At 43.1% G+C, this 72089-nt stretch overlaps 1 protein-coding gene across 1 annotated transcript; it reads left to right on the top strand.

The window, feature by feature from the left end:
• The first annotated feature begins 42815 nt into the window (after window positions 1-42815).
• LOC309401181 (uncharacterized protein) lies at window positions 42816-64218 on the top strand. The gene is made up of 9 exons (XM_081970237.1): window positions 42816-43110; window positions 48148-48227; window positions 49433-49492; window positions 50527-50640; window positions 51100-51156; window positions 52067-52131; window positions 57346-57471; window positions 58373-58510; window positions 64178-64218. The coding sequence occupies exons 2-9, from the start codon at window positions 48171-48173 to the stop codon at window positions 64182-64184; spliced, it is 624 nt and encodes a 207-aa protein (XP_081826363.1). The 5' UTR covers window positions 42816-43110; window positions 48148-48170; the 3' UTR covers window positions 64185-64218.
• Window positions 64219-72089: the final 7871 nt, after the last annotated feature.

Below are 72089 nucleotides of genomic sequence, written 5' to 3'. Positions count from 1 at the left end.
GCAGCCAGGATGCTATTGCTATTGGAGCGGGGTGGGAGGTGTTCTTGTTGCGTGGGAGGGAATGGGGTGTGAGACACATTGCTGGCCTGCCGCTCTTTTGGCGGGCCCCTTTTGCATGGGAGGGAACAGGATGCGAGGCATGTTGCTTTGCCTGGGAGGAAACAGGGCGTGAGGTGCGTTGTTGGCCTGCTACTCTTTTTGGCTGGCTATCAGCTGTACTGGTAGGTACGGTAAGGACATGTGGGGTGCGTGGGGCAAGTCCCCCCCTTTTTGCCTCGCTTCCTCGCCTCAGTTGTTTGCATATAAAGCAACCAGTGGAAGTGGTGGAGACCAGCTGCACATGCATTTAGTAGTTGGGGGGTATTTTGGGGGGTGGAGCTTATTTTAGCACATGCCCTGAAAAGCCAATTAGATTTATTATTGGGACATGTCTTATTTTCGGGGAAATATGGTATATTCTACGGCTACCAAAGTACAGACAATCTAAAAGACACCAACACCTACTGGTAACACTGAGCTACAAGACTTTTGGGGGCTGCTAAACTTACAACATTTTTCTGCCCCACAAGGCATTGTTAGCCAAACCTCTTAGATAAATCTGTGCAATGGTCCTGGGGAAAGCCGGAAGCAGTTGGCTTCAAAGCTGTCAAGAGCTTACTAAGGCCTAACAGCGTGCTAATACAATATAGTGAAACTTTGCATGTAGTCCATACTTAGCCACGATTTGCCCAAGGGGCTTGAACCACCCATTACTTTTTTTTCCCACTGACACTCTCTTCTGTGGAACACAACTATAGCCAGCTAGATAAGGAAGCCCTGGCAATCGTGGCTGACATTAAGTGTTTCCACAAGTATCTTTGTGGACACCATTTCAACCTCATAACAGACCACAAACTCTGTTGGGACTTCTAGCTGGCAACTGTCAAACCCCTCAAATCCTATCTCCCCACTTAATGAGATGGACTGCTTTTTACGGCCTATAGCTACACGGTCTGCCATTGGCCTGGAAAGAACCTCTGCCATACAGATGCCCTAAGCCGTTGCCCACCTTCCATCGCTGTTGAAGACCCGGTCCCACTGTTCCCTCTAAGCTGCGCGCCTGCGCAGCCGCGCACATAACAAGAAAACACCATGCAGAAATTTCAAAATGTGCGCAGTGTTTTTTAACGTTTTAAAATATTACTGAAAATATCCCCCCTCCCCTCTCTGCACCGAACTCTCCCCTCCATCTGGTGATTGGTCAAATCAAGGAAGACTCTACCCGGAGACCGATGACGCTGCAGAAGGGAGAATTCTCATTGGTCCTCTGGGGCTTCGTTGGTTCCTGGGAAAACGCGATTTACTGGTTGTAGCCTGCGTTTCCCTGCACATCCGGGGTTTCTCAGGCATTGCGTCTGAAGCCCCGTTCTGAGCTAGGCAGCCTTTCTGAGATCCTTCGCTTTGCAGAGAGAGGGAAGCAGCGGGCAATTGGACTGCCTGAGCCAAAGGGGTCCACAGGATCTTGAGACTTGGTTTTGGAGCAGTACCATTCCACTCTTTGCTTTTCCCTTTCTGTCCTTCTTCTAACTTCCTTTGCTTTTCCTTTTCCTTTCTCTTTTCCTTTCCTTTCTTGTTTCCCATTTCCTTTCCTTTCCTTTCCCTCCCCCTCCCTTTCCTTCCTTCCTGGGGGTCTGAGGGAGAGGGAGGAGACCCTTTGCCTCCTTGCCCCCCCCAACATCTGCTCTGATGGCAATTATGGCTAAAAAAATCAGGTGCTCAGGCATGAAAATATGCCGCTCAAACACTATACTTTTCCGCACACACTGAAAAAAAATTAGAGGGAACATTGCCCGGTCCCGGCAATAACCGTGTTTTTGATTGAGGCCCTCCAACTCCCAGTGACAGTGACTGATGTTGCTCAACACTCTACATGTGATAAGGTAATCGCCAAGATGCTGGACTGTGTAAAAAGGGGATGGCCACAAGGAACAGTGGACCCTGAGTTCCACCCTTTTAAAACAAGACAACACGAGCTATTCACACAGCGGGGCTGTCTCCTGTGGGGGAGCAGAGAGTAGTTGTCCCGGCCCCACTCCAGAAACCACTCCTAGCCACATTACATGAAGGCACCTGGGGATAGTTCGGATGAAAATGGTGGCGCGTGCATGTGAAGCGGCTTGATGCTCCAGGGAGCGGTGTTTTTTACTTTATTGTTCATGTATTTTCTAGTGAGTGCTCTGCACATTGAGGCACAAGTAGTTTACAGCTGACGAGAGTTATTAATCATTGGCAGAGAAGACTGCATTTTTGAACCCAGGGGTTTCAAGTTGCAACATTCCAGCTGAGCTGTTTAGATTGACGCCGTGGATTACTCTTCCTGCTAGAGAGCAAAGGAAACAAGAGGAAACGAAGAAAACACAGGCCGTAACGGGGTATAGAGCCAGAATAGCTAAAGTTAGGTAAAAGCATAAACCTGCACTGCCAAGTCTTTTTGTTTCAAACATTAGACCTCTCTCTGATAAGATTGAGGAGCCGGAATTTACTATCTCTCGGCAGAAAAACATTCAGGACTGTTGTGTTATGGTCTTTACAGAGACGTGGCTTCACCCTACTATTCCAGGGGAGGCTATTGCAAGGATATCGAGCGGATAGAACTATTGCAGTATATCGAGCGGATAGAACCACAACGGGAGCACAAATGATAAAACAATGGAGACTCACTGTTCTGATCTGGAGTATTTGGCAGTGAATATGTTCCCCTTTTATCTGGCTTGTGAATTTAATATTAATAGTAACTGCAGTATATATACCCCCTAATGCTAATACGACTACAGCCACGAGTCACCTGTTAGCTGCTATTAACAAACAGCAACAGGCCTACCCAGATGGAGTGCTGGTGGTTGCAGGAGATTTCAATCAAGCCAATTTAAACACTGTCCTCCCTAAATTCTGCCAGTACATAGACTGTCCCACTAAAGGGGAAGAAAGCTTGGATCAGGTATATAGTAACATCATGCATGGATACAGGACTATGCCTTTCCCCCACCTGGGACAGTCAGATCATGTATCTTTGTTCTTGATCCCATCATACAGACCTCGTCAACAGAATTAGAACATCGATTAGAGGAATTCAAGTGTGGCCAGAGGGTGTATCGGAGCAACTTCAAGATTGCTTTAGGAGCAATGATTGGGCACTGTTTGAGGAGGATATTATTGATGCTTACACTTCAACAGTACCATTTTATATCAAAAGCTGCACTGATGTTGTCACTACCACCAGACAAGTATGGGTATTCTCGAACAACAAGCCGTGGAAAAATAGAGAATAGCGTCTTTTATTAAGAACTAGAAAGGCTGCTTTTCACTCTGGTGATGCGCTATAGTATAGCGAGGCGAGAGCTAAATAGAAAAAGGGCATCAGGGACGTACAGACGGAGGATTGAACATCTTTTTGAGAACTCCGACTCTCGTCGGGTATGGCAAGGTCTGCGACAAATCACGGGGCAGAGCAATAGTAATGACTCTTTGGCGGAACAGATAAATCAATTCTTCAGCCGTATTGAGGTGAAAACAGGAGTGACCATCATTCCAGCATCTACCACTTAGTACACTACCAGCACCTACCATCGATAACCACGTATACTGCAGATCTCTAATGTGAGACACGCTTTCCAGAATGTTAACATCCGGAAGGCAGCTGGGCCTGATGGAATCATGGGAAGAGTTGTTAGGGACCGTGCTGCAAAATTAGCTGGGGAGTTCACGGATATTTTCAATCTATCCCTGTTGCAGTGCTCTCTCCCTACCTGCCTGAAGACATCTATTATAGCGCCTGTCCCTAAGCAGACAGTAGTGGTATCTCTTAATGATTATAGACCAATATAGCTTTTGAGACTGATGTTGAACTATATTAAGGCTAGTCTTCCATCTACTTTGGATCCATACCAATTTGCATATAGGAGTAATAGATCAACTGATAATGTTATGTCTATTGTTGTCCATACTGTAATAAACCATTTGCAACAACAGGGAAGGTTGCTATTTGTGGATTATAGCTCTGCCTTTAACACCATTCTACTCAATAGGTTGTTTCTTAAAATGTCCAATTTGGGTACAAATCAGAGGATTTGTTTGTAGATAAAGGATTTTCTGACAGATAGGCCAGTCAGTAAGGATGGGATCTTACCGTTCTTCTACTCTGATATTAAGCACAGGAGCCCCCCAGGGATGTGTGCTAAGCCCCTTCATTCTTTGTACACACAGGACTGTACCCCATTGCATAACCCCAACACAATTATTAAATTTGAGGATGACATGACAGTGGTGGAGCTCATTAATAAGAACAATTAGTCTGCTTATAGAAAGGAAGTACAAGGGTTGACATTGTGGTGTAAAGCAAATAATCTTACACTTAACACCAAAAAAACTAAAGAACTTATAATTCACTTCAGGAGGAAGAGATATGTACATTTACCATTGTACATAAATGAGAAGCTAAGGAAGATAAATTTATCTCAGTATCTACCGTATTTTTCGCCCTATAAGACACACTTTTTTACTCCAAAAGAGGGTGAAAATCTGGGTGCGTCTTATACGCCGAATGTTTAATGTTTCCATTAACAAACCGTTCAAAGTTCTGATGAGAGAGGAGTGGAACACCTGGATGGCAGCTGGGAACCATGATCTGACGTCTACTGGGCGGATGAAGAGGCCCACTATCACACAAGTGTGTGAATGGGTTAAAAGGTCATGGGACTCCGTGAAGGAGGTAAAATCCTTCAAGAAGTGTGGCATTAGTAATGCCTTGGATGGAACAGAAGACGACGTCTTATTTGACACCAGTGAGGAAGAAAGTGATGACAATGACTGCGTGGATCTGTCCTTCCTCATTTCTGATAGCAGCGAAGAAGAGGAATTCTTGGGGTTCGAATAAAAACATTACAGCCTTATTTTTGTTACTTTCACTGTTTACTGACTTTACTGACTGTTAATGAGAGTAAAGATAGTTCTTAATATGTTACATGGTTGACATAAAATTGTTCTTAAACTGCTGTTAACTTTATACAGTTGATATAAAATATTTTACTACAGTATTTTTTTTCTAGATTTTCCTCCTTTAAAATTGGGTGCGTCTTATATTCCAGAGCGCCTTATAGGGCAAAAAATACGGTACTTCTGTCCTACTATCGCAGCACTATTGAACGTGTCCTGACATACAACATTATTGCATGGTATTATACAAGAAAGAAAAACCTCAATTCCACTTGAATAGAGATTAATGTATTTTTACGGGATATGAATTGAAAAGGAAAGAAAAATCTGAGCCAAAAAGGCACGAACATGTACTTGTCAAAACGTTTACCCAGCACCCTCCCAATTCCCCAAACCAATGTCCAATCTGCATCTCCCATGTCAGATGGAGTGCATCTTCAAAAAGCCTCATCAGGTTGGTTTGCGAGATGGTGAGAATAAAACTCCCTCTTCATAACTCCTGTAGCATCAGTAATTCCCCCTCCCAAATATCTCCAGCCCCCTCCCTCCCGTTTCTATGGCAGCCGATAGAGCAGCTCTGCAGTGGACCAAAAAGCTCTACAGAGAATCATTAAAACTGCACAGAATATCACCAGGCTGCATAACAATCTCCATTGTCTGTGGAGACAGCAGTCAGGAATGGGTTAATTCTGTTATCATCCAATGGGAGTCTGAAAATTTGCATATCCCGCCTTCTTCACTGGCCTCACCAGATTTTAAGACTCAGTATTCAGAGGGATAATGGTGTACAGCACACGACATCACGCCATTGTCAGCTTCCATTGCTAATGTCTTAGACTTTCTTTAACAAGGCCTCAATAAAGGTCCCTCACCCAATAAATTGCAATGACAACTGGCAGGACTCTCATCGGTCCTCACATTACTGGTGAGTGAGCCCATCTCTCACTAGCCGCATGGTTCAGCAGCGAGCTTCCAATATTCACCCTGTCGTTCACAGGTTTTCAACTTGGGACCTGACCAAGGTCTTGGACTTCATCACAGCACCTCCCTAGGAGCCCCTACGGACTGTCTCTCTTCAAGTACCTCATTCTGAAGGTCACTTTGATAGCAATCATGTCAGTGAGGCACATTTCATTAATAGCCGCCTAGCCTATCAGAAGTGATCTCTGTACTTTCCACGCTGACAGAGTCATTCTTCGCCTCGATCCAACGTTCACTCCCAAAGTAAATTCCTCATTTCACAAAATTCAGGAACTGGTAAATTACCAAATTTTTGTCCTACTCTGAACCATAGATTAGAACGTAAAAGGCACATCCTGGATGTTCGCAGAGCCTTACGCATTTACATCAAGTGGAAGGCTCCAATCTGACATGCTGAAGCATTGCTAATTTGCTTTCAACCTTCCTCCCTTGGTTCCAAGGTTTCTTCTTCGACGATGGGACGCTGGCTCAGAGCCGGCATTTCTAAAGTCCCCTTGTGACTCCTTGAAATGCATCCCCCACCAAACTCTCCAACGTCTGAGGAGGCAGGGTAGGGCTGTGGGTGTCCTGGTTGATCCCAAAGGAGTCTGGGAATGAGTGTGAATTTCCCCAGACAAACCATCCCACAAGCCCTCTCCATCCCCCCTTCTGTGAAATTGCTTCCTCCCACTCACTGGTGGTCAGAAAATTCAAAAGGAACCCCCTTAGACTCCAAGTCTTAAATATTTGAAAATGAGTGCAGCGAAAACCAAAATCAGATAGAGGAAGAGGATTCCAAGAGGCCTGGACAGAGTCCTTTGGAGTGATTGAACACAGTGGGAAAGCATTATGTACTTTGTGCAATGAAAGTGCTGTGTGTCACACATCAAGGGTCAGACGGCACTTTGACACCAACCACAAAAGTGTTGCTGAACTTGGTGCAACCGAAATAAGTGTTTTTTGAAGGAAAAATGAGAAACTTGGTGCAACTTCCAGAAAAGTCACCTAGTACCAAGACTCGTCTGGTTCACCTGGGGGCTGTGATAGACTCGGAGCAAGGGAGAGTTTTCCTCTCCCCGGAACGACAGGTGAGCATCCGCAGACCCGTTTCTTCCACCAAACAAGGTTCCACTCCTCCAGCTTTCGCAGTTGTTAGGGAAGATGGTATCGAGCTTCAACGTAGTACGGGTTCCACAGCCATCAAATGCAGTGGTTCCTGCTTCCCTATCAAAAGTCCAACTGTAGTTGTTCACCGTTTTGGGTGTGTCTCACACCGGAAATAAGCCAATCCTGCAGTGGCGACTGTCCCCAACCCCCAGCTCAAGGCACCTTCTTCCGGGAGCCTCAACGCATCACTCTCACAACAGATGCAAGCCTTATGGGCTGGGGCGCTTACATATGGTCCCATGTAGTTCTCAGGTCCTTTGGTCTCGCTCTGACCTGAAAAACAGCATAAATTAGTTGGAGTTGAAGGCCGTCTATCTCGCATTACTCCACTTTGAAGACCTAGTAACCAATGCGCACGTACTTGTCCTCACGGACAACGCCACCACAAAAGCATGTATCAATCGACAGGGGGGAATACGGTCGGAACAACTAATGAGTTTGTCATTTCAGCTGGGGTCCTGGGTGGAGGGCCATCTCTTGTCTCTCCGTGCAGAGCACATTTCAGGAGTTCACAACAGAGTCTTCATTGAACGTTGAAGAGTGGAGTCTTCACCGGAGTCTTCAGAATAGTACCTTCACATCACACCACACTCCACCCGCAGTGTGGCCACCTCAGCCGCCTGGTCTTTTCCAGGCTCCATTGGAAGAGATATATGTAGGGCGGACACGTGGACTACCCCATCCCCCTTCATTCCGCACTAGATTTGAAAGATACGCTTCCGCGGGGCTGCATTGGGACGTGGAGTATTACAACGGGTCATGTCCACACAGGCCGCCTGAGTCCTCTCACTGAGCTCGCCCGGTGGGAAGAATTGGCTTTGGATGTCTGGATGTCTCCACCTACTGGAGAATGGTGTTGGTCCCTACCTGATACGCCCTTTCTAAGGACAGGTGGAGACATCATCTAGCCCCACCCTATTGCAGTGTTCGGACTAACATTATTATTATTTTTGTTGACAAGGAGAAAAACTACCTGTCCCCTAGATTATTATCAAGACACAGCAATCTATAGTTGTGCCTTCGTCTAAGCTGAAAGGAGCTACACAGGGGTGTGCCTTCACAATTGTTCACAGACCTGGACCCGGCAGGAGAAACTTCACATGGCTCCTGAGGGGCCTGAGCCCTCCCCGCTTGTAATGTCTTCACCCTGTGGGCATTTACTGGCTGCCTTTTCCCGCAACTCAGGACCTCTCCACTCCCCTTGCTGCAGCTGCTCGGCCTCCTTGAGGCACGTAGGCAGGAGGCAGCGGCCACCAAACAGGTTTCCTTTGCTGCCTGCACACTCCGGATGGCCAGCAGTTGAGCCGGCAAGCTGGCAATCAGCCAGCTGCCTCTAATCTACCTACCCTGTGTCCGCACCCGGCTCCTGCACCCTCTTCCAACCATGCTGCCCTCCCTGCCTCCCACGGCCGATGGTGCTGGCCAGGAGAAAGAGAAGGCGAGTCTGCAGAGGAGAAGGAGGAGGAAGGTACGCGGCTCTGCATTGTACAGCGGGGAACTGGGAAGGAAAGCATTTTGAGGTAGCAGCGCATGCTGGAACCGCCTGCCATTTGAAGCATGATGAACTTTTTTGGCCTCTGCTTGCGCCCTTTTTGGAATCGGGGAGGGGATCGTGGTGAGGCAACCCAGAAACCTTTGAGAAGGCTTTAAACGCAATAACCCGAAATGCTTCAGGAATCAGACTCCATATGAAAGTGAGTATCCCCACCACATGGAATCCCCAAAAATGCAACACGCGGAGTAGTTGGGTGGAGCTACCTTCAGAGTATAAGACGCACCCAGATTTTCACCCTCTTTTTTGAGGAAAATCTTATACTCCCAAAAGTACAGTAATTGATATTGACTTCTTTCCTTATTCTTTGAGTGGGACTGGAATGGTATTCCGAGCTGCCAACTTTGGGCTGGATCCAGTGTGAGGGCTTAGGCCCAGCCCTGTGAGCCATCTGCCTCCCAGGCCCCTGATTAGGCGGGAGAGTGTAGCGCTCTTGAAAGGTCACTTACTGGACCTTGAATCCCCGCTTATCTCAGACGGCAGGGAAAGATCGCAGTGCTATTGGGGATCCCTTTAAAACGTGTTTTGATAGTTCTGGAGGCCTTGAGGCATTTGAAATTGCCACGCAAGGAGCGGCTCCCCTCGCAGCGGTCTCGCTGGAACTCCCCGATTAGCCTCCAAGTCAAAGCAGGAGGTGAGACCCTGAATCGGCCCAGGCCATTCTCCCTGCAGCGTTCTGCACAGAGCTATCGCTTGTAGAAGGGCAGCTAGAGAACGTTAAAAAGGGCGCGTACCGCCATTTTGGTTGCTAATTCCCTTTCAAAATGGCGGATGCTGCAATTGCTGTTCCAAATGCTGAGGGAACCGGAGCCCAAGGACTTCTAATCACGGTGGAGGCTTCTACTTCCAGGCTGCAGCAGATCCTAAGGGACACAAAAAGTCTGAGAAAGACACTGCCCATGCCAAACGTCTGTCCCACCTAACAAGGGAGCTGGTCTAACTCCAGAGGACAAAAGTTCCAAGGTCTCATCTCGAAGGCATTCCTCATCTTCCTCAGAGGGAAATATTGTGCCCCAATCTAGCAGCACAGGCCCCTGGTCCTTTCAGTCCCGTTCCCAATAAACACCTCCAGGCTGTGGGGCTATGGATCTGATCTTCAGGGACACCTTTTGCAGGATGCCCAGTTTGGAACAGGGGGCAGCAAGCTTGCAGAGGCTACGTTCACTCTGACAGCTGCGGGCCTCTGATTTATAGGATTAATTCAGCTTATGCAAGAACACATAATGTTCCAAGGGAAGTTCATGTTAAATTTCTTAGAAAAACCACAAGAGATGAGGTTCTAGGAGCTCAAAGGGGAGGACCATTAACATATAAGGATAAAGAAATAACCATTATTAAGCAGATCCCAAAGAAAGTAAGAGATAAGAGAAGGAAATATACTTTCTTAGCAAAAAAATTATATAATAATGGGATTTGGTTCATGTGGCTGTTGCCAGAAGGCATGTTGATTTTTTGGGAGGGCAGTAGAATTAGAATTAACACGGTTGCGGAACCAGAGGCTTTCATGAAAAAACATACTGCTCTATTAGGTGATGTGGGGGATCCTACACAAGTTACAAAGCAGGGAGGGGCTGAGGCTTCCCAGTGGACAGGGGGGGGAAGAGGAGACAACAAGACTCAGATCACAAAAGTGAATTGAAACACTATTCCAAATGTTGTTACAATGTATTTTCAAGGAAGTGACAAAAGTAAAATGATTGAAACATACTGATGATTTGGTGTTAAACTTAAAACTGCTAACATCTATGTAAATGTTCATAGTTTTTTTTTCCTTTTTGTAAAAATTGCGAGACCCAGGGGAGCTTTCCCCCCCCCAGCACGATGTAGCTGTCAAAATGTTCCATAACCTCTTAACCTTTTTCCCTTGTAAAAAATTTTAAAACCAATAAAAATTTTAAGAACAAAAAAAGAGGGCCGACCTCACGATGCAACATGTGCATCAAGCAGCGGCTTGGGCGGTCCGAGTTTCCACATCCCCATCTTTCTTCTCTCGTTCCTGCCTGTTTTGGCTTCGGCAGCTTAAACGTCTACATTGGTCATTGGTCCCTACTGATATGCCCTTTCTCAGGAGGGTGGAGACATCATTCAGCCCCACCCTATTGCAGTGTTCGGACTAACATATATTTTTTTGTTGACAAGAAGGAAAACTACCTGTCCCCTATATTATTAAGACACAGCAGTCTATAGTTGAGCCTTCATCTAAGCTGGGAGGAGACAGGGAGGGGTGTACTGGATGGAGTTAACACACTCTGACTGGGTTAAGTCCACCTCAGTGGGCTGTCCGAGCTTCCAGGTCCACATTGTTCTCTCGTTCCTGCCTGTTTTGGCTTCAGCAGCTTCAACAACGTCTACCTTGAAGGGCCCCGCAAGTCCTCAATAAAATAGTGGCTGCCGACACTTCCGGTTCCGGCTGCTGATCGCGACAGGCAGGCTCTGCTTGGCCCGCGCTCTTCTGGTGGGCTCCCCATTATCTGGGGGACACAGGATGCCCTGGAGGGGCTCCTGCCGAAGGGGCGGCGTAGCGGGGGATCCCCTGAGTTGGCGGCGGCCGGGGGGGCTCCCCGCATCGCCCTAGGCACCGGGAGGCATGATGGGGAGGCACTCCGGCGTCTTCGTGAGGAGGCAGCTGGAAGAACGCAAGATCTGAAGGACGCAGTTGCTGTGTGGTGAGGTGGAAACTTCCCCCGTTCCCTTACTTGCTCGAAAAGGAAAAAAAATTGCCAAAAAACCGAGGTGCAATCAGCTGATCCATAACAGTCACCAGCACCAGCACCACCAGCAAGACCACTTCCATCACTTGAGGTCGGAGAAAGCAGCAAATCCATTTCCTCCACTGAAGTTCCAAAACTTCCTGACTGCTGGAGTTTGCAGCAATAGAGGAACTTCCAGGAGAAGTATGATGGACTGGCAGTATCTGACAAAAAGTTAGGTTGCGAGTACTGTGTGAAACCCATGTTTTCATTAGAGGAAAGTATTCATGTTTCTAAAGAGTGGAAACATTCCCAGGACAACTCAGGAGAATTATCAATCCTCTCTCAGAAAAAAATTGAAAGAACATTTTCAATCAAAAGCACATTTATTTGTAGAGAGAACAGAGTAAGCAACAGGAGCAGGATACTTTAACCATAGTTAAGTCAACTGACAAACATCCAGCGCTTGCAAAATATCTTTTACTGTATACGATCTGGCACAAAGATGCAAACCATTCTCAGACATCAAAGCGCAGGTAAATTTGCTAACTACGGTTGGAGTAGATGTAGGAGTTGGCTTGCATTGCCCTTCCTCGTGAAAAGCTTCTGTCAAGCATCATCCCCAATTTGAAGAAAAGGCTGATGGATAGCGACCACCTAAAAACAGATAGCCAACAAGTTATACTTTATCACATATTTGGAGGCAGGTTACTGAAACATTGAAGATGTAGTCATTCCATGGGCAGAAGCAGAGGCAGCATTGGTTGAATTTGGAGAAATGTTTAATTACGAAAATAATTTGGACTACAGACATTTTTTGGAAAATGTGCTCAAAAATCCAAACAAGTACAAGCTTCCTGATGATATCAGAAAAGCTAGAGATATTGGCAGCACAATTGCTGTTAGTTGAGCAGAGGCGGAAAGGGGGTTCTCAAAAATGAACCTCATATGCTCAGAGTAAAGAACCTGCTGTTTGAAGCGTGTTGTTGGCATACCTGTTGAGAGATTGGATTGCCAAGCCACAGGAAATTTAAATTGCTGTCATTGGCCAGCGGGCCTCCCGGAGTAAATAAATGGGAGAGCTCCTGCAACCTGCCGGGTCGTATTGCAGTGAATAGGGAATAAAAGTGCTGAACAGCTTGGAGCCTGCATCTCCTCTTTTTCCCCACACCCATTTAACACTAGCTAAACATAGTAGGCCCCCCTCTGATGGGTATATTATCAAAATGGCCATGTTGTCTGGGAGTAATTCCTTTCCATGATTTCCCAAACAAGGATTAAATTATTCAACCCATCTCTGAGATGCCACTTAGCAGAAATACTGTTAAAGATAAGAATCCAGTGCACGGCAAGTGATGTTAGTCAGCAGCTCACCACTGATTTACAAAAGGCAGCCTGTTACTCCATGTGCTTGGATAAAACTGATATAAATCCATGTGTTTGGATTTACACTGATTTGAATAATCATGCAAGGCTAGCAGTAATTTTGCGTTATGCTGTTGGTGACATCATGAGAAAAGCTGGTGAAACTCCAAGCATCAGCAACACCAGCAAGACCACTTCCACCACTTGAGGTCGGAGAAAGCAGCAAGTCCATCTCCTCCACTGAAGTTCCAAAACTTCCAGAAGTATGATGGACTCGCAGTATCCGACAAAAAGTTAGGTTGAGAGTACTGTGCGAAACCCGTGTTTTCATTAGAGAAAAGTATTCATGTTTCTAGAGAGTGGAAACATTCCCAGGACAACTCAGGAGAATCGGTAATCCTCTCTCACAAAAACATTGAAAGAACATTTTCAATCAAAAGCACACCTTATTTGTAGAGAGAACAGTAAAAAACAGGGGCAGGATACTTTAACCAAATCCATAGATATGTCAAGTGACAAACATTTATCCAATACTTGCAAAATATTTTTTACAGTATCCGATCTGGCACAAAGATGCAAACCATTCTCGGACATCGAAGCGCAGGTAAAGTTGCTAACTATGGTTGGAGTAGATGTGGGAGTTGGCTTGCATTCACAGAGATCAGCAGTGAAAATAGTTGAATTCACTGTGAACGAAATCAAAACCACCCTGTTTTCCAGGATTATTGCAAAGAATCTAAAGGTGTGCCTCTATGAAGCTTCAACACATTCAACGAAAGCAGTTCTGATAGTTTTTGTTACAGTTGAGGATCCAGAATGCCCAGCAACCATTTTCGTTGAGCTGTTGGAATTAAGAGAAACAAGATGCGGAGACCATATGTTCCGCAGCGATGGGAAGCTTACGTAAAGTTGGGCTTACCATTGAATATCTGTAGAAGAATTTAATAGTTTTCCACTCCAATGGTGCCAATGTTATGCTTTGGAGAAAATCTGGAGTCAACACCAGAATAGCTTAAGCCTTCCCAAACATTGTAATCTGGCACTGCTTGAACCACCCGCCTTGCCTTCAGCTTGTGCTGGATGATGCAATAAAAAGATATAAAGCAACTCAACCATTTCAAGATCTTCCTTGATAAAATACACACCACCTTCCAGAAATCCTGCAAGAGCCAAAATGACCTTTTCCAAATATCTGAACAATTGGGCATTGAAATTGTGAAGATTGGCAGAGTTTTGGGACCAAGATGGGCTGCCTGTAGTTTAAGGGCGACCATAGCTGTGTGGCGTGCTTATCCAACGCTACATCAGCTTTTTCTGGGCAATGAAAGATTCCTAGGCCTGGCTTCCCTTTTTGAAAATCTAAAATCTAATCTGTTAGTTCAGCAGAGGCAGAAAGGGGGTTCTCAAAAATGAAACTCGTATGTTCAGAGCAAAGAACCCGCCTAATTGTTCGAAACGTAAGTGTTGTTGGTATGCCTGTTGAAAGATGTGACCCAATTCCTGCAGTGAAAGAGTGGCTAGAGCACACCATCATGGCTGATGATCCACGAGTAAAGACCAAGAAAGCTGCAACTGCGGAGTCTGGAAGCCTAAGAACAATCTGGAAATATCTTGAGCTACCACTGTGTGCAATCAGATGTCCTGTAAGAACCTGTTTGGCTTCTAAGTCTGGGGAAAGATGGTGTGACATGTGTCATGACAGTTCCTTTCCACATAACATTGGCATGGCATTTTGCAGACAAATATGGCTTCCCCTGAACTTCTAGATTAGGATTAAGATTCATTTGCCATTCAAAGGGTGTGAGAGAATCTTGCTTCTCAGGCAAAGAACATCTATTTTCTTCTTCGGGTGTCTCCTGGGACCCTTGAAGATCTTTGGTTAGATGACAACTTCCTCCTTCAGGGCTCTCCAATCCAGTTTTCACTGTCTCTAACAAAGAGCTGTGGCCAATCAAATCGACTCTGGCTCTCTCCTCTTTCCTTGCCTTAGATTTCTCTTCTTCATCCTGCAGAGGCAATTTGATGATACCTTTTACTGACTTCTTCTCAACATTGATGCCCTCAACATCGGTCACTTTGGGTGAAGGACACACAGCGGAATCCTCTCTACATTCCAAATGTCCCCAAATCTCAGCTCCACATGCTTGGTTCATTGTAGGTGAAGTCTTTGGCTTGTTCTGTTCAATCAAGGTGAGTGACTTGGAAGGAAGCAGGGGTGCATTTCCTGGTTGCCCTCTGTTGACACCGGCAGGATGGGGGAGTCCCTCCTTCAAAAGGAAGTCTGGTTTTGAGGGGATAACAGGCTTTTTCCTTGGTGGGGTGATCACATCAGGCTTGGGTGGCAGTTGGGGCTTTTCTGAAGATCTCTGGTGACCCGCTTTGGTTGGGGAAGACAAGGGAGTTTTGAGGTCACATGGCTGCGTGGATGGGGAACAGCACCGAACGTCAGCCTGTCTTGGTTGAGGTGAAGCTGCGTGGACATCAGGTCTCATCAATGAAGCTGGAGGAGGAGGAGGAGGAAGAGGAGGAGGAAAGTCATTAACATCTAGTGAGTCCGCAGATGGCACAGCTACAGTAACTGTCTGGTCACTAAGACACTCAACCTCCTGTTTCTTTTTACCCATGGAATGTGACTGCCCTGCGTTTCTGTATATCATGGCTGCTTTAAAGTCCCCTTGGGATACATTAACGTTAGACTTCTCCAGAGACTCGAGCGCGGCTTTTAAGTTGCCGCGGACCACGTCCTCTTTCTCGACTTGTGTCTGCTCAGCTGCAGCGTTCTGCAGAGCTCTGATAGCTGTCTTTACATCCCCTCTGATTATAACATCTTGCTCGCGTTCTTCAGGAATGGAGTGCTCTTGGTAGTCCAATTCAAGGAATGGATTTACATAGGACTTCACGGGCTTGGCTGTGTATAGGCCATCCTTAATACTAAGATCTGTCCTAGGTAACTCTTGGCCAGCTTGGTGGGCCACAAAAGGCTGTGTCCCTCCCTGTCCTTCCTCAGGGTCACTGACCTTTAGGGGCAAGGATGCCGGGCTCTTCTGAGACAGATTGACGCCAGGTTCAAACGCCTCCTGCGGTCTAGAAGAGGACACTTGGCTGTAGCCTGCTGACCTCACAGCCTTCTTTGGGCGCTGTGTTTTGCACCATTGCAATGCAGGGCTGGGTGCTGCATAGTTGCACGCTGTCAGTCATCTTTTGCAGCTTATTCTGCACTTGCTGCTGCAGAGTTTGGGCTTCTGCTGTGGCTTTTCTTAAGCTATGCATTGCAGCTTGAAGATCGTTCCCAGGAACCCGTGTTGGGGATTGAACTGTTGTAGAGTTGATTTCTCCTCCTGCCTTAAAGCTGTGGTGAACTTCAACCATCTTCTGATCTTCCACTTGCATGGATGTTCTTTCCTTTCCATTTTCCAGAATTATTTGTTGTCCTGGTGTTCTTTGGCTACTGGAAATATCTGGAAATATCTTCAACCAGAAAACCAATAACACAAGTAAGTACTTGGTAAGTACTTGTGTTATTCTTATGTAAGGTGTAAGTGCATGCAATTAAAGTCTTCCTTTCTATGTCTCTTCTTTGTGCAGGTTATTGGAGCAAGGTAGGTGGTGGTGGTGCATAAAATCGGTAAGGGAGTCATCTTCCCTCTGTAAGTAGCTGTCTTTACTGCTTTGTGTGCTTGTTTCATCCTTAATGTAGTAGTGCAAGTAATCCTTTCTGTATCTCTTTGTGCAGGCCATTCATTGGAGCAATGTGGTCAGTGGGTGACTTCAACACACAAAAGACAGTAATCTTCCTTTTCTATTGTGCTTGTTTCATCCTAATGTTCATTTCTGTGTCTCTTCTTTGTGCAGGCCATTCATTGGAGTCAGTGATACTTAAGACTGGCAAGGACAGTCATCTTCCTTCTGTACTGTATTGTCTTGGCCACTGCCACCCAGTCACATGACTGCAAAGCCACTCTTGCAAAGCATGCCACATCTACAGAAGAGGTTCCAAAAAATTTTGAAACACACCACTGGGCCTTCCATTCGGCCTCTCTTCTGGGCATTTACCAAAGTGCTGGCAGAATTGGCCGTGCATCTCGGACTCTGGTAGGTGCGTATCTCCAATGCTACCTTGATGACCTTCTATCCAGGTCCCTATCTGAGCAAGGCATGACCTTGACCTCATGATAACTTCCTTGGAGGCTCACAGTTTCTCTATCAATACGGCCAAGAGCCATCTAGACCCCACTATCCAGATTTCTTATCTAGGGGTGTGGATCGATTCGGTGTACAAATTTTAATGCCAGGGTTTGAAGAATCCCAAATGAAAGATACCAGCATTATCCAGTATTCTCCTCCACAAGTAATATGTACCCTGAAATAATGTCCAAGACATCTATCTTCCCTCAACGTATTTTTATTAGGAACATATCAAATTGGCAAGGACTTGGTGTAATTCCAACTCTGACCAGGATCCGGAATTGCACCCAATGAAAACCAAAAGATTGAAACTTCCCCCGAGTCACAATCTTTAATCAATTATCAGGCCATCAGTCAGGTGACTCAAAACTCCACCTTCCTCCAACTGCAGGCATCTTCTCTGTTCCCACAGGACATAACATTCCACCTATATCTCTACAACCCCCTTTTTTTAACAGTTAGAGAGTGGCGAGCCTGAAGTACCATTAAATTCCTTTACTTGCAAACCTAAAAGCATAGACAAAGGCTACAATAAAAAATGGCTATACATGTCATCTTCAGAGTCGACAACCACATTGTCAGATCCAGTCGGCTCAAAAGTGGGAAGAAACTTCAGGGGACTCTTCATACCCTCTCAAATAGTCTGCCCCGAGTCCCAGAGTTCCAAGGTGAGGGAGAGGAAGACCATCTTAATCTTTGGTGAGAAGCATTGGATGCTAGAGATCTTTCCCAGCTGCTCTTGCACCATGAAATGTATGCCTAGTCGTGTCCTCCAACTGCCAGAAGGATTTTTTAGGCAATGTATGCTGTTATTGGGTTTGCGGGTGATGTCTGACACGAAAGCAAAGTGACAACACTCCTGCAGCTAAGGGGTATCAGCTCAGTATTTGCAAATAGACAAGCTGAGAAGTGAGAACAAGCATCTGAGTTGCAGGGTTCAAAAACCACATGGAGAGAAATAATCCAGGCCATATGTAAGAGTAGCTTGTTATGCATAAATCACAAATACTAGGACACTCCTTTAGCCTTTCTAATCGTCATACAAGCCCTGTAAAATTTATAAAGGTCCAAGCCTCAAGAGGAACCAGCTGAAACTCCAGCATCTACGGTTCAGCGATTACCAGGGAAATCGTATCCCTGTCCTTGGCTGTGGTACCTTCTGGGTACTGTTCAAGATCTTTAATGGACCGCTCACATTGATGGTGGTCAGAGGTACCCTTCCGATTCGGCCGTTCCACAGAAGATTCCTGAGGTTCTATTTCACAGGGTACCACTAACAGGGCCCTGCCGTTCGGCCTGTCATCAGCTCCCAGGACCTTCAAAAATTACAGTTGGCAGTGGCTGCCTACCTCAAGTTGCATGACCTATTCTGCCAAAACCCCAACCAATTCGACCAGTCAACTCCTGTCATTTAGTATAGGGGATCAAGTATATGCCCACAACTATGCTGGGAGTGCTCTCTGGGTTCCTGCCACAATCACTGAGATTACTGAACCTCGCTCTTACAGACCAGATCCTAAGGATGGTAGAAGCTGGAGAAGGCACATCGACCAACTCCTAGGCAGACTCAGCCACTCCACTCTTAGGCAATCAGAAATAACTCCAACGCATTAGCCAAAGAACTACCAAAATGGAACAAAGACATACTCCTCCTACTGGAAACTCAAGCCCTCAAGAGCCAGGGAACTTCGCTTTGGAAGCAGGCATCCAGAGGCCATCTCCAAGCGAACCGGTTCCAAAAGCTGCAGCCACACCCCAGGGAAGCTTTCAGGCTCCATAGGTCGAGCCAGGAGAAGCAGCAGTCTAAGTGAGCAGACTTCTGCTGCCACTCCAACTGAGCTGAGCAGGTCTGAAAGGGTACACAAACGCCCTGTCTACTTACAGGACTACGTAAGTAATTGGGTGAACCCATCTAGGGGGGGGGGGGTGTTTACATATTGAGTCTTCACCAAGGTCCCATTCCAGGGGAAAATACTTTGCTGAGCTGTCTCACAGCTCCCTATAAAATGCTAGCTGTCAGACAGGCCAGTGCTGGATGTGTACATAGTTGTTGAATGCTGTTGTTGTCATTGAAGCCCGAGTCCTGTCTTCTCTGTTCATCCTATTTAAGATTTTTTCTTCCCCTTTGCTAGGGGCTTCTTACATCTGAGAGCTTTTTAAAGGAGTGAATGCTGCAGGGAGAACAATCTAGACTTCCTCCTATAACATCTACAACACAACAACGGAGATATACCGTATTTTTCGCCCAATAAGACGCACTTTTTTACTCCAAAAAAAGAGGGTGAAAATCTGGGTGCGTCTTATACGCCGAATGTTTAATGTTTCCATTAACAAAGCGTTCAAAGTTCTGATGCGAGAGGAGTGGAACACCTGGATGGCAGCTGGGAACCATGATCTGATGTCTACTGGGCGGATGAAGAGGCCCACTATCACACGTGTGTGAATGGGTTAAAAGGTCATGGGACTCCGTGAAGGAGGACATTGTTGTAAAATCCTTCAAAAAGTGTGGCATTAGTAATGCCTTGGATGGAACAGAAGACGACGTCTTATTTGACACCAGTAAGGAAGAAAGTGATGACAATGACTGCGTGGATCTGTCCTTCCTCATTTCTGATAGCAGCGAAGAAGAATTCTTGGGGTTCGAATAAAAACATTACAGCCTTATTTTTGTTACTTTCACTGTTTACTGACTTTACTGACTGTTAATGAGAGTAAAGATACTTCTTAATAAGTTACATGGTTGGCATAAAATTGTTCTGCTGTTAACTTTATACAGTTGATATAAAATATTTTTATAGCTTTAGGTTGCCTGATGAGTTTGAAAGTGCATTTCCTCCAGTCCCACCTTGACTACTTTCCTGAAAATTTGGGAGCTGTGAGGAACACGGTGAACGATTCCATAAGACATTAAAGAGATGGAAAGGAGATATCAGGGAAAATGGAGCATTACAATGATGGCAGACTACTGTTGGATGCTTCAGAGATATGCCAGATGCTACTCACAAGCGTAAATGCACCAAGAGGAGCCTCACAAATAAGAAGAATCAATTTTAGTGTGAGCTCATTTCAGTTCAAAAAAGGATTTTCATGAAAATATTGTAATAAAACTTTAATTTTATAAGTCTATTTCCATTTACCTAAATTGCCAGGAAACGTGATGTCCTATGACAAAATGGGAGGTCATTTTCGGATTCAGAGCACCAAAAACATAAAGATTACCTGAAATAACCAAAACAGCTCTCGAAAAAAAATTTTTTGCAGACCTGTGATATGCCAGGACTTGCATAATTATTATTTGACTCTTTCATTTAGGTAGAAAGCCGATTTCTTCCCTGCTAAGGCCTCCTACTAAGGAGACTTTTTAAAAACTGTTCTTTCCGCCTTTTCTTTCCACCTCAACTTCCAAGGACTCCTGGCAACCTCCAACACTCCTTCTGAATATGAACTATTTGTTGCCAGTCTGATGGCCATGGCTCCATGAACTGCCCGACATGCCACAACATATACAGTATCCAAGATGAAATGGTGCAATGCAATGTGCAGTTGAGTGTAGGGACTGTTTGGCACAGACCAGATTCCAGGAGGTGGGTCTTAAAAGTAAAAAAAGAAGTGCAAGATTCACAAGTAGAGTTCTTGGGCTACCTTATCACCTCAGGATTATACCCTACAAAGGCAAAGGTCTAAGCTCCAACATCCAAGAACAAAACCAAACTCCAGGCTTTCGTTGGGCTCCTAAACAGTGTACAGTGTATTCTTGCCACACAAAGTAACCGTAGTTGAGCCCTTCACCAACTGCTAAACAAGACATCTTGGTCCTGGGGCAGAAAAGCTTTTGCATTCTCCGCTGTCGAGGACTCATTATCATCTAACAGCATCCTGGTACAGTATAAGGAGAACCTCCCACTAGTTCTCACCTGTAACGCATCCCCATTTGGTGTAGGAGCGGTCCTAAGCCAAGAGTCCCAAAATAGAGAAGAGGCTCCAATCGCATTCTATTCACGAACTTTATAGCTGAATGGAATTACAGCCAGCTGGACAAAACATTGGCTGCGGTCACAGGAATCAAACGCTTCCATGAATACCTATATGGCAGAACCCTTGACCTTGTGACAGACCACAAGCCACTCCTGGAAACCGCCTAACAACACCCATTTTGTCACCACATATGATGGACTGGACTGTCTTTTTGGCAGCATACAGGTATTGTCTAATACATTGACTGGTAGGTCCCTTAGCCTCATCGGCACCCTCAGCCAATGCCCGCTCCAGACTATTGTAGAAGACCTGGCCCAAGTCGCCCCCATCCTTCTTATTGAAGAACTGCTGTCCGGCCCCATTAGTGACAGAGATCGCCAAATGCTCCATCAAAGACCAGGGCATTGTCTAAGTGATCAACTGTGTGGTCAAAGGAACCAGTCAGCACAGAGTTCCTGCCCTTCCATGCCAGGCAATACGAGCTGGCAGCTCAACGGGGTTATTTACTTTGGGGGAATAGAGTGATAGTCCCACAGAAGCTGCGGTAACCAGTATTAGAAGCCTTGCATGTAAAGCCACGCAACCACTGTCGGAATGAAGGTGCTCGCCCGCAGTTATGTTTGGTGGCCCTGTTGTGTCCGGAGCGTCATGGCAACCGCAAGACATCTATCAACAACAGCAGTTGCCTGGATTGGCTAAGACACGCAGGAGTCGTCAACAAGAGTTGGTTCCGTTCTGATTGGTTGCCAGTTTGACAGCCACCCTATAAATAGCTGTCAAATCGGAGTTGCTTGTAATAATAAACGTGTTCTGTCCCTGCTTAAATCGCCTCAATAATCTCTTCAGCTGAGTACTTAATAGGCCCAACCTGGATAAAGCCATCAATAGGTCACCTCTTTTGTCAGCTGTGCCAAGCAAGAGTCGAGACCAATACCCCCCTCCACTTCCCTTTGCCCTGTGGGCCAAGGCAGAAATTGAATTGACAAACTAATTGCCGAAGGCAAACTGGAACGTGTAGAGTGTATAGACCATTCTAAATGGGAAACGGAAATTGTCATCCCTATCAAGGCTGATGGGTCCATTAGAATATGCACGGACTACAAGTCCACCATAAACAGAGCCCTTCATACCTAATATCAGTCGTCCAGCACCTCCTGGGACAGGGTAAGATTTTCACGAAGCACATCAGCAGCTTGCAGTCGATGAGGCCACGGCCGAGGCGCAGACCATAGTCACACACAAAGGGGCTTTCCAGTACTGCCATCTCCAAGTCGGAGTCAGCGAGGCACCAGGAATTTTTGAAAGCCTCATGGAACAGCTGCTCCATATGCTGAATGGGGTCATCCCCTATTTCGATGACATTCTGATCACCGCTGAAAGCAGATTGGAACTTGTCGACAAACTGTGGGCCATTTTATTATGTTTTGGGAAGTCCGGCTTGCGGTTAAAATGAAGCAAATGCAGGAGTTGCTTCAATGGACTTGTTGGGGTACCTCATCGATAGCCAGAGGCTGCACTCCATCTCACGCCTACTAATAAAACAGGACTGCAGCATTCCTGGGATTTTATGTTGTCTTTTTGCCACATAAGGCTTCCATTGCCGAGCCCCTTCATAGGCTGCTTGACAGTTCCATCCCTGGCAGTGGGGAAACCATGAGGCGCATGCGTTCACAGCTGTCAAGGTGTTGCTGGTGGCAGGAATCAAAAGATTCCATGATAGTATGGCCGCCACTTCCAATTAATTACTGATCCTAAGTTGCTGCTGGGCATTTTGGAAGTTGTCCGCCAAACCCAACGATTCTCTCCCCGTGTATGCTGTGGCGGTCGGACTTCTTTGCGGCTTATTCCTATCACCTAGTTGACCGTCGCACCAAGCAAATGGGACATGCTGTTGCATTGAGCTGCTATCCCATTCCTCTTGTGGCGGCTGCCCAGGAACTGAGGTGTTCAGGGCAGAGCTGACGTCTCCTATCTGCTGGACTGTGCGATCCAGGAGTCCTTGCGGTTACGAGCAGGGGACGTCCGTCTGAGCGAGAAAGACACCCATTGGCTAAAGCGTGCCAGGTGGGAGAAATGTTGATTGCGGATTGGTCGCCCGCCTGACAGCTAGAGTATAAATAGCTGTTAGATGGCGGGACCTTTACCTTTTGCTGTTCAGAGTTGCTGTTAGCATTAAATAAGAGTTAATTGCAAGCTATGTCACGCCTCAGTTATTGCCATCTCACTTCAGAATATAAAAATAATCATATTCCACTGCTGGAATGGCCTGAGAATAGACCAAAACTTAACCCAATTGAAAAATCTATGGAGCAGACTAAAGAAATTTGTTAATCAAACTGTTGTTGCTCTCTAGCTCCATCTAGTGGCAGGAGAGACAAACATGCCCCAACTCTTATTGTTTGAAGCTGACTCCATCCATTTACCCATCAGCCCGCATTCTCAAAACCAAGTGCGCACTGGGAAGCCAGACTCCATTTCCTTTAGCATTTGGAGAAGGCAGAAGCACAAAGAATCAGCCATCTCAATCTGTGGCACATGATCATCCAAGAAAAAACTCACATCCAACACACAAGAGCATCGCTGTGAGATTCAAACTACTTGTATTTATTTATTATGTTCAGCAGTAACAATACAGTCTTATCTAATAAATAATTTATTTATACCCTCAAAACCCCATAACTTTAACCTTAAATTGTCTGTTGACCTCACCTCATTCCTAAGAGATCAGTAGGGGCATGCCTAAGTGCACCAACATGCCTACCGTCCTGGTTCTATTGTCCCCATTTACTTCTACCCATTTCCTGTGTTATTTACAAAAATAAATCAATCTTATATTTGATTCTTACTGTATGTATCCCTATTTTCCTCAGTTTCACCCAGTGACGTGCAGTCAGGGGAGGCAGAGCCTCACCACTCTCGTCATGAAAATAAAAAAGAATTACTCCAGGAAGCCGTGAAAGTGGCTGGGAGAGGCGCGCGGCTTGGTTTAGCCTCCCTGGACATCTCAGCAGCAGCCCCAAGTGTGCCGATCTCGCCATTTTTTACATCGGGCGAGCCCAGGATCCTTACAAGGGGAATGGGACCACGTGTGCAGGAGGCTCCTCAGCTCCAGCCTCAATCAGCGCAGCCGTGGTCCCCTTCATCTTGCCTCAGGAAGGAGGGGAATGGGACCACGTGTGCAGGGGAAGGGGATCGCGGCTCTGCTAATCTGAGGCTGTGTGCTGAGGAGCCTCCTGCACACGTGGTCCCATTTCCCTTGCAAGGATCACAGGCTAGCCCAATGCAAAAAATGCCTAGGTACCATGTTTCCCCGAAAATACAACCTGTCCTGCGCTCACTGACCTAACGTTATCCCGAAAGCACCAAGTTACAGGAGCCGGGGGTGGGGGGAGCGCTCACGTTGCTTGCCGCCTTCAATATACCGCTAGGTTGGGGAGTGGCGTTCTGTCCGGCCAGAGGGGAGAGTTGCCGGGCGGCTGCTCTCTTGTGAACTGGCTCCCGAAGAGCCGGGCACAGCCTCAGGGGCGAAGTAGCCATGAGGTAACTATGCTCACGAGCAGCCTCCCGGAAAATCCCTTCTCTAGCCGGGAAAAGCGCCATTCACTGACCTGAGCAGCCGCCCGGCAAATCCCCTCTCCAGCCGGGAAAAGCGCCATTCACCAAGCCCTTGCGCAGCTCCCAGGCGACCGCCGCTCCACTCCGTGCATAACTTCCAAACTCCAAAACTTCCAGCATCGCCCGCTCTAGGAGTGCTCTCTATGGTGGGCCGGCTGCTGGAAGACTGTCCGGAAAACTCTCTGTCCAGCAGCCGGCCCACCATAGAGAGCACTCCTAGAGCGGCCGATGCTGGAAGTTTTGGAGTTTGGAAGTTATGCACGGAGCGGAGCGGGGCGGCGGCGGGCGGCGGCGGGCAGCAGCAGCCAGCAGCAGTCGCCTGGGACAGCTGCGCAAGGGCTTGGTGAATGGCGCTTTTCCCGGCTGGAGAGGGGATTTGCGGGGTGGCTGCTGAGGTCAGTGAATGGCGCTTTTCCCGGCTGGAGAGGGGATTTGCGGGGCGGCTGCTGAGGTCAGTGAATGGCGCTTTTCCCGGCTGGAGAGGGGATTTGCGGGGCGGCTGCTGAGGTCAGTGAATGGCGCTTTTCCCGGCTGGAGAGGGGATTTGCGGGGCGGCTGCTGAGGTCAGTGAATGGCGCTTTTCCCGGCTGGAGAGGGGATTTGCGGGGCGGCTGCTGAGGTCAGTGAATGGCGCTTTTCCCGGCTGGGGAGTTTCCCGGCAACTCTCCCCTCTGGCCGGACAGAACGCCACTCCCCAACCTAGCGGTATACCGAAGGCGACAAGCAACGTGAGCGCTCCCCCCACCCCTGGGTCCTGTAACTTGGCGCTTTCGGGATAACGCTAGGTCAGTGAGCGCAGGACAGGTTGTATTTTCAGGGAAACACGGTACCCAGGCATTTTTTGCATTGGGCGAGCCCGGGATCCTTGCAAGGGGAATGGGACCACGTGTGCAGGCGGCTCCTCAGTGCACAGCCTCAGATTAGCAGAGCCGCAATCCCCTTCCCCTGCACACGTGGTCCCATTCCCCTCCTTCCTGAGGCAAGATGAAGGGGACCGCGGCTGCGCTGATTGAGGCTGGAGCTGAAGAAATTTCTCCGTTTGGGCTGCGCCCCTGCGATCGGAGCAACCACGTGGTTTGATGACGTCACCAGCCTCACCAGTCATAAACGTCACCGCACGTCACTGGTTTCACCATATCCTGTTTTCCCCAATGAAGTGTTCAGATCTACATTAGAGTGACCAGACGTCCCGCTTTTGGCAGGACAGTCCCGATTTTTAACAATTTGTCCCGCGGCTTTTTTAAAAAGTCACAATTTTTGGAAAGAATGCACGACAAGCTAGGGAACGGCGGGAGAACGGGAAGGGTTCTCCTTTTAAATCCTTTTAGGGTTTTCGGCGGCCATGTGGCTATTTAGCTAGGATGAGTTTTATATTATTTTTGTTAATTTTATAATGTTAAATTTTAATAACAAATAATTGAGAACTGATTATCGAGAACTGCTTATCAAAGTTTGCATTGTTGATCAGTTGTTAGAATTCTACCACCATTGTTTGGACTTAATGAACAACGGCATTTTGGGGGATTGGCAAAGACGTAAACATTTTGTAACTGTCTCTCAGACGATACACATCGTACTGCGTGCCAGTAAGATAGCTAAACAAGTGATGTCATTACAAATCAGTTATTCAGATAGTTTAGGTAAGTAATTTATTTCATAAATACATAAATTTTCTTGAATTTAGCAGACAGTACTCGTTTATATTTTATAATGGCAGCAAAGTCTAGCGTCGGCCTCGAAAGTGACACTTACAACTTATGTTAGCAAGTTAGTATTGTTATTATTTAGAAAAAAATATAGGATTAAAACTAAAATAATTTTAAAGGTTACTTTATAACAATCAAATTAATTTAATTTATAAACTAACAATAAAATATGTACATGTAATTAATTATGCTTGACATAAGTTGACCGAAATTATTAATTGAATTTATATGCTGACTATATGTTACTATTTAGTAATGGAATTTTCTGCAAATGTATACTTTGAGTATGGAGGGAGGGGGCACCTACTGCGCATTGCAACCGCCAAAATTTGTACCTTTCCATTACCTTTTTCCCTGTAAAATTTTTAAAAAACCAATAAAACTTTGTTTTAAAAAAAATACGTACATGTAATTATGTACCTACTTACTGTGTTTTTAAGCAATACGTATATAATAATTTATAATATAATTTTACATTATTTTTTGTCATACTTATTGCTCCATACTGGCCACGACGGCCGTGGTTCACTGATCAAAGGACCTTATCAGTGGATAGACCCTGGAGGATCTCGCCAGACAGTTGCCTTCAGTCATGGGTCTCTGGAGCATCCAGACTCTCAAGTGGCTCCAGTTGACCGCCTCACACTTAAGGCGCTTTGAGGAAAACTTCTCCACCAGGATCATTGCCACCATGCAGGTCCTGGCTATATTTTTGTGCCTAGTGTTCGGACAAGGAAATTGACTCTATTTCGGCCTCGATTCCGCAGGTTCTGGACTACCTCCAAAACTGACTAGAGAAGGGTCTCTCCCCAACATAATTAGGAGGCAGGCAGCGGCGCTAGCAACCGTCCTCATCTGGGGGGCAGGCCATTCTGTTTCACCATCCTACTCTCCGAAGGTTACTGAAAAGGGCGACGAACCTTATGCCTTGGGCAGTTCACCAATATCCCAATTGGGATTTGTCCAAAATGCTGAATGCTCTCACCGTACCGCCCTTCAAGCCTTATATCTCTGCAGTTTCTCACCTTAAAAGTGGTGTTCTATGTAGCTATCATCTCTGCTAGGTGGATATCGGAGTAACAGGCTTTGTCGCTAAGGGAAGATCTCTGTACCTTCCACATTGACAGAGTGATTCTAAGATTAGACCCTTCATTTGTACCCAGCTTGCTCTTAAATTTCACCAGGCCCAGGAGGTGGTTTTACCGAACTTCTATCCTTCACTGAATCATCTAGTAGAGAGGAAGTTCACTCTGAAAATGTTAGTTCGGACCTTTGTCCTACCAGTTAAGGAGTGTTCAGTTGAAAAAAAACCTGTCCTCTAGAATATTAAGAGACAGCAGTCTACAGTTGCGCCTTCGTCTAAGCTGGGAGGAGCTACACATGGGGTATGCCTTCACAGTTGTGGACAGTCCCATTGGATGCTGGATGGAGTTAACCCACTCTGAGTGGGTTAACTCCATCTCTAATGAGAATGAGCGTCTCAGGTAAGTACCAATGCCCACTCTCTGAGTATGAGAGGACCTTTGCATCTTTCACTCAGAGTGGTTCTGCAGTTAGACCTATCCTTTCTCCCCAATGTGAATTCCTGGTTCCATATGGCCCAGGAAATCGTATTGCCAGATTCTGCCTGGGGCCTAACCACCCCCTGGAGAACCAGCCACTTCACAGCAGACTTCAACTGCCCAGGTCGTTGCCGCCACCACCACTCCAACTGAGTTGCGCAGGTCAGAGCGATCCCACCGTCCCCCTGCCTACCCGCATGACATTAAATGAATTATAGGGCAATACTCTATCCAGAGGGGAGGGGTGTTGGGATACTAATAAGGGAGTGAAGCCGAGGTACGAAAGCTTCACTCAAGTCCACCGTTACAGCAGGAAAAATGGTTGAATCTCTTTGATTGAGCCGTCTGACAGCTCCCTATAAAGGGCGAGCTGTCAGACAGGCAAGCTGCTGGGTTGTACTGTTCTATTGAAGAATCAGCATCCTGACCTCTTGTTATCTGTCCCAACTTAACGGGAACAGTCTACCAAATAAGGTAGTGAGTTTTCCATCTCTGCTGTGTATTAGCATTCAAAAGGAAAGGTGTTTTTTCAGGATTTCCCAAACAAGGATAAATGAAGTGCATCCCTGAGGTTCCACTTAGCAGAAATACTGTTAGTCAGGCCTGGAGTCTCATTTGGAATGACTGAATGCTATGCGAAAGCATCATGTGTGTCAGACAGCACTTTGACACCATCCACAAGTAGTGCTGAACTTTGAAACTGAAAGAAATAGTATCTTGAAAGGAAATTTAGAAAGTACCATTCCTAGTCTTCATTTTTGCAACTATCTTTCTAGAACAAATCATCTGATAACTGCAAGTTTTGAAATTTTACTGTGCATAGCTGTCACGTATAGACGTATCTGGAATTTGTGTGTCCCTGTCGATTGGATTGCCAAGCCGCGGGAAATTTAAATTGCTGTCATTGGCTGGAGGGCCTGCCAGAGGCAAACAATTTCCAGGATTTGCCAGACAACCACAGGCTCGCCTCACAAGACCAGCAGGGTGATGCTGCAGGAACCAGGCCGGAACTTGACTCGCTGTGCGAGGCAGGCAGCTGGAGAACCAACAGCCCTGACTGCACTGGCCGAGGGCCCATGAAAAACTGAACTGTGTAAGTTCTGCCTGCTTACATGACTAGAATCTAGTGCACGGCAAGTGATGTTAGTCAAGAACTCACCACTGACTTACAAAAGGCAGGCTGTTACTCTATGTGCTTGGATGAAACTGATGTAAATCCATGTTCTTGGATTTACACTGATGTAAATAATCATGCAATGCTAGCAGTAATTTTGCGTTATGCTTTTGGTGACATCATGAAAGGAACTGGTGAAACTGCCTGAAAGAATGCAAGGGATAGATATCTACAATGCGGTGAAGGAGGCTTTTTTGTCACAAGACAAGAAAAAATTACTAGTGATGGGGAACTAGTAGCAATGCGAAAGCATCATGTGTGTCAGACAGCACTTTGACACCAACCACAAGTATTGCTGAACTTTGAAACTAAAAGAAATAGTATCTTGAAGGGAAATTTAGAATTCCCTTCCCTTCTATGGTGGAGTCAACATATGGATTCATACAGTTCTGTTAAAGAAACAAAACATCAAGTCATTCAGTTCCATTGCACTGTTGCCAGGGAAAGCAGCAAAAAAATTTACAATGTCCTCAAAGATGCCACAAAAATGGTGAATTGCATCATGGCTTGTGCTCTGAATTTGAGTTTCAAGCACTTCTTGAAGAGGTTCAGGCACAGTATAATTGTTTACTAATATATAATGATATCCGGTGGCTGAGCAGAGGATGTGTCCTGGAGAGATTTGCTTCATCTGCTTGGATGAAATTAGGCTGTTTATGAATGAAAAAGGGCAGGAATATAGTATCTACAGCTCACTGATACGGCCTGGCTTAGCAACCTGTTTTTTTTTTTTTTACAGATTTTACATTTCAATGTACTGAACAAATGACAAGGCGTAGGGAAAACAGCAGAAAGGATGTTTTGTGGTATCAAAACGTTTGAGAAAACTTCAGTTTTTGAAAGAGACCTTGAAAGTGGGCAGCTGAAATATTTTCCAAATAAAAATAAATGCATTTAGAAAATTCTATATTTACAGACAATCCTACAACCCATCAGGAAATCTACAAGGAATTTTCTAGCATTGTAGCAGCTGCAAAAGTGAATTTTAGTAACAGATTTTTACAGTTCTGTAAGATGGAGACAACCGTGCTTTCTTACTTCTTCAGATAAAGCCAAATTTGAAGAACTTGATCTTTCCTGCTTACACTGGTTAGGATTTAGGAAATATGGAAATGGAGCTATTGGAATTTCAAGAAAACTCTATCTGGAAAAACAAATTCTATGACTTAAGGTGAAACACTTTAGAAGGCATGACAAAGGGCAGCAGTTAGTTCTGAAAATGAAATATTTAAAGTGTGGATTTCTCTGCCAAATAATTTTAAGTCAATGAAAGCACTTGGAATTGTTTTCCTTACTTTGTTTGGATCATCTTATGCTTTTGTAAGCAGCTGCTTTTAACTTTGAATTATATCAAATCTGACACCAGAAACAGACCTGAATGCTGCCTGTGTTGCTCTCAAACTTAAGAGTATGAACTAAGGTTAGACAAATTATCAGCATGCATGCAACAGCAAAAATCATATTAATTGTTCAAAAACATGCCAAATGCACTTTTATCTTTCAATAAAGTTTTTTTGTATCATTGAAAGTTGTTATTGTGTTTTTCTTTTAAGACAAAAGATGTTAATGTATGAGTTGTTTCTTGTAAACTAAAATTTCAGTATTCAGTTTAAATTGCCATGTTGGCACTTCGAGATAAATACGGGTTTTGGGTTGCAGTTTGGGCACCTGGTCTTTAAAAGTTTTGTCATCCTAAGGCAGGCATGTCCAAAGACCGGCCCGTGGGCCCCGTTTAATATGGCCCTCTAACAGCCCTCCCTTTTGATTGAGGGCGGCAAGCAGAAGACTGTCTGTGCCACAGGAGGGAGGGCGGTGAGAGGGCCGCATCGGAAGCCCGATCCTGACGTCACCGCCCTCTGTCTCTCACAACGCACCACCCTCAATCAGAAGGGAGGGCCGCATTTACATCTTCTGCTTGAGGGCAGCGCGTTGGGAGCGACAGAAGACTGTCTGCCACAGGAGGGAGGGCGGTGAGGGCCGCATCGCATCGGAAGCCCGATCCTGATGTCACCGCCCTTCTTCTGTGGCAGACAGTCTTCTGCTTGAGGGCAGTGCCCATGCCTGACTGCAGCTCGTTGGGAGCGACAGTGGCTGGTGACGTCAGGGCCGGGCTTTGATCAGTGTGAAGTTTCTCTGCTTTGCTTCATCTCAAGCTACCTCCTCCGCGGGACTTGCAGTATATATGAGGTGTGAAACAGCCATTTTATGGGCTGGGATGTGGGGAGCTGGACAGGGGTAGGTAGGGCCCTGGCCTAGCAGAATTTGTGAAGTGGTGGAAGTGTGAGCTGTTACCAGAGAGTCTGACCTTGTCAAAGCAAATAACACAGCTTCCACCTGCCAAGGTCAAACAAAAGCAGAATCATGCAGAATCATGCTTGCTAAATATGAACAAGGAGCAGCTCTCCAAAATGTGATTCCTGCCATATTACTCTCATAAGCATATTTCCACAAGGGCCAGATTTTTACTCTGTCACTGCACCCTTCACCCTCCCCCTTCTGACCAATTTATAAAATGGCGACTATAAATAAGAAAAGCAAAGTTGACAGTGAGGGCCGCAGTTTCCAGGAAAGGTGGAAAGTGTAATTTTTTTTCACTGAAATACGGAATCAGTGTTTGTCTGATATGTCAAGAGACTGTGGCCGTTTATAAAGAATTTAATATCAAAAGACACTACCAGACAAAACATAGCACATGACAAACTAACAGGGCGTGAAAAATTGAAGCAACTTGAAGCAGTTTTAATGTCTTAGTTTTAGTGATTTTTCACAAGAGCCCGTAAGTCAAATGAAAATGCCACAAAGGCAAGCTATGACGTGGCAATGTTAATTGCTAAAAATTGCAAGTCTTTTTCTGAGGGTGATTTTATTAAAGAGTGCGTTATGAAAATGGTTGAAAATATCTGTCCCGAGAAGAAGCAAGTTTGCCAACATTTGCCTGGCTCGTAACACTGTAGCACGGAGAATTGAAGATATTTCATCAGATATTAAGAGACAGTTGACGTCCAAAGGACAGGATTTTGACTTCTTTTCAATAGCTGTGATGAAAGCACAGACCTATCTGACACAGCTCAGTTGCTGATTTTTTTGAGAGGGGTGGACGATGAAATAAATGTGACTGAAGAGCTACTTGACCTCCAAAGCCTTACGGACCAAACTAGAGGAAAAGATTTATTTGTTGCTGTTAGTTCCGCAATAGATGACATGAAACTGCCCTGGAACAAAGTTACTGGGATTATTACTGATGGGGCACCTGCTATGGCTGGTGAACGAAGTGGCTTATCAACCCTAATGTAACAAGGTGATTGAAGAAGGAGGCGAAGCTATTAAACTCCATTGTATCATTCATCAACAAGTTCTCTGTGCTAAATATCTCAAATATGATCATGTTATGAAACCGGTTGTAAAGACTATTAATTTTATTCGCGCTAAAGCTGTGCCACCGCCAGTTTAAACAGTTTCTGCTGGACATCCAGGCTGAATATGAAGATGTTTTATATCACAACGATGTAAGATGGCTCAGTCGAGGGTCTGTGCTGCAGCATTTCTACTCTCTCAGAAAGGAAATCAAAGAATTCTTGGAAACAAAGGGACAACCGATGCAAGAACTATCTGATCCTATTTGGCTGGCTGATTTGGGGTTTCTAATTGACATAATAAAGCATCTGAATGTACTAAACACGAGTCTTCAGGGAAAAGATGCAGCGGTGAACCAGCTTTATTCACACCTCAAGGCCTTTGGAACAAAGCTGCAACTTTTCCAAAGGCATTTGTCACAAACACAGCCCAATACCATACATTTCCCAGCATTGCAGGAAATAATGAACAGTTTTTCACAGGACAATATCAGTGTGCAAATGAGCAGGTATGCAGCAGACATTGCATCTCTGGCTGGAGTTTAAACGGCGCTTTCAAGATTTTGCAGCTATTGAAGAGGAGATCAGTCTTTTCTCCTCTCCATTCTCTGTTGACCCCGATGATGCTCCAGATCAGCTGCAGCTTGAGCTCATTGAGCTGCATTGTGACAGCGAGTTACACAGTCGTCACCAACAGCTCTCTCTTGTGAACTTTTACCGCCAACTGGATAAGGGCAGGTTTCAGGAGATTCGGACATTGGCTAAGAAAATGCTGAGCTTGTTTGGCTCAACATATTTGTGTGAGAAGACATTCTCTGCTATGAACTTTAACAAGAACCGTGTGAGGACAAGACTAAGTGACTCTCATCTGCGTGACATTTTGCGCATCAAAACCACTGCATTTATACCAGACTGAGCCTATTTGCTGCAGTACAGATCTCAGTTTCACCCTTCACATTAGTGGAGGTAAGTTTTTTTTTAATTTATTTAAAATACATTGTGAAAACTCAGCTGTCAGTTGATCTTAATGTTATGAAATGAAAAGTATGCCATTTGCAATTAACTTGGCATAAAATAATTCATTTGCATTTAATTGTAATTGTTCAAAGAATGTTCGGAAAAATGTTCGGCCCTCCAGCATGTTCACTTCATCCAATCTGGCCCTCTTTGAAAAAAAGTTTGGACACCCCTGGCTTATGTTATTAAAGTTTCAGTTGTAATAATTAATTTTATTTATTCATAATGTGCTTGCATCGTTCGTGCAGCTTTATATTTTATTTTTAATTGTAAATTTCATTTAGGGATGGAAAAATCAAAGAGGAAATGCCATTTCAACGATCAATTGAAAAAAGGAATTTCCATTCCTCATATCAAAGAAAGATGCCATTGTTTTCTGCAATATTTGCAGAGAATTTTGTATTGCAGTTGGGGGCAGAGCATCTGTAACGAAACACTTGTCCAGCAACAAACATAAGCAATCATTAGATGCATCAGCTTCCAGTCATAAAGTAACAGGTTTTTTTAAAACTTCAAATTATTCTGAAGATGAAAAACAGTTAGCTGCAATGGAGGGAACATTTGCATTTCATACCATAATTCAGAATCATAGTTTTCGTAGTATGGATTGTACAACTAAATTATTGAAAAAGTTTCACAATGCTAAGTTTTCATGCGCCAAGACAAAATGCGAGGCTATTATTAAATCAGTATTTAAAAATTACTATGATAAAATACAGCAGACTTGAAAATTGCAGCATTTGTAACGGTTTTATCTGATGCATCAAATCATAATGAAACCAAATTGTATCCAATACTAGTAAGATATTTTAATGTTACCATGGGGATTCAAGTAAAAATTTTAAATTTAGAATCCATTGAGGGTGAAACTGCTGAAATTTTGTCAAACCATCTAAACAGAGTGAAAACAATTTGAAATCCAAAGTTGTTGCACTAACAGCTGATAATACAAACACAAATTTTGGTGGGCGAAGACGCAAAGGGGTGAATAATGTGTATGTAAAATTACAAGATTTACTCCAAAAGAAAATACTAGGAATAGGTTGTAATGCACATATTTTGTCAAATGCAATCAACACGGCATCATGTGCCATGCCAATTGATGTAGAAGTAATTACAACTACAATTTATTTGTATTTTAGTCCTTTTACTGTTCGTGTGGCTACTTTAAAACAATTTTGTGAAGAAGCGAATGTTTAATACAAAAAACTTTTAGGATATTCAAAAGTTAGATGGCTTGCTCTAACACCTGCTGTAGAGCGTGTTCTACGATTATTTGAGCCTCTCCGTTCGTATTTTTTAAGTTTAGACAAATGTCCTAAAATCCTGGAATCGTTTTTCAATAATGAAATATCTGAGATATTAATGTACTTTGTACATAATCAAGCATCTATTTTTCACAAAACGATTCAAAAGATTGAAGGTGAACACATTTCAGCTACAGAAGTTAGTCTTATTTTGAATGACTTTATCCTTCAATATAAATCTCAATTTGAAGATAAATTTCTTCCTTTAATTATAAAAAGAAAATGGTCAGACTTAGAGGAATCAAATCCGGGCATAATGGAAAAGTTTATCAAATTAGTGCAGAATTTTTACCAAACATGTTTTCAATATATCGAAGAATGGTCTGAAACAAACATCACGGGAAATAACAGTTTTCAATTGTGTTTTTTGACTTCATCGCAAGTATATTGGACAGATATTGAATCTTGTGTTGAGTTTTTATCTAAAGAAATGTCAGACGTTAAAATAGACAATTGTCTCTTTGAAGAAATTAGAAGACTGAATGTATATTTAAGTTCTGAAAAATTAATACAATGGGAAAATTAATACGTTGAAATTGATAAAAAGATGGGTGGATATTTTCAGCCATTTCAAAAATGAACATATTCCATGTGAAAATTTATTTATACTTCAACTTACATTGTGCTGCCCTGGAACTAATGCAGCAGTTGAAAGAGTTTTTTCAATTGCCAATGATTTTTGGACAAGTGAGAAATCGAGATTAAATGTTGATACTCTAGCTCAGTGCTTCTCAAATAGTGGGGCGCGCCCCCCAGGGGAGGCGGAGGCTCCGTAAAGGGGGGCTCGATTGACCTCGGCAAACACTGTCATATTGGATGTCCAGATCGGATTATCCGACTCACTCGCAAGCGGCGTCCCACACGGCATCGGTTGCCTAGCAACTCTACGGCTGGAGAGGGAGCAGTGCGGCGCGATCACTGGAGATTGTCCCAGCGCAGCCCCAGTAGCAGCCCGACGCAGAGGACCACGTGACCGCCAACGCACATGACACATGCAGAGGACCCGTGGAGACATACAGGAATCAATACGCCGGTTCCTAGTGCCACTCAGAGGAGAAAGAGCGATAATAAGGATCAATATCCATTACAGGAGCTGCAAGTAGATATGACTCCCAGGGATGAGAAGACAGGCGGAGAAAGAAGGAGAGGAGATAAAAGAAAGTGTTCCAAAGGCTAAGACGAGGAAATATGACGAGGCGTATGTAGCGCTTGGCTTCACTGTGACTACGGTGGGAGACGAGGAAAGACCGGTGTGCTTACTATGTCTAAAAATGTTGGCAGCAGACAGCATGAAGCCAAATAAAGTCGTCACTTAAAGACATTACACCCCAATCACGCTAATAAGCCGCTTGAGTTTTTTCAGCGAAAACGTGTCGAATATTGCAATCATCTTGCTTTCTGACTGCTACTTCAGTAAACCAGCGAGCATTGTTGGCATCATATAAGGTGGCGTACCAAATTGCTCAGTGCAAAAAACCCATAGCAGAAGAGCTGTAACTATCTGCAGCATTAGACATGGTCTCTGTCATGCTGGATGACGCAAGTGCTGCAAAAATAAAAACTATCCCTCTGTCAAATGACACCGTTGCTAGACGTATAAATGACATTGCTGACGATCTTAACGAACAGCTTGTAGATAAACTCAAGGATAAAAGTTTTGCCTTACAATTTGATGAAGCAATTGACAGCAACAAAGACTGTTTGTTTATCGCTTATGTACGTTTTGAAATGGCAAATTCCCTGTGTAAGGATCTACTTTTTTGTAAATATGTCAGAGACAGCCACGGCTGAAGAGCTATTCAAAATGCTAGACTGCTTCCTGACTGAGAATGGGCTAAAGTGGGAGAATTGCATGGGTGTTTGCAGTGATGGTGCACAGACCATGGCAGGGATGAGAAAAGGACTTCGGACACTCATCAAGAAGGCCTCACCTAATGCTGAGTGGACACACTGTATTTTACATAGAGAAGCACTGGCATCAAGGCACCTTTCCTCTGAATTAAATGAGGTTATGACTGACATTATAGGAGTAGTCAATTTAATAAAAGACCAGACCACTAAAAACAAGAGTTTTCTCTGCTATCTGTGAGGAGATAGGAGCTGAACATCAAGCTGTGCTGTTTCACAGTGAAGCAAGGTGGCTGTCACGAGGAAAAGTGTTGTCCCGAGTTTTTGAGCTCAGAGAGGAGATAAGAATGTTTTTGGAGCAGGAGCACAAGTATGACGTTGCAAGAAAGTTTAGTGATGTGAACTTTCTGATGAAACTTGCTTACCTGAGTGACATATTTGGAAAGCTCAATGAACTAAATCTACAGCTTCACGGGAAAAATAAACACCTCCCTCAGGCCACAGACAAGATCAACTCTTTCACTCGAAAGCTTGCAATGTGGGGCAGGCGACTTGATGAAGGAAGTACCGTGTCATTTGAGAACTTGCAGGAATTTGTTGACACTACTGACTATGCCGCCACCTCAGTGATTCCATATTTTAAGCAGCATATTTCATCACTGATAGGATTCTTTACAAAGTACTTCCCTGAAAACAGTTCCCAGTATGACTGGGTGAGAGATCCTTTTAATGCACCAGCTCCTACTGGTTTCAGTCTTGCAGAGGAGGAGTTCATAGAAATCACATCTGACTCCATATTGAGACTAAGTTTCACATCCCAGACACTGAGTGAATTCTGGCTGAGTGTGGAGAAGCAATATCCACTCTTAGGACAAAGAGCTGTGCACATTCTTCTTCCATTTGCAACTTCTTTCTTGTGTGAGATTGGCTTCTCTGCTGTTGCTGCTCTGAAAAGCAAATACAGGTCTCGGCTACACATTGAGAAGGAGCTGAGAGTTGCTGTGTCCTGCTCCAAACCCCGCTTCGAAAAGCTATGTATTGCAAAACGTGCTCATTGTAGCCATTAATCCAGACATCACCTCTGATTAAAAAATCAGCTCAAATTATTTTATATATTTTTGTTTTGCAGGTTAGTTTTTTTTAATATTGTGTTCCTTTAAATCCTGTGCTCCTTTAAATCTTTTCTGCTAGTTAATAAAGCTATTCTTTGTTGTAAATTGACCCACATTTTTCTTTTTTTATTCTCTTATACGTTAATAAGGATACAGTTATGCAAAGGTGTACTTATAACAATTTTATAGACAAATGATACTATTTACAGTCGCATGGGGGGGCGCGAAATGTTTTCTTCTTCCTAGGGGGGGCATGACAGAAAATAATTGAGAAGCACTGCTCTAGCTGTAGCACTTGCCGTAAAATTCAATATGATGGATATTTCTTGTTCAGATATTTCCAATATATTGTTAGATGATACACATTGACAAAAAATATTAATTCAATGGAAAAGTACTCATTTAAATAATAATTAGCAGGCATGTGTTGGAAGAAATGTCCTTCTGGGTTTGGTTCCAAGTGGGGAAAAAGACACTGGAGACATGGAGGCTGCTTGGAAAGATGGTTTTAATGGTGGACAGGACCACATGGCTTGAATCCTGAACAGAAAAGGTGATAGCATGCTTCAATGTTGGTGGAGAGGAAGAGAAGGGAAGAGAAGAGAGTGAAGAAGGGCTTGCAGGGCTTTTTATAATCTGTTCGGCCCCACCTATCTGTTTCCTGTTCCTGTGTAAGAAATGTATTCTGATTGGTTGCCAAACTCCCATGGGCCCGTGCAAGGGCAACCCTCTAGGCTGAGTTTTGAATCCAGGTTTGGTTGAGTTCTCAGATGCCATGTGGTCAGTTGAGTAAAAGGCAATATTATCCTGCCTTAATCCCATCACTCTGGAGCTGAAGAGAACTTCTTTATTATGTAAAGTGGACTAGCTTGGCCTTAATGGCCCATTGACAATGTGGGGATGGGCAGGAAACTGCAGGAATTTACTTTGTGTTTAAAATGTGTTTCTCCCTTTTTCACATCCAGGAAAATATAATATTCTGCCTTTTCAATATTTCCTAGGATATTTCATTGTATGGGAGAGAGAGCTGGGTGATAACTTCCTACACATGTAAGCATAATTACAATATAAAATGTTACAAATGTTTTTATTATGCATATATCATATTTTAGTGTATTATTGTTGCAACGAATAAAATATTTTTTATTTACGATATTTTTTCCCAATTTATTTGTCCTCCTTTTCATTCTAAAAAAGTTGGTCACCTTATTTAAGCTAGAAAAGAACCTCTGAATTCAGAAAGGAAAATAAAGTGGTTCAGGAATTTCCCCATTCTCCCACAAGCTGCCCAGTCAAAAGACTAAAATGAGTGAAATCATTGAGGGGAAAAAAATCTTCATCCCAAATTCTCTCCAGCCTTCCCTGTGATTGCTAGAAAAAAGGCTCTTCCCCGAGTGTTAGGCCTGTCACTCATGAAATTTCAGGCTCCTCCTCCCAAAATGGCCCTGAAAAGGTCAAATCAAAAAAATGAAAACGGTTCCTCTTTACAACATATCAAGTGTCCTATTTAGCTGCGACTCAAATATATTTTTAAAGAGGAAACTTAAATGAAAATGTCCTTTTGATAATCCTAATCTCTAAAAATGATTTTTAAATAATCCTAAATAATTCTAAACTGCATTCATTTTTCCAGTTATTTATTGCAATTTACAGATATTGGTGCACATTGATAGCAGAGATTTGGTGCAACCAAATGTAGGTTAGTCTGCTCTATGGTGTTCCCCATGTTAAAACTGTGTTTTGAAAAAAGCAAGACAGGAAGAAAAACAACTGGCTTGAGCTGTGGTACCTCAGGTGTATTCCTTGGACTAACAAGCAAGAACTGGAGCCCATACTAGGAATGTCACTGGAAGGCAAATCATACTTTTTTAAAGGGAGATCTGAGAAAATACTTATTAAATTGATATGCTTCCTGTCTCACGCTTCAAAATGACTTGTTATAAAATGTTGTAAGTTATAAGTGATTGTTATATAGATAGGCTAGTCAGCCTGTCTTTCCAAGGAAATATAAATCTTTCTACATGTTTTAAATTGATATTCCAAGGATTGTGGAGTAAACATAATGAACCCCTAAATAAACCCTCCCATGTCAGTAATACTTGGCTTGTTTCCCAAATAGCATTAGAGATTACTCTATTTCTCATGAAGAATTTTAATTATTTTGTTTTCTGTATGGTTGTGGCTATTATTCAACTGGGAAATAACTGTATGCATTCCAGATCTCGACCCACAATACTTAAGAAGCTCATTATGACTCTTGAGTGCTGCCACCTTTAGCAAAAACTTAAAATGGGTATGAAAGCTTATTTCTTAATGAGGTTTCTCATTAAGTTTCATAATATCCATTTTCTCTGTTTTGGAGATGGGACATTGCACATTATGCACAAGTGGATAGCTACATTCTTATCAAACAGGCAACAAGTAATCAAAATTGGAAACGCTATATCAAATCCTGTACCAGTTAACAATGTTAACCAGTTAACCCGCACTGTCAAAGACCTAGGAGTACTCATTTCAAAAGAGCTAAGTCCCAGACCAGAGCTCACTGTAACATTGCCAAAAAAGCATTCAGAGTTGTCAACCTTATTTTACTAAGTTTTCTCTCTGGTAACGCCATGCTGCTAACTAGGGCATACTAAACCTTTGCCAGACCTATCCGTGAATACTGCTCATCCGCCTGGAACCCACTGCATTTTGAATATTAATACCTTAAGAGGGTCCAGAGATATTTTACAAGAAGATAACTCCTTTGCTCATAATAAAATTCTGTATACCACCAGGCTTGAAGTTTTAGGCCTGGATTCCAACCTAAGCTTAGTACACAAGATTATCTGCCATAACATCAACCTGTTAATGACTAATTTTACTTCCACCGCAATAACACAAGGGCTATCAATAGAAACATGTAATCCGCTCTAATCTTGATTGCAGGAAAAACGATTTCAGCAATAGAGTAGTAAATGTGTGGAACACTCTGCCTGATCCTGTTCTTAGTTCCTCTAACCCCCATACCTTTTACCTTACATGGACCTTATGCATTTCTTAAGAGGTCCCAAGGGGGCATGCATAAGTGCACCAGCGTGCCTACTATCCCTGACCTACTGTCACCATTTATATGTACTCATTTTATGTGTTAATGGCTATGTTTTGCTTATTGATATCCATTTGTGCCATATTTTCATGTGCTCATGTCTAGGCCTATACTGATACTTGTTTCCTTGTACTTGTTGACAAATAAAATAATCATCTACAATAGTTTTGCTAGTCCTGTGATACACAGCGTCCCGCAGGACAAAATCAGCACACCACTTCTTTTAATTTCTTAAATGGCTAGTATTGAAAATGAATGAAAAACAGCTTCTATCTGCACCATTAAGAGCATTTTAGCTTAGTGCACCTGTGTCTGGTTTGCCAATTGCACAGTGGCAGGTAGGATAGCACTCCAAAGGGTTAACGTCATTGCCCAGAGGATCACTGGTTGCCCTCTCCACTCTTTGGAAGAACTTTATAGCTCCCGCTGCCTTAAGAAAGTGCAAAACATTCTTAAAGATCCATCTCATCCCTAGGCACCCTTTTCTTTTAACTATTGCCATCTGGCAGACGGTACAGGATAATAAAAACAAGGACAAACAGGCTGAAAAACAGCCTCCATCCCAGGACAGTAACTATATTGAATTCTACTGTATAGTGCAATATTAATGCAATATCAGGGGTTTTCAATCCAGTTGTATAGAAAGTAAAGGATGTTACCTCTGTGTTTTTGTTTTTATAACAATGCACAGTGAAGACAGTATTTAATTTTGTTGTGCCATGTGCAATGACAATAAATTTCCAGTGGGTTTAGGAATAATCAAGCCAACAAGCAACCACCAGATAATGTCCAGAAAAAAGGGTATCCATATTGGCTAAGTTTAATTAGTAACTTGATTAGCGTGCTCAGCTTCTAATACTGTCTAAATATTTTGTAGATTTTGCTAAAAGTGAAGGACGAGAAAGCTTAAAGGGCAGAGTTGCTTAACTGGCATTTTGAAAAAAGAGATCCCAGGATGAGATCCTTAGATCATAATGTATATTGTAGATTTTAGTTAAATCAATGTTTAAGGGCTGGCAAAAATCAAGGTTTTTAAGGGACTACTAACGTTGGAAGAAATGTAAATCTGGATTCAGTGTCAAGTAAGGAGAAAGACACTGGAAACATAGAGGCTGCTTGGAAGGGGATGGTTTAATGGTGAAGCAGAACCACCAAGGTGGTGTGATTCTGGGTATCTTGACCACCTGGTCCAATGCACACATGGATTTTTAGTTTGTTCTACAGCATTTGTAATTTAGAGGCTTCTTTTCCTTATTTTGTTATTTGATTTTAGTTTTTCTATCCCAGGAAGAGCGGCAATGAGTTGAGTTTTTTTAATCTTGTTTAATAAATGAACGTAATCCTACACATTGGCTTCCCTTGGGGTTTTAATCCTATCTTGAATGGATTTCCAAATCTGCATTTCTAAACATTGGAGCCTTTGGTTTCTACTTGGTGCAGAGAGGTGAGGCTCCATGATTGTCTTTGGAAGCATGTTTCTCCTTTACAGAAAATGTAGTATTCTGCCTTTTAAATATTTCCTAAAATATCTCATTCTTCTAAGAGGGGTGGCTGCTAACTTTCTTCATTGCCTCAGAGGATTATGGAGCTTTTTTTCTTCCAAAACCACCACTGAAAGGGGAGGTGTTTTAGCTAGGCAAGCTTTTAAATCTACCATTCTTATGTCCAGCAAGAAAAGGGCCTTGCAGTCGCCTCGAGAAGCCATTGGGTGGTATGAGGGTGAAAGGGCTTTAGAGCAGGAAGAGGGAAAGCATGAAATTCAGAGGGAGAAGCCCTATGACTCAGGCCCAGGAAGGAGAAGGCCTGGCAAGCCCCTTCTGAAAACCTTCCAGGGATGAAGACCGACTCTCAAATGAAAAAGATAGGGAAAGATAACTATATAAATCCCGGGGGGGGGGAGCCTAAAGAATTCGTAAACAGAAATAAAATACTTCAGGAATCCTCCATATTCTCCCTCAACCTCGCCAGACGAAAGACTGAAACGACTGAGGAAAATTCTGAGGGGAAAAAATCTCTCCGCCCCAAGGTCTCCCCACCCTCTCCTGTGATTGGCTGGCTAAGAGTGGCCTGATTACACTCTTCCCTCTGATTGAGCGATAGGCCTGTCCCTCATGGAAGTCCAGGCCCCTCCTCCTCCTCCCACCTCACCAAAGGGCCCTGAAAATGTCGAAGCATAAAACTCAAAATGGTTCCTATTTTCTGTGGCTTATTCAGGGCTGCACAGCATTACTTGCAATATGGTTTTTGAGGTACAGTTGCATTGCCTAATTAACATGGGTTTCCTTTATGTTAAATTTGGCTTTTTAAAAAGGTGTTTTTACTGTAATACATTTTTAACATAATACATTAATAATTCACCATAAGCCTCAACTTTCAAGAAAAGCCCCCCCTTTTAGAAAAAGGAGTGGCAGGAAAGCCACTGCGGATCAAATATTTGTTTTCTTAGTACACAAACTCAAGGTAAGAAACGCTGAAAATGGATTTTTACCCATGCCCACTCTGACCTTTTTTCTGTTGCAAATGCTTTTGCTTTCAATTCAAAATGCAGTGCTCTTTCCAATCCTACGTGCTCACATGTTGTTGGATGTTTTAATTCTTACGATGCAACTAGACAGGGGACTTTTCCTTACACAATAAAAATGTTCTTTTGTATTTTTATTATACGGGTAGACTTAGCATCTGAATAACAGTGCAATTATTCTTAAACCAGACCCTCTGCTATGTACATGGCTTGCGTTGTTACATTACATTTGTCTACCATAATTCTAAAATCGTTTGGCAGCCGTATTGTTGAAACTTTGCAAAATCTTATTTGTTAAACAAAGAGTAACTCGTTGCCAGGGCTCTTTTTTTTGCTGAATTGACTAAAGGAGCTGGAACAATTAGCAGGTGCTGAAATTCTGAGACCACCCCAAGCATATAAACTGCCCAGATACTGCTGGACATTTTGTTTATTTATTAAATTTATATTAACGGAGTGAGCATCTGCACTTCCAGCCTGAAGCACCCATGATTCGTAGAAATGCCGATGCCAATAGCCTCAGGGAATTTTGTCCAAGGAATATTGGAGAGAAGATTTTTGCAGTAGTCATTGGGGGCAGAAAATATTTGACCTGCTTGGCTCCTTTTGATGTAATCAATAACACAACGGGGTCTTCATTGAGAAAGGGCTCAGATTTACAATTTAAATTGTTTTTAATTATTTATAATAATAATAATAATAATTAGTTATTATTTTTAACCTTGCCTTTCTCGGATGGCTTGGAGGTTGGCAAATGGTTGTTAAAGTGTACAAACTCTGAACTGCATAACAAATGGGCCAGCAGAGATTGTACTGACCTAATCAACTGTGTTCCTCAGATGGGCAAGAAATAGCATGCACAAAATGTCCATTGAGCGCCATTGAAAAATGTCCAGTGAGTGCCATATGAAAGCAATCAGAACACTTAATACTACAAATGGCAAGAGATATAAGATTGCACTGCTACTGGAAGGATACAGGATGATGTAATGAAAGGTCATAGTAAAAATTAATTTAAATGTAGTTAAATTAGAGTATTATGTATAAAATGGAGTGATAATAGTTATAGTCAAATAAATGAGTAATAATGGTAATAATGCATATATATATATATATATGTATATATGTATATATGTGTATGTGTGTGTATATATACACATACATACATACACATGCATACATACACACACGCACATCATACATACATACATACATACGCATATATACATATATGTATGGATGTATGTATGTATGTATGTTATATTTGTGTTGTATTTGTGCTGATAAATAAATAAAGGGAGACTAGTATAGATCTATTTCAAGCCATTTAGCTCTCATCAGCTAGCCATACCCTTACTGGGATTTGAACCTGGGCTGTATTACATATTAGGCAGATGTATTAGCCACTAAACCCAGTAAGGGCATGGCTAGCTGATGAGAGCTAAATAGCTTGAAATAGATCTATATTAGTCTCCCTTTATTTATTTATCAGCACAAATACAACACACATATAACAAAGGCAACATTAAAAATATGGTTTTCTGCCTGGATGGTCTCCTGGAGTTTCTTTCCATATTTGGGCATACCAGGGGTTGTGACACAATACATATATATATATATGTATTGTGTCACAACCCCTGGTATGCCCAAATATGGGAAGAAACTCCAGGAGACCATCCAGGCAGAAAACCATATTTTTAATGTTGCCTTTGTTATATGTGTGTTGTATTTGTGTATATGTATTGTGTCACAACCCCTGGTATGCCCAAATATATATATATGTTTTCGTAGATTTTCATGGGTGTAGGTATGCTGGTTTTGTTGTATTCGGGTTTTTTCCCGTGTAAGTTTCCTCTTACACGGGAAAAGACCCGAATACAACAAAACCAGCATATATATGTGTGTGTGTGTATGTAATGTATATGTATGTATATGTATATATATATATGCATATATATGTATATGTATGTATGTATGTATGTATGTGTATATATATGTGTGTGTGTTTGTATGTTGTATTTGTACTGATAAATAAAGGGAGACTAGTATAGATCTATATTGATATATCAATATAGATATATATATCTATATCAATATAGATATATATTGGATATGAGAATTTGTGTAAATTGCAAGCTGGGACTATTGTGAGGAAGCACAAAGCTTTGTAACCAATCAACATACTGTATATAACTGGAGGATGATTTTTATGTTTGTGTGTCTATGTCTGTCTGTTTTATGTTTGTTTAAAAAAAAATTTAAAAGAAAAATGGCAGATCCTGAACCTGCTACCAATATCTGGAAAACAAAGCTGTTTGCCACCTGAGATTCTTGGGATCTCTGTTTTTAGCTTGAAACCTTTCATATTCAAAGCTAATGTGTTGGATCTGGGGGTGCACACTCAGCATATGTCCTCAGCTAGATCAAAGACCATGTCATAATACAAAATGTCATGAAACATGTCCTGTGCTGTCATTGGACTGTGCCAGATATACTGTCACTCAAGAGGGGACATCTCTGAGTGCAGGCCAGCTTCTGGAGTGAAGGCGTCTGTCCTTGCAAAGCCCCCGAGGATCCCGGTAAGGAAATAGCTCTGAAGGAAAGATTTAGTAGGTCACAGGTTCTCTAATAGACATTTAAAATGAAGTTTAACGACAGCAGATACTCTGTTTAATTTTAACTATTTAATTATAAAAGGTAAAATACAAAAAGAAAAACAAAACAAAAACTTACATCCAGCACTAACAACAACAAAGGGAAAAAATGTTGTACAAAAAAAAGAGAAAAAGCTGATCCAAATGCCAAATAAATTTAACATATAGAATTCACCCTGGTTGGATGCTGAAAAAGAGAGAGAGAGAGTCAACAGGTTAAGTCAACAGGTTAAGCTAAACATTACACTATTCTTCAAATCCCTCTGTTAACGATCTGTTATTGTGTTTGGTATGCAAAAAGTCCACAAACGTTTTCCAGGCTCTTATAAAGCTGTTTAATACATTATCTCTTATCAAAGCAGTCCATTTCTCCATCTTTGCTAATTCAGTCAATTTTAAAATCCATTCTTCATCTTTTTCTTTCTTTCCTCTCAGCCTTCATCATGTGAAGGGATAGGCCCCCAAATAGGTTTTTTCAATTGGCTTGTCCATAATACTTAGAAAACAGCAGAGATCCAGGTCCATCCTTCCTTGCCCAGAAGGTCTTCTTTTAAGCCAGGAGTCCTTTGCTGCCTTGATGGGGAGGAGGAAAAGCAGCAGGACTCTCACTTCTAAATAAAGCAGTCAGATAACCACAATCCCCACCCTGTGTTTCCTAATAATGCTCCCGGAGTCCATAGAAGCATTCATGGAAATAAAGGAAGCAGAGACTGGAATTCTGCTTTGCAGCTCCCCAAGTCTTTATTACATTTTTGCTTTGGGTATTTGGTGTTTACATTCCAGATTGGGTGGCAGATGCCTTGGTGGGTGTCTGGAAAACTCTGGTTGCCGATCTCCATCTTCAAGGCAGATAAATTGTAGGAGGGATGTGGAACACCAAGGAGACCCTTGTTCTGATGAAACTTTGGGAGAAGAAAAAACTAGGAAAAGCAACAATTGAATTTCTTTTCTACATGAAGCCTCCCATGATATTTGCAGATTTTATGGATACAGTTGTGATCTCTATATGACTTCACAGACAAGGTACTGCCTAAACTGTGAGAAAGCAGCCTCTTGAGCTATCTTTACAGATTGGCATTTGGGAAGAAACTGAGATTGTTTCCCACACAGCCAAAGTTTTACCTTTAAAAAGTGTTTAGGAATTGTGTCTTTTGTGGTCTGAAAGAGAAAAAAAGTTGTTTCAGGACCTACAGACTCATTAAAAATAGTTAAGGAGATCCATGTTAGTATTGTCTGCCCTACATGGTAGGATTTATATTATTAAAACAATTTTACCTTTACCTTTATTTCGATTTTTATACCGCCCCCTCTCCCCAAAGGGACTCGGCTATTAATTTTGGTGTTAATAGCTATTATTTTAAATGTGTTAACGCTTTATCTTTTCAGCCATCTAGATCTGGCTCTAGAACAGATGGGTGGGATAGAAGTTAAAAAATAAACAAATAATGATGTTTAATTCTGTAGGGTTTAAAGATGCTTTTGTTGCAATTGGAAATATAGGATGTAGCTTCTTTTCCCCAATTTAACTGGTGAAAATCATTTGGGGAAACAGGAATGTCTCCCATACATGGGGTGAATTGGTTCACCCATCTGGTTTCATGAAAAAAAATTCCCCTGACCCTTATAGGATATTGAAAAGTAGCTCAGAGCTCCCGGGGGCCTACCAATTGGAAAACAAATACCAAATATTCAGCTAAGACAAAAGAAGAAAGTGAAAAGTCCTGGACAGGGATGGGCAGTCTGATGCGGTCCAGAAATCTTGGATGGATTTCTCCCTTGCTGATTAGGTGAGGTAAAGGGGAACTGCCTTTTTAAAGAACCTGACTGCCCAGGAGAAAGCGTTTCAGCAGACGTCGAAATCTGCAGGAGAAATCCAGAAGTTGTGTGGCTTTTTGAGACTGGTGATATAAGACAGATGGAAGATAGCCTTTTCCTGCATCATTCCCAGAGTTTGGAAGACTCTTGTGAAGCCGTTGTCTTTGGCTATTGCTCTCTCTAGCTTTACAAAATACATTTAAAAACACTTATATTTAGTCTGGACTTCAGGGGCCAATGGTTTTATTGTTTGGATTTTAATTTACCAATCAATTGTAGCTATTCCCCTAGTTCCTTTAGGGAAGGAAAATTATTATCTTTTTATACTACTAGAAATTATACATTGGCCTGGCTGTTGAATGCCTGTTGTGAAGGATCATTCAGAACTGGAGGACAAAGGCATTTAAAATATGTGCTATTCCTGATGCTGTCTCTGAAAACCTATATTCTGATTTTCCAAAAGAAATGTTAATATTGTGCTTTTTCACCTACTATTTTATCTTTTAGCCATCAATCACCATTAAAGCGTGATGGAAGGCAGTTTCAAGCGAAGAATGAGAAACGCTATGAAGCGTCTCCAAGAAGAGGTAGGGAAAATGCTTTGTTCATGCGTCACACTAAATGCTATTGTCACCAAAGGTGGGGTCCTCCCGGTTCGGCTGAACCGGTAGTGGAATTCAGGCCTGGGTCGCAGAACCGGCAGCATCCCAGGCCTGCCATGCCCCTGAACCTAGTTCCCTCACCGCCGCAGGGCCACCGCCATTTTGGATTTTAGTGACTGCATGTGCGCAGTTCACTGTAAATTGCTCTGCGCATGCACGGAGAACAATTTACATTAAACGGCAGGCATGCGCAGTGAGCAGTAGGTGCACGCATGTTGTGAATGGGTAGTAAAACCAGCAGCAACCCACCCCTGATTGTCACCCAAATATGATAGGCAATATTGAAATGGGGAGGGGAGCAGTATAGAAATGAGGGGGAGGGGCAGGGATGGAGGGGGAGAGAATGGACATTGTGTTTGTCCTCAGTTGCCATTATAGGTTTTGGTTCTGTGCTTTATTTCTGAAATACATTTTTAGCTTAGGTTAGCTGCCCAGGAAATCCATTTTGGTGTCAGGATTAAGGCATCAGACTAGAAGGGATACTGTGAGTTCTCGTCTAGCTTTAGGCATAACCATGGGCCAGTCACTTCTTTCAGCCATGGGAGGGACTCAATGTCAAACCACTTCTGAAAAAGAAAAAAAAATACCACCAACAACAGGGATTTTTTCAGGCAGAATCAAACACAAATGAATGGAAGGAAAAATAAGAGAGACCTGGAGTCTCTATTGCATGCTGATCTACTTCTTTGTGGGATAAAAAGACTGTAATGGAAAACATTAATTTAAAAACAGTAAGTCACTTTATTGATATGACTAAAATGCCACAAAACAGCAGGTTGTTTAATGTTCCAGCCCATCAAACTATAAACAATGGAGATAAAAAGGGGGAAGACAAATTATGCCAGCAAAGATTGCAGCTGCAGAGTCCAAATTAAATGCTGGTATCAATGTAAACAGACAGATAGAAATATCAAAATATTTTATTTTATTCAGTGGTGTATACTTTCAGGCAACTGTCCAGAGTTTAGGTGCCAGAGATATCAGTTGGCAACTAAGATTTGAGGACAGAAAAACAATGGTTGATATCAACCCCCTCCCTCCCAAACAAATAGTTATTAGAAAAATTAGTGTCTTTAATTGCTAACAGCAAGTTTATCTTTTTAAAATAGTGTATTTTGTTAATGTTGCAGGAAGAACTATTAAGACTTCCCAAAGTAACACCTTCAGTGGCAGAAAAGAGACGTGATGAGGTATATAATATATAATTGTACTTGGTAAACTAAACATTAACAATGAAAATAAATATGACTCCTCTTGATTGGGTTATGTTTATAGATAGTTTTCAACTTACGACGATTGTTGGATTTCAAGTGAGAATTTGTTAAGTGAAATTTGCCCCATTTTACAACCTTTCTTGCTACAGTTGTTAAGTGAATCAGTGCAGTTGTTAAGTTAGTCACACAGTTGTTAAGTGAATCTGGCTACCCCTTGACTTTGCTTGTCAGAAGATTGCAAAAGGGGATCACATTACTTCAGGACACTGCAACTCATAAATATTAGTCAGTTGCCAGGTATTCAGATTTTGATCACATGGCCATGGGAACACAGCAATCGTCGTAAGTGTGAAAATGTTATGTCACTTTTCAGTGCTCTTATAACTTCAAACAGACACTAAATGAACTATTGTAAATCAAGGATTACGTGTAAATTACCAGATTTACAAATTAAATCAGTCCATACTTAAGGTGCCAGAATGGAAAGTACGTTTTTTAAAAAAATGTGTGGTCCCCTTACCCAATAATTTTGCTACTGTGGTTACTTGCTAAGGCACGTACCAGTTTGAGCATCTTCATATATCCTCCTTCATCAAAGATGTTCAACTTACAGAGTTCATTGAGTTAACCTGATCCAGTGGTGCAATTCAGCCGGTTCTATCAGGTTCGGGCGAACCGGAAGTCGTCATGTCCAGTTTTGACAGTGCGAATGTGCGGAGGTTCTGGTGCATGTACAGAGGTAGCTCGTGCATGTTCACATTTGCAAACCAGTGATTTCTCCCCTGACCTGATCTGAATTCTGTCTGGTGCCCCCTTACTATCTGTTGGGAAAGTAACAGAGGAGATAAATCTGATGTGATAACTCTTATATATCTGTTTCTATGTTTGTAGGAAAACAAAAACAATAATGAAGTGTTTAATAGTGGCATAGTCAACCTAACAGAGCCTGAACATTTCATTACGCTTACCAGCATATTTTATTAACCCTTAAGACTTTAATTGCTTTCCAGCTCTATACATCAAGCCACTGCCAGTTTTCCAAGCACCTGGAAGATACTCCCACACCTGTGCTCCGTGAGGAAGAGGGAGATCATAATTTACGTTTCACCATACGTAGTTACCAGGTAAGCAATCTGTCAACTGGGGAATCTGTTGAGTGTATGTTCTCAAGAAATGCAGAGTTTCATATGTGACTGGCTGGCTTTTAGAAAGGAAATGCCTCCCACTTCTGGTGGCCATGATCTCTTAAGGAGATCAATGTGATGATAAGATAATGGATATAAAAAGCAAGAAATGGAAAAGGAAAAAAACCAAATTATGCAAGCAGAGATTGCAGCTACCAATAAAGGCCAACGTATAGATAGAACAATATCAAAATTAATCTTTTTTTATTCAGTGCTATGTACTTCCAGGCAAGTGTGCAGAATTTAGACACCAGAGGCATCAGTTGGCACCTAAGATCTGAGGATGAAGAAACAATGGTTAAACATTGCCCTTCTCCCCCCCCCCCCCCATAAGCGAAAAATTTATATGCTGACAATCATTTTGTCATTTTAAAATAGTGTGTTTTGTCAACATTGCAGGAAGAACAACTTGCAATAATGCAGAGACGTTTGTGGGAACAAAGCAGACTAATCGAGGTATGTCATATATAAGACATTAACCAAGAGCAAGAGCACCATTATAGAATTCTTCATTTTTAGGGCTACTTGTGATTAGGTTATTTTGATGTCCTTGCAAATGAAATCAAACTCCACATTTAAGTTGCTAATTCAGAAAGTATATTTTTAGAAAGAGGCGTGATCCCCTTCCCCATTATTTTTGTTGGGGGTGAGACTGAGGAAATCAGTCTCTTATCAGAGCTGGACAGCCTTTTTGTGATGCCGAACAATGTGGCCTTCTGGGCAAAGTGAGTGAGGCTTAACTAAAATGGCAATTACAACAACACAATATGATTTGTTTCCTAAGCATTTACTCATCATATCTAAAATTTGGAGGGCTGGTTTTAAAGTTTGAGCCTTGTAACACAACTACACTCTTATCTTCAGCCCTGGCTGAAGGGTTCATTGCCTAAGCTGGAACTTTTTGGACCTTCCCTTTTCCCATCCTCTGTAAACCACAAAGGTTTAAATATGGGAAGGAAGGAGGGATTGTAAACACCAGCCTCTCAGTTTGAAAGGCCACCTAATCCCATCCCTGTTTCAAGGCAAAGAGTTGTTAATTGTTAAGTTAGTAACATGGTTTTTAAGTGAATTTGGCTTCCCCATTGCTTTTGCTTGTCAGAAGGTCACAAAGGGGGATCACATGACTCCTTTGCAACCGTCATAAATATAAGCCAGTTGCACATCATCTGGATTTTGATCATCTGACCATGGGGATGCCACAATGGTTGCAAGTGTAAAAAAGTTACAAGTCACTTATTTCAGTGCAGTTGAAACTTTGAAATACAAACAAACTGTTACATAAGTTGAGGACTACCTCTACTTGTTCATATACATATATACACATATTCACACATACATCACTTGTAATGTATTTTGACTTTTCCAGACTCTTCAGATGAGAATAAAATGCCTGCAAGAGGAGCTAAAGAAGTCAAAGGATCTGGATTTTATGTAAGTCATGGCATAATTGAAAATGCCTTTATTTGACGTAGAGCTGTGTGGCATAGTGGTTAGAGTGCTGTATTGCAGACTATTTCTGCTGACTGCTGTCTGACTGCAGTTTGGCAATTTGAGTCTCACCGGTTTCCATCCTTCAGAGGTGGGTAAAATGAGGACCCAGTTTGTTGGGGGCAATATGCTGACTCTGTAAACCTCTTACACGGTGCTGTAAAGCATTATGAAGGAGTATATAAGTCTAAGTGCTATTGCTAAATGCTATTGCTACATTCATCTTGGAAAGGTGCACTTTCAATTGCCCAGAATTTTCATCCTTTTTGTGTTGCATTCCTTAATCCATCAAGTACCAAACTTTACCTTATGGCAGCCATTTTTTAGACTGATAAGTAGATTACATCCAAGCCAAACTGAATTATTGAATATCTTTGGAGTTCTAAGAGAAGACTTTAATTTCTTAAACAATTTCTACTGAAAGGAGGTTAAAAATAAATTTCCTTCATGTTAATACTATTTATATTCACCAGTATTTGTATGTCTAAACAGCAGTGGCAATGGCAATAGCACTTAGACTTATATACCGTTTCTCAGTGCTTTATAGCCCCCTCTAAGTGGTTGACAGAATCCCCCCAACAATCTGGGTCCTCATTTTATCAACCTCGGATGGATGGAAAGCTGAGTCGATTTTAAGTCCCATCAGGATCAAACTGCTGGCAGTCGGCAGAATTAGTCTGCAATACTGTATTCCAACCACTCCCCTACCAGTTGGTCTAGAAGACCTCTAAGGTCTCTTCCAACTCTATTTTGTATTATATTATAGTATAATATTATATAATTATAATTATATATAATATAATTATTACAATTGAGTCAACAAATTATATTATAATTATAGTAAATAACTATATTAAAATGTAAAACATAAACATTGTAAATGTAATCACATATACACCACTAACAAACCATTTCCAGATGACGTCTGAAAAATATTTTGTGATAATTTGCTGTTTATTATCTTGATGGATTATTTGCCATCAAGTCAGTGTTGAGTCTCAGTGATCACGTAGTTTTGTTATGAGCATATTATCATGAGATAATAAAAGCTTCCTCAAAGGGAAGCATTTGTTCAAATCTTTGTATAATCTTACTAAGTATCTACACTTTGAAGACAATATTCATAATACCTACAAAGGGACTAGCCATTGTATCAAAACAAATAAACAAACATCAATAATACAGTTCCCCAGAGTTTGGCATTTCTTACAATGTACCTTTATTTCGATTTTTATACCGCCCCCTCTCCCCAAAGGGACTCGGGGTGGTGATGTAGTCTGATAATTGAATATGAAGAACACCTTTGCATTCAGTGTGATTGTAACACTAGAGAATTTAGTGCTGAAGTGCTGAAATTCTCCAGCAGAAAGAAGGAGGAACAAAATACCAAAAGTCAGAATAAGAATGGAATGGAATGGAATTAGGAGTAGAGTAGAATAGAATATTAGATTGGAATGGAATGTGGAGTGGAGTGGAATGGAATGGAATGTAAAGTAGAGTGTAGAGTAAAGTAGAATATTAGATTGGAATGGAATGGAATAGAATAAAATAAAATAGAATAACAAAGTTGGAAGGGACTTTGGAGGTCTTCTAGTCCAACCCCCTGCTCAGGCAGGAAAAACCATTTCAGATTGGTTGTCCAATCTCTTCAGTGTTGGAGCATTCACAACTTCTGGAGGCAAGTTGTCCCACTGGTTAATTGTTCTGTCAGGAAATTTCTTCTTAGTTCCAGATTGTTTCTCTCCTTGATTAGTTTCCATCCATTGCTTCTTGTCCTACCCTCAGGTGCCTTGGAGAATAGTTTGACTCCCTCTTCTTTGTGGCAATCCCTGAGATATTGGAACACTGCTATCATGTCTCCCCTAGTCCTTCTTTTCATTAAATTAGACATACCCAGTTCTTGCAACCATTCTTCATATGTTTTAGCCTCCAGTCCCCTATGGAGGCAATTGTTAACTTCTCACAATTGAAAACAACTGGAGGAACATCTGTGCTGGCTGCAGATGGTGTAACCAGTGAACTAGGCCAATAAAATGGAGTGGATATAGCATAGGAAAGGGCCGTATTTTGAATTTTGAAGACCATATCGGTAAATTTGACATTTTCTGCTCATATTGGAAGAGAAGCAATAAAAGATATATTCTTCTAATAAAGGTTGGAAAACAACCCGGGAATAGCAGTTGTTGTTTCATAGAGACTCTAACAATGACATTTTATTAATACCATTTCTATCTCATCCTCCCTCATAAACAAGCTACTTGCCTTATTTCTAAGAAAACAACTTATTGGAATATGGTGACACTTTGGCATTTGTGAGATGTGAGAACCAGAGGCGGGCTTCACGGAAGTCTACCACTGGTTCGCTGCAATCTCACTTTGTGAGTGCACACGCCTTCCATGCATGTTCACAGCCTTCTGCGCATGCACTGTGCTTGTGTGTGCAGCTTGCACGCATGTGCACAACTTTGAGAACGTTGCTAAATAGGACGGCATGGAACTGGAAAGTGGGGCACCCGCAGGTTGCCCCTACCAGTTCACCCAAACTGGTCTGAACCAACTGAATATTATCGCTGGTGAGAACCATATCCTACATCCGTAACTTTACTTTGCTTCTGGAAATTATTTTTAAACGGTTCATACTTTTTTTGAAATGTGTAAGAAAAAAAGTTGTTTACATCTAACGATCATAAATAGATTAAGCAATGCTAAATACTAAAGTTAATATTATTAACTTGTAATTAAATAATCCAACTCTTCTAAATATAGGGACATCATAATATTTGATTAAATCCGACTTCCGGTTCCGGCGGCTGATGGCGACGGGCAACTCGTTTGCCCGCTCCGGCTCCCCGGTGGGCTTCCCCACTCCTTGGGGGGCACAGGACGCCCCGAAGAGGCGTCCTGCCGGAGGGGCGGCATCGCAGGGAATCCCTGCATCGCCGGCAGGAGGTCCCCTGCGCGCTCAAGGCACCGGGGAGCAATATCGGAGGGCGCGTAAAGCATCTTCGCGGACAGGCTGCACGGAAAATGAAAAAGTAGAAGGAAGCAGCGGCGGTGTGGTGAGGCGCATACCCCCCTTCACTCCCTTTAATGATTTGAAGAACTTTTCAGCAGCTTAAAACTTTCTCTTTCGGCTAACTTGGGAGGCGCGGCTGGAGGGAGGGGGATTTCCCCCCCCCCTCGGACAGGCGGCTTGGAACAATTTTGCTCTCAGCCCCAGGGGAAGGAGGAGGGGGGAGAGCCAACCAATGATGCCACACCCTTGCTTAAAGTGACTTTCACTGAACTTAACTCCATAATTTACTGATGATCTGAGGACTTTGGGAACTTTGAAAACTTTGTTATGCCTCTAAACCCGAAGCTGGCAGGGCAAGATGGCACACTTCCGTTGTCTTCATGAACTGTGAAACCTGACTCCACCTTTAAAAATTCAGACTTCCGGTCTTTGTCTCCGTGCTACCCAGATGAATCTCTTGTGGATTGCTACTCTTTGAACTCTCTGGGGTGAAAAACTTTACTCTATTGCCAGGCTGATTAGAGAAATTCTCTCCTGCTTGGATCCTCTGCCTCCTGGACTCATCTGGCTGCTCTGCTGCTCTAGCTGTCCATTCTCTACACTGACTGAACTCTTTATTCTATAAACAATGTCTCCTAAAAGACCACCCCCTGGAAAGCCTGGCTTTGCTACCTCTGCCCCGACATCAGCAACTTCCAGTCCTGCTACACAATCAAAGATAACTGACCTGATGCAACCTAAAAGTACAGAGATGGATTTGCAACAAATGCTTCAGCAACTCCTACAGGGACAAGAGGAAATTAAGAAACAATTAAAGGAAATGAAAGAAGAAAACCAAGCCCAAATTCATAAGAACTCACAGAGACTGGACCTTGTGGAGGGTGGGGTGGCGGAGATGAGGGTGGGTAGAGGCGGTGCAGAAGGGAAACAAAGAACTTGATACCCAACAAATGAAAACAGAATTTGAGAGAATGTCCTTTTATCTTAGATTTCAAAACGTGATGGAAGCGGATGATGAAAACATAAGGGACATCATGATAAACATTTTGGCTGAATATATTCACAAAGAAAAACAACAGATGGAATGGGAGATAGATCTGGTTTATAGAGTGAACTCAGCCTATGCCAGAACACACAATGTACCCAGGGAGGTACATATTAAATTTCTTAGAAAAAGCACAAGAGACGAAATTCTGGGTGTACAAAGGGGGCAAGCCCTGACATACCATGATAGGGAAATAACTATCTTGAAGCAGATCCCCAAAAAAATTAGGGAAAAAAGGAAAAATTATTCGCAATTAGTGAATAAATTATACCAGAAGGGGGTGTGGTTTAGATGGTTGATGCCTGAAGGTATGTTGATATTCTGGGAGGAGACAAGAATTAGAATTAACACACCCATAGAGGCACAGGCCTTTATGGAAAAAACAAAATACACCTAGAAAAAACAGAAGATCCTACAACGGATATGCAGGACACGGGAGGGGCCGGAGCTCTGCCGGCGGGGGGAGAAGGGGCAATACCAAGAAAGCTCAGATCACAAAAATGAATAAGAAAATCTCGTTGATATAAACTGACCGAAAGTAATAATGGAATTAACATGTGGATTATATATTACTATGTATTAAATTGATTGAAAGTACCAATAGAATTAATATGCTGATTATATATGACTATGTATTAATGACTTATACTCAGATGTATACTATGAGTTTGGAGGGAGGGGGCGCCTACCACACTTTGCAACTGCCAAAATTTGTATACCTTTCCACTACCCTTTTCCTTGTAAATTTTAAAAAACCAATAAAACTTTGTTTAAAAATAATAATAATAATATTTGATTAAATCCCTTAACAATATAATGTAGGTATAGCTAAAAATCAGGGAAAGTTTACTGTCTTGTCACTTTTGCTGAGCATTTCTAACATACACAATAATTGATTAAAGCAATGTTTCCTGTAAGCCAAGACTGCTGGCTGTTGTAATAGAAATAGCAAAACAAAATTAAATTGCATAAATTAAATATATAAACATATCCTACATGAAGGTATTTTCAATATTTTTTAATTTGAAAAAAAGCTGATCCAGGTAAAAAAGAAAAACAAGGAAACTAATTTCACTCTGATCTTCATAATTTGCAGAAAGACAACAATAATTTCAAATCTCTTGCCGGACAGAGAAAAGCTCGACCATGAGAACAAAAAGCTTTTGAGATTATGTGGAGAAAAACAGCAACTCTGTGAACATTTTGAGGAAGAACTGAGCAGGTGAGAAATTTTTAGATAGCAATCCTGACTTTATCTTCCTGTTAAATTCTCTTTAGCTCCCTCTCTTGCTCATATTTTATACACAATGTTTCGTGTTGAATTCCCTTCCCTGGAACAACCTTGGGGGAAATAATAAGTGTTTTTTAATTTTAAAAAAAAATGATATTCAAGTGTAGGAAGTTAGCACCCTCCCCTCCTCTAGGAAAATGAGATATTTTAGGAAATATTAAAAGGGAAGAATATTTCCCCTAAAAGGAAGGCAGAAACTCACCCCCCTTCCCCCTTTGTCAATGGGTCATTAAGGCCTGGGTCAGTCTATTCTACAAAGATCTACCTCCTTCAGGTAGAGCCATAGGAGGAATTGCCCAGAGGTGGGTTCTGGCTTCTTCTACTGCTGATACATATAAAGCACGTGCATGCTCTTTGCGCATGCACATTCTTGATACGCACTACGCGCACATGCGCAGTAGTAAAAAATCGGCAGGAACCAACCTCCTGAATTGCCCAAAGCCCCTTCATTACATCATCACCCAGCAAGAGTCAACCAAGCCTGGGACACAGACAGCCTACAAAGTTAGCTAACACACAAACACACACACACACACACACACACACACACGGAATCTGAAAGCCAATGGGATAGATTTCTTGCACAGGAAAAGGAAACTCTTAAGGCAGGGCCCAATAGAATGTATACATTTTTCTCCCTTTGTCACACATGTGCTTTTTTTGCCCAGGATCTCAAGCCATGTGATCCTGTCCACCATTAAACCATCTTTCCAAGCAGCCTCCATGTTTCCAGTGTTTTTCTCCCCACTTGGAACTGAACCCAGATGGACGTTTCTTCCAACATAAGAAAAACTAAGGGAGATAATTTCAGCCTGGTGTTGATATTTTTCAGACAGCAGAGAGTAGTCTGTGACCTGTTGTCAGACAGAGATAAGCTCCAACGTGAGAACAAGGAGCTTGTAGGAATCAATCTCCAACTGCAAGGACAGAAACAGCAATTCTCTAAGTATTTTGATGAACAACTGAACAGGTGAGAAATTTTTAGATAGCAGCCCAGACTTTCTCTTCCATAATTTAATATTAAATTCTCAATAGCACCCTCTCCTGGACATACATTATATAATCTTCCGGGTTGAATTCCATTGCCTGAAACAACCGTTGGAGGGAAATACGAGATGGATTTTTTCCCCACCTTCTTCAAAACATTCTGGCTGTCCAAGCATATTAAGCTGCCTTTATTGTTTCTCATAAAGTCTTGTTCCCTGAAGGACTTCCATTTCCAGAGACTTTGTGTTTGATTAAAGCAATAGAAAAGGAAGAGAAGGGAGCCAGGGGGTAGTATTCACTTACTTTCCCTACCAGTTTGCAAATGTGAGCGTGCATGCACTTTTGCTTGAAAACATGCCTGAATAGGAGGGCATAGAGTCAGGGCGGGGCAGGTGGCAGGCACCGGGTCACTGATGGCAGCACTGGGTCACGGATGGATACCACAAATCTCTTCACAGGGCATCCTCCTGGCGAAATAATGTGTAATTTAGGGGGTGCACATTGATACCGCCTAGGTAGAGAGTACCACAATCTTAGGATTGTGCACTGAAATGAGGGACTTGTATTTTTCGGAGTATAAAATGCACCTTTTCCCCCCAAAAAAGAGGGTGTAAATCTGGGTGCATCTTATACACTGAATACAGCATTTTTGGCTTGCCGAAACCCCTCCCTCTGTGCAAAAATAGATGTGCAGAAGATTTGGGAGGCCTGCAAAGTGCTTCTGGGGACTGGGAAGAGCAAGAACGAGTGAAAAACGGCCTCCCCCCCCCCCCTCGGAGCATTCTACAAGCCTCCCAAAGCATATGCATGCCCTTTTTTGTGTGAAAAATGGGGCGTTTTTTGCTCGTCTTTGCCCCCAGGAGCACTTTGCATGTCTCAAACTCTATGCATGCCCCATTTTTCACAAAAAAATGAGGCATGCAGAGAGTTTGGGAGGCCTGTGGAGTGCAAAAACTTTTTTTTTTTAAATTACCTCTTCAAAATCTTGGCGTGTCTTATAGTCCAAAAATATGGTTCGTTCTTTCCTTGTGTTGGAAGTTAAAACCCACCCCTCTCCTAGAAAAATGAAATATTTTAGGATATACTAAAAAAGCAGAATATTTCCCCTAAAAGAGAAGTAGAAACTCAGAGAAGCAGAAATTCAGCTCCCACCTTTGTTAATAGGCCATTAAGGCCTGGGCCAGTCTATTCTATGTAAGAAAGATCTACCCCATTTCATTGCCATTCATTGCACACCCACCAAGTTTCAACCAAACGTAGCACACAGACAACCTACAAAGCCAGCTTATGACCTCTGACAGCAACTAATCAGGATACACTTACTTTGGCCCAGGAAGTTCAGAACCCAGAGAGGGCATAAAACCCAGGGACTCTCAGCATCTCTGCCCTTTTTTCACCCAGGACCTCCACGGCATGTGATCCTGTCCACCATTAAACCATCTTTACAAGCAGCCTCCATGTTTCCATTGTCTTTTTTCCCCACTTGGAACTGAACCCAGATGGACATTTCGTCCAACACTTGTCTCTGGGTCAGATGCCTAAGGCCTATGTGCAGTTTAATGCAGCTGAACTCAGTGCAATGGGAAATGTAATCGCAATGGCACTTAGATTTATATACCACTTTACAGTGCTTTGCAGCCCTCTCTAAGCAGCTTACAGAGTCAGCCTATTGCCCCCAAAGAACCTGGCTCCTCATTTTACCCACCTCAGAAGGATGGAAGGCTAAATCAACCTTGAGCCTGGTGAGATTCAAACTGGCAAATCCCAGGCAGCCGTCAGGCAGCAGAAGAGAGCCTGCAGTACTGCACTCTAACCACGTGGCTCATATAATGTAATGTAAGCTATAACTCCTAAACACAATTTAATTCATAGGATTAACGGGGGGGGGACGGGACATGAATGTCTCCTGCATGGTGACTTTGCCTCCCCACCACCACCTGGTTTCTTTAAAGAATCATACATTTCCCATGTTATCCAAAAAGATATTGAAAAGTAGCTTAGTCATCCTCCACATGTAGGAGTAAATCTCATGGATCTGAATGGAACTTTTCCAAAGATGTACAACGTAGGTTTTTTAAAACTCTCCACCCCTCCACTGTCAAAAAAATATATCAGATTTTGGAGTAAGAGTTTCCTGAAAACAAGCACTTCACATTAGAGTTTCTAAAAATATTTTGCTGTTGACGCAGCTGCATATCTAATCTTCTGATTTTTCTAGAGAGAGCAAACTGAGAAAAGAGTGCTCTAGGTTGCTGATGGATAGAGACCAGTTAATATCAATTTTGTGTAGAGAGCACACAGACTGTGTTGTGAGTGTGTGGCAAACAAAGCCAGAAGATAAGAAAGAAGATATGGAAGAGATGAAACCTCCATTCCTGGAAAACACACTAAAGAAGGACTGGCTTAAAGCTTCTGTAGACAACCTGAAAACCAAAAAGTCCAAAGAATCCAGGAAAAACGTCTTGGGGTGGCTTCAGGAATCTTTGAAAAACATAAATAATCTTTCTAATAAAACATCAAGACCCAGCCTGGCAGAATGGCTTAAAGGATCTCTGATAAATCTTCAGAAGGAATCTCCTGAAGCATCTAGGAAAGATGTGAATGATTGGCTGGATATGTCCTTAAATCAACTCCAGAAAGAAGGTCCAGAAACGTCCCATCTGAATGTGCAGGAATGGCTTGAGGCTTCTATCCAAGGCATTCAAGACCTTCAAACGTCCGAAGCGGAGCCTCGAAGCAGACTAAAGAAAGGATGGCTTGAAAAATCAATAGAGAACCTCAAGAAGCAATATTCTCAAGGACCTGTGGAGAATACATTGAAATGGCTTCAAGAATCATTCGAAAGACTCTCATCTTCTACTGAATCTAGACCAGTTCTAGAAAAATGGCTTCAAGATTCCTTGAAAAACCTGGAAGGGGAAAGTTCTGAAGTAGACAATCAAGATGTCAAAGAATGGCTTCAAACAACTATAAATCACCTTGAAGGAGAAGGACCTGAAGCACCCCATCTAGATGCTCAGGAATGGCTTGAAGCATCCATTCAAGGCATTAAGAATCTTCAAAAGTCTAGGGTAACTTTTCAAGAAAGCCTAAGAAAAGAATGGCTTGAAAAATCAATAGAGAACCTCAGGAAGCAATATTCGGAAGGACCTGTGGACAATATACTGCCGTGGCTTCAAAGATCCTCAGAAAAACTCTTGTCTTCTACTGAACCTAAACCAGTTCTAGCGAAATGGCTTCAAGATTCCTTGAAAAACCTAGAAGGGGAAAGTTCTGAAGCAGACAACCAAGATGTCAAAGAATGGCTTCGAACAACTATAAATCACCTTGAAGAGGAAGGACCTGAAGCATCCCATTTAGGTGCTCAGGAATGGCTTGAGGCATCTATTAAGGGCATCCAGGATTTGAAGGGACAGTACTCCAAAGGAATAAGAGCAAATGTGGAAGAGAGCAAGGAAATGATAATTAAGCTAGAAGGTGCCCCCTCTGAAAAAAGCTTAAGGAATGGATGGCTCCAAGCCTCTTTAGCAAGTTCCAGAGAGCATGGATCTACTGCATCCAGAACAGGATTGCAAGGATGGCTACAAGCATCTCTGGGAAAACTCAAACAAGAATCCCCAGATGGATCTAGGATCAACCTGGAGGGATGGCTCCAAGAATCCATACAAAACGTTCAGGAGGGATGTCCGGAGGAATCCAGGCAAGATGTGAAGGACTGGCTTGGGATAGCCCAAAAACACCTCCAAGAGGGGGGGCCTGAAACGACCCATCTGAGCGTGAAGGGGTGGCTGGAAACATCTATCCAAGGTTTGCAGAAGGATATATATAAAGAGATGATAGGAAGGACAGATCCTGAAGTGCGGAGGAGAAAAGTACCCCTCCCCAAAGGAATTACTTATCAAGGAAAAAAGGTATATGAAGAGCATAATTGCTTAATAGATAAGTCACTTAATGTAAAATAAATATATTAAGGATGGACTAATTGATACTCAAAATGAGAAACAAGAATCCCTGATATACTCATTTCAGAGATAAATGCTACCTTTTGTCTTTTGAACCCTGAGCTCAAGAGCCCGATCAGGATAGGAATCATTTCGTTTTAAGAAGAGCAGCTACCGTATTTTTTGGAGTATAAGACGCACTCCCCCCCCCAAAAGTGAAAATTTGGGTGTGTCTTATACACCGAATGTAGCGAAAAACGCAAGACATAGAGGAAGCAATGGTCTGTGGCAATCCCTGCAGCCTGGAACAGCTGATTGGAGGTATTCCGGGAGGCCGATCCACCTGCCACAGCTGCTCATGCTGAATCTGGCTGCAATAACGTGCTGAAGCTGATCTGGCTGTTCGCTATTTGCTGCAAGGACGTGGCAGAGTTTTTTGCAGCAATCACATCCAGAAAGCACACACCAGTAATTGATTCAGCAGGACTCCATAACTTCTCTTTAGACATAATATAACACATTAAGTAAATATACAATACCAAAAGCAGGTTTTCCAACCTGGAAGTTCAGCAAAGGAGAAAAGTTTCACTTTCAGTTTTAGTTTCAGATATCAAAGAAAGCATGCAGCTTTAGTATAGAACAAGCCATACCCCAGCTCCTTGTGGTTTCCTTTCTTGTTGCTCACACGGCAAATACTGTTTGTTTCCAAACAGCCCTCAACTCTCTCACACACTGACAGGACACTAGCCAGATGAATACCATGGATTGTTGAGCGATTTTTCTTCTTTTCCTCCCCAAAAACTAAGGCACGTGTTATACTCTGGTGCGTCTTATAGTCCAAAAATACGGTACTCTTTTCCCCAGGAGTTGCAGGAGTGATGGAAACACCACCTTCAGATGGCTCCATCTGGGTACTGTGAAGCTTCATCCCTCAGGAAAGAGACCTTGTGAAGGACATCCTGAATTCCTCTGGAGAATCAGTAGCCCCACAGCCCATCATTTAGATCGGCCTTTCTCAAGCGGGATTGTACAAGAGGTCGCTAAGGGTTTCATCAGGGTCCATAAATACATATATATAATTTTGTGCACCATGCAATGCCAACTATACATATTTTTTATGGAAATTGTGTCTTCCAGGTAAAAAAGTTGAGAAAGGCTGATTTAGGGAGAGGGAGAAAGTGGAGAGAAATTCAACTATTATCGGTTGATCATAAAATAAAAACAGTTTTGATTATAGGGACTCTATGATACGTATCTGAGGAATTAGAACGGATCTGAAGTTTATCACAGTCCTCTTGCAAATAAATGAAATCTAGCATTTCTTTCTTTTTTGAAGTCTTACATTTCAGAGAATAGTGTTCTGTGTATATAATTTGCATATTGCATTTAGCTGGGAAGATTCACAAGTTGCAAAAACGTATTGGACATTACAGAAGGAGAGCTGGGTTAAGAGTTTGGAAGCAGCTTTTCTGAATAACAGATTTTTTTTTAAAAAAAGAAACCAAGTTTATCTGGAAAAGATGAATTAGGTGGGATGCACCCATCTGACTTGGAGGGGGTTTGCTAATCAAAATCTGATGCATTCCAATTATTTGCTACAATTGTGCAGTTTAGGTAATGACTCCATAATCAATATACCTATTAATGTCAGAGATGTGCCTGGAAATCTATTCATGTATTGTTTCGTTATTTGCCCATCATGCTTCCAGATTGTAAGGAAGAACCTACAAAAGGAGAGATCTTGGTGCAGGTATGCCTTATTCTAATCAATATAGTCTATAATCATAGATCAATAGATCTAATTCGCCCGAGTCTCCTTCCGTTCCATTCCCTCTAAGTATTTGGGAATGGCCGTATCCCTTAAAAGCTCTGGATCAGGAAAGAAAGTGTTCCTGCCCCTTAACTCACTTTTGCCCATGAGTGGTGCCACTCCATGCTTGATGCTAAGTGCCCTTTCTGAAGGTGGGCTGATTATTGCTCTTCAGGCCCCCTCGCAGCCCGATGCGTCACTTCCTATCCCAGTGGGCCCCCAAATACATCCGAAGGGAGCCAACCTTCCCTCTGGTGCCCTGTAGAATGGGAGGGGTTTGAGAATTCCTTGGATAGGTTACACCTGATATCCGCTAGATAAGCTGGGCGACAGTTCCAAGGATTCCTTAAGTAACATGGCTCAGTTGAGTAGAGATGACGCAGTTTCGAAAACGCCCGGCTAATGAAAGGCTAGGGAGCATCGTGAATTAGCCAAGATTCTTCTAGCAAGCTGTTCTCTTTTCTCTGCCCTTTTCAGAAAAAGGCAGGGAGAAATATTGAAGATCGCTGGAGTCATCATCCTTCTGGTGGTGTTCCTTTTTGCTCTCTTTGTACATTTGAGGCTGTACTGCATAGTGACTGAGTGGGGCCTCAGACCTTACTAACTTTTTGCAGGATGAGGAAGAAAAAGCTCCTTGTTATTAGAGCCATCTCATCGTTGATGTTACTACCCCGTCGGATAATGAAACATCCACAAGCAAGAACCAAATTCAGAGAACACTAAAGGACTCCACCAATCCTTCAATCCTGAGTCACAGAGATTATGTTATATTCCATATTCTCCTGCAAATACATTTTTTTTAAAAAATTGTATAGTGTTTCCTATGTGGCGTTAATGCTGTTCTTTAATTCCCCCCCCCCAATAATTGTACTAATTAAATATTTAATATGAATTCTTGGTCTAAAGCCAAAGGTGAATACTGCCTTGGTATAAAAGTGTCTCTCGTATCTGCTACTTCCAATCTTATTAGCATCACTCTGACCGAAGAAATAAACTGGAAACATATCAGCAGGTATTTTCTGTTGTGAATTTCCAGAACTACTATTGTTATTTTGGAATGAATGATAATATATTGTTTTCCTAATGGAACATCTGATTTATAACCATTGAACATTTGCCACCAACAGTGATGATTAGGTTTCTGGAATGGGAAAGAAAGGAAGCAAAGAGAAATAGTGAGGGGAGGGAGGGAGGAAAGAAGGAAGGAAGACAGAGGAGAAATCCAGCAGTTCTGGAGAATCGGTAGCCGAAATTTTGAGTAGTTTGAAGAACCGGTAGCAGAAATTTTGAGTAGTTCCGAGGACCAGCAAATGTCACCTCTGGCTGGCCCAAAGTGGGGTGGGAATGGAGATTTTGCAGGATCCTTCCCTTCGAGTGGAGTGGGGATCAAGATTTTGCAGTATCCTTCCCCTGCCATGTCCACCAAGCCACACCCACAGAACCGATAGTAAAATAATTTGAATTTCACCACTGAAGGAAGGGCCAACGGACAAGAAAATTGTACCCCAAAATGCCAGGTACAGATAGATAATGGTTGATCAAGGATAAACAACAAATAGACCAAGATTGGGTGTGAAACACACATTGTCACCTGTAATAATCTGGAGAGCACAATTTACTAGGAACAAAGATGTTTGTGAACTAGGAATCAGGGCAATGACATCTGGATGGGTTTAAGGATTGGGTTATGAAACAAAGTCTACAAATGGCTTCCTCTTGAGCTCAACAGATACCTTGGATAAGCCATGATTGCTTAGCACATGTATGAAAGGAGCAAGACAGATTTATTCGGCATGGCTAGGGTGAGGATTTCAGGAGAATCTTGATGAGAAGGACTGAATACCGTATAACCTCTCAAAGAGAATCTGGGCTTCCAATAATCAGACCTTGGGGCCTGAAGTCCAGGAACATCTGTGGCCTGCCCTTGATAGCAATGCTCTGTATTCCTCTGACTCTTGTAGGAGAAGCCTTGTCCAGTAGCAGCTAAATTTTGCCAGGATTGTGCTGCACTTACTTATTTAATAAATGGCACCTACAGAGAACTAGCGAGCATAAACATCACTGATAATGTTACCTAGTTTTGGGAATGAAACGTCTGCAACAAAACAGCCAAGCCCAAGAACCCCTCATTCCAACCTTGAGCTACAAATATTCTCCTTTATTGGGGGGGGGGGGATTTTATTTTTGTGAAAAGCTGTAACTAAGTTCAAGTAAGTACACTGTGAAGATGCCATTCTCTGCCAATCAGGGAATTAAAAAATCCAAAAAAGGCTCCGTTTTTGACACGGTGCATCAGTGACGTGCGGTGAGGTTTATGACTGGTGAGGCACTGACAGTGCTGGGTTTCAAATATTTTTAGACTTGTGGACTTCAACTTCCAGAATTCCACAACCAGGCATGCTCAGTTCCAATTTAAAGCGACAGCATTTGTTTTTCTCCTTTGCTCCTTTCTTTTTCTTCTCCTTCCCCTCCTTCCTCCTTCTCTCCCTTCCTCCCCCTCTCTCAAACACACACACACAGAGAGAGAGAGAAGTTGGATTGAACTATCTCTCCTACCCCTTCCCTCTCTCACTCACTCTCAAACAAACCCTCCCACACACAAAAGTTGGATTGGATATATTTTCCAGTGGCTTGAAAGCAGCTCCTCTGCCACCACCCCCCATTCCCCTGCTGCCTTTCCCAAACACCTCCATCATTGCAAATGCAGCCTGCTGTCTGAGTGGGAAATGCCTGGAACACAATAAAGTCCACCCACCACCTCCTGCTGGCAGGCTGGGGTGAGAGGAGAGGCAGAGAAGCCGGAGGGGAGCCGAGCCGAGCCTTCCAAAAGAAAGAGGCTGGGGGGAAGTGTGTGTACTACAGCATGGCTCTTTGCCTGGCTTCCTGCCTCCTCCTGTGGTCTCCTCAGTGCTCGCTTGTGCTCTCCCTCCCCAAGTGTAGTTTGATTGCAGGTGGAGCCACGTTGCCTTTTCAAACTTGTAATCAGTGAAGCTGAGCTAGATTTTTATATAGTTTTATCCAGCTGTGTGTGTGTGAGAGAGAAATGAATGGGGGCCTGGGGAGGAAGTCACTACACTTGGGGAGGGAGAGCACCAGTGAGGTTAAGCAGAGTCATCCACGGTGAGGCAGCAACTAGCTCAGCTTTTTCCTTTTACTTTTTTTTTCATGATGAGAGTGGTGAGGCTGTGCCTCACTTGCCTCACCTGACTGCACGTCACTGCAGTGCATTATAGGTAAAGGTTTCCCTCGCACTTATGTGCTAGTAGTTCCTGACTCTAGGGGGCAGTGCTCATCTCCGTTCAAAGCTGAAGATCCAGCACTGTCCAAAGACGTCTCCATGGTCATATGGCCGGCATGACTAGATGCCAAAGGTGCACGGAACGCTGTTACCTTCCCACCAAAGGTGGTTCCTATTTTCCTACTTGCATTTCTACGTGCTTTTGAACTGCTAGGTTGGCAGAACCTGGGACAAGTAGTGGGAGCTCACTCTGTTACACAGAACTGAGGATTCGAACCACCGAACTGCCGACCTTTCTGATCCACAAGCTCAGAGTCTTAGCCACTGAGCCATGTATTTTAGTGCCACTCAAAAATAAATCCCACTTCAATTGGATGAAGTATTTCTTTTCCTAATACTTTCCTTTGTCCAAGGTTCGCTCTTGTGATGGGGGGTATTTAATACTACTTGACAATGGGAAATATGTTATCATAAAAAATACGGTGCCTATATTTTTAATAAACTGCTGAAATCTCCCCTTGAGAGAAAACCCTATAGATATTACTCAACTTGGCTGGAGAGGCGACCAGATGCTTCGGGGGCGAAACGGAAACATCGGAAAGTGCCGCTGGTGGCGCTGAATTACTCGGTGCGCCGCCGGCTGTCTCTCTTCCTCAACCCACGCACCCCGATGGCAGCGACTGGGCGACGCTAGCGGAGAAGCTGGGCTATGAATACCTAGAGATCAAGCACTTCGAAGCCCAGCGGCACCCCACCGGCGTCCTGATGGATGACTGGCAGGTGCGGAGCCCCAGCAGCGCAACGGTGGGGCGCCAAGACGTCCTCACTGACCTGGGACCCAGCATTGGTGAGCGCCCGACCGCATAGGAGCAGGTTAGGTTGCTATCCGAGGGGCGGGGTGTACCCTGCTTTGGGAAGCCTGCTGTTGAAAGGGGATCGCTGCGCTGTAGCCTGCGGTGAACGTTGGGCAGGCGTCCTGAAATTGCCGCTTCCTCTGGTCGCCTTGGCAGAACCCCAGCTTACCTCTTCAAGTGGAGGTCTTCAACCTTGGCAAATTTAAGACTTGTTGACTTCAACTCCCAGAATTCTCCAGCCACCACAAGTCTTAAAGTTGCCAAGTTTGGGGATCCCTGCCCTAAAGGGTGACACTTGGGGTCTGCTTTGTTTTGCAAAGCTCGTGGGCGTTCCGTCCCAGCTATATTCTAACCTAGGATCAATAGAGGCAAGTGAAGTTGAGGGGAATGTCCCCTGTTGAATACCTTACCTGTCAGGGACAGGTGTGAGGCTGAAGGTTGATGGGTGGAGAGAAGAGCTGAAATGTTGCGTAATGCTGCCTTCCCATCTAATGGAGGCAATTTCTACAAAAGGCAAAAAAATAACCCACCCTTGTGAGTATTTCATTGTCATTTCCTGCTTGCACATTCCCACCACCCCCACCACATCCTGTTTCAAGGCTGTGGGCTCACAGTAAATCAATCCAGTCAATCACTTTTCCCAACTAACGCAATTTATTAAAACCAAAGTTTTCAGGAGCATCTGGTGTGTTCCTGGTCTCCAGATTTTAGTGTCAACATTCTGGGCGCCTTCCAGATGTGTGAGAACTTCAACTGTCAGAATTCATAGCCATGGCTAGGCGGCAAGTCCACATCTCCAGGAGGCAGGGAAGACTAGTTTAATGGTATTAAAAGGAAAACAATAGTTGATCACTCCAGTGACTTCGATGGGAAAATATAGTTGTTCCTTTTAAGGTTGTTTCAGTTTTTACATCGCTGTTGTGGGTGGCTGAAATCTCTTGGCAAATGCCATCATTTTAAGATAGAAATTATCTCTCTAAAGTACAGGTAGTCCTCGACTTACACTGAAAAAAGTGACTTATGACCATTTTTCATACAACCGCTGCAGCAAACCTAATGTCACGTGATTCAAAATTCAGTTGTTAAGTGAATCACTTTAGTTGTTAAGTTAGTAACACGATGGTTAAGTGAATCTAAGTTCTCCATCGTCTTCGTTTGTCAGAAGATTGCAAAAGGGCTTAGGCATCTGACCCAGCAGACGCAGCTGTTCCTGGGATATTAATCCATATCCCATTAAGCCTTTTTATTTTTTTTTCACTGCTTTCTTTTTAATTTTTGGCAGAACCAAGGGACCAAAGAAAAACTTGACACTGACACTTTTAAACCCAGTGGGATGAGAAGCATCAAATACTTTCTCCTAAGAACATGCTGCCTATGGGTTCTTGTGAAGGAAGGACCACAAGAACCATCATCCTGTGTTACAGAACCCGCATAGGACCTGTCCTTGTTTTTTGTTTCCGAAAAGGGTAATGAAACACACACACACACACACACACACACACACCTTAAAGGCTCCTCATCTACCAGAGTGTAGAGATGGTTTCTTGACCAAGTCTTAGTGGGATCGTTCACACATAATACCATGCCACGAAGCCCAGTTGATAGTGGTTGAGTTTACAAGTGATGCTAAACCAAACATGATTTTTTTTCCATTAAACCCTAACACAGGATGTGCATTTTTAGAATGATTAATCAATGGAACAAATTGCCTCCAGAAGTTGTGAATTTTTAAAGAAGAGATTGGACAACTATTTGTCTGAAGTGGTACAGTTTTTCCTGCCTGAGCAGAGGGTTGGACTAGAAGACGTCCAAGGCCCTTCCAACTCTGTATGCTCTGTTCTTGTGTGGGTAAATCAAGGTTTATGGCTTAGAGTTACTCTATGTGTAAACATAGCCTGCATTAATGTTCCAAGCAGCCAATTCCCTCTGTCCCATTTTCAAAGCATGAACATTTATGAACGTTCCATAGACATATTTTTCATTTTTGTTCTGTGTTTTGGCAAATTGACATCGTTTCTTGGGGTTCTCTAAAGTGCTTGTAGCAAAAGGGTCAAATCTGAGCCATTCTTAGGGAGGAACAATGGGTGATGGCTCATGATGCAGTATTTGACCAGATCTCAGTCCTCTTTTTTCATAATTCTGAGTTCAGCTCTGCTTAATCCAGTGATGGGATCCTAACCAGTTTACTACCAGTGCGCCGAGAGTGCCTTTTGCACATGCGCTGCTCACTTTGTGTGCGCACACACTCCGCTGTTGCTGCACATGCAGAGTTTACTGAAAACTATTCTGCGCATGTGCAGAAACATGCCGGCGACGGGAGAAGAGACTGGGGAACCGGTTTGGGGGCATGGCAGGCCTTCATTGCTACTGGCTCCAGCGACCCAGACTGCTAAGTTGGCAGTCACTACTGGTTCGGCCAAACCGAGCCAAACTAGTAGGAACCCACCATTGGCTTAATCCATAACTTTTCCTTGCTTCTTCTCATCTCCATCTGCTGTCCTTCAACCACATCTCAATGGCAATGTTCCCTCTAAGGTGCGCGGCTATGTGGCCGCGCACGTGGCAAGAAAACACCGCGTAGCAGTTTTCAACTGCCGCGCAGTGATTTCTACTGCCACAGGCTCCGGAAGCTGGGGAGGTCCTTTGCAGGCAGCTAGAACGGGCTGCCCGCAAAGGACTTCCCCGGACTTGCTTTGAGGAGTACGGGGCGACTGAGGGTAGTTGTGAAGCCCCAAAGCCCCCGCCGCCACCGGAAGAACTGCTGCCGCCACCTCCTCCTCTAACAGCACTGCCGGATTTGGCGCCCGGCGCTGTGGCTGAATTGAAGCCGCCAAAGCTCCAGCCAGCATCCCCGCGCATGGCAGCGGCGCCTCCCCTCCGCTCGGAGTACCTGAGCTCAGCGCCGCATTACCCCTGCCCCCTCCTCCTTCGCCATGCTTTTGAGGAGCCATGAGGCTGCGGGAGCCAGTAGGAAGGCGGGGGGGAGCAGGGGGAAAAAATCCTCATGGCTCCTCAAAAGCACGGCGGAGGAGGAGGGGGCAGGGGTAACGCGGCGCTGAGCTCAGGTGCAAATGTGGTGGTGCTGTTGGAGGAGGAGGAGGTAGCAGCTCATCAGCATCTTCAACAGCAGCCCTGCCCCCAGTGAAAAAAGCCAAAGATGGAGCAGATCCACACAGTATGACATCGCTGCAACAAGACTGGTGGAGGAATTCTGGGAGTTGAAGTCCACAAGTCTTAAAGCTGTCAGGTTTGAAGACCTCTGCGTTTTTTTTCTAAAGGGTTAGGGGTGGAAGGGTCTTGTAACTTGACAGCTTTAAGACTTGCACACTTCAAATGCCAGAGTTTCTGAGCCAACAGGACTGGAGGAGGAATTCTGGGAATTGAAGTCCACAAGTCTTAAAGCTGTCACGTTTGAACACTCCTGGGGTTTTTTTCCCTAAAGGATTAGGGGTGCGAGGGTCTTGTAACTTGACAGCTTTAAGAGTTGCGTGCTTCAAATGCCAGAGTTTCTGAGCCAACATTTTGGTTGCTAAGCAGGAGCGTTGTTAAGTGATACTGATATTATATAACACTTTGAATTAAGTGGGTACCTTGAAGAAACATAACTTTGAGTTTCAAATAATACTGATTTCGTTGTTGTCTTAGGTGACATCTGTGAAAAAAATTCAGGTGCTCAGGCATGAAAATGTGCCGCTCAAACACTATACTTTTCTGCTCAC

Source organism: Natrix helvetica, assembly GCF_964273705.1.
Source record: "Natrix helvetica genome assembly, chromosome: Z".
NCBI classification, from domain to species: domain Eukaryota; kingdom Metazoa; phylum Chordata; class Lepidosauria; order Squamata; family Natricidae; genus Natrix; species Natrix helvetica.
Note: the sequence above shows the minus strand (reverse complement) of the source record. Positions and strands in the feature narration are given on the sequence as shown.

What these genes read in the sequence shown, in the direction of transcription:
- LOC309401181 (XM_081970237.1), top strand. Translation starts at nt 48,171, where the DNA reads ATGGAAGGCAGTTTCAAGCGAAGAATGAGAAACGCTATGAAGCGTCTC. An exon ending in CAGAAAAGAGACGTGATGAG is followed by an intron (nt 49,493 to 50,526) that starts GTATATAATATA and finishes ATTGCTTTCCAG; the next exon opens with CTCTATACATCAAGCCACTG. An exon ending in TTTGAGGAAGAACTGAGCAG is followed by an intron (nt 57,472 to 58,372) that starts GTGAGAAATTTT and finishes GATATTTTTCAG; the next exon opens with ACAGCAGAGAGTAGTCTGTG.